Source organism: Aquarana catesbeiana, linkage group LG04, assembly GCF_042186555.1.
Source record: "Aquarana catesbeiana isolate 2022-GZ linkage group LG04, ASM4218655v1, whole genome shotgun sequence".
Classification (NCBI taxonomy): Eukaryota; Metazoa; Chordata; class Amphibia; order Anura; family Ranidae; genus Aquarana; species Aquarana catesbeiana.
In genome coordinates, this window is record NC_133327.1 from 613,179,169 (window position 1) to 613,251,257 (window position 72,089).

Below are 72,089 nucleotides of genomic sequence, written 5' to 3' on the forward strand. Positions count from 1 at the left end.
CTGCATATCAGTGCCATCCATCAGTGCCGCCTACTAGTGCCCATCAGTGCTACATATCAGTGCCCATTGTCAGTGCCCACTCATTAGTGCCACCTCATCGGTGCTGCCTTATCAGTGCCTGTCAGTGCTGCCTTATCAGTGCCCATCAGTGAAAGAGAAAACTTACTTATTTACAAAATTTTTTAACAGAAACAAAAGCAAAACTATTATTTTTTTCAAAATTTTCAGTCTTTTTTTATTTGTTTCGCAAAAAATAAAAACTGCAGAGGTGATCAAATACCACCAAAAGAAAGCTCTATTTGTGGGAACAAAATGATAAAAATTTAGTTTGGGTACAGTGTTGTATGACCGCACAATTGTCATTCAAACTGCAACAGTGCTGAAAGCTGAAAATTGGTCTGGGCAGGAAGGTGTATAAGTGCCCTGTATTGAAGTGGTTAAAGTGACAATACTCCCAATAAGATCTATGTTTAATATTCCCACTCTGGAGCTGAAGATTTCTTTAAAGGCTTCAACAAAGCTGCTTGAAGTTTCTGAAATGCTTTGCAAAAGTTTACTGTACACACCACTCTCATATAATCTGAAGCCCATGTGACCAGGACCTTAGAGAACAAAAATATCTAACAAAAAGGGAAAGGAGTTTCTTTTTAACTGAAGAAACTTACAAAGTATATTCTACTGAAAAACGGTGGCTACTATAACTTTTTTCAGGGCTCAGTTCTGCTTTAGGCTTGGGCTTTTCATATCTGCTTATAGTTCTTTTTAAACATTTTCAAACGTGGCATTTTGCCTCCATGCATGTGAAAGTAACACCTATTGTAATACATTACATTTCTCTTTTAGTTTGAAAAAGGGCTTTCTTAGGCGAAAACGTATTTTTCAAACTGCTCCAGGGTGCGAGAGATGAGAACTGTTCCTCTTTGCCTGTGTGAGGACCCCAAGGGGATCTTCTACGATCGTAGCTGATTCCAAAAAAAGTTGTTTTTTTTGGCTTTTTATTCTTTATATTTCATTTACTGTTTCCTCTTATGTGACTGCACCTCTCTGCCCATTCCCTTGACTCTCCCCAAAAAGTTAGCATCAAACGTACAGGAAAAAAAACACTTTTTCTGCAGGTACAATACAATGTTCTCACTTATCGTAAGCAAAACAAAAAACCTTTCAGCATTTCAGTAAAAACAAATGACAACATTATACCAATGTTGTTACCATTGTAAAAAGAAATATGCAAAAAGTCCCATAAAATATCGAGTGATAACATCACTTCTGAGATAAAAACGATGAGCAATGTTTAAAACAAACTATGTAGGCAAAGGACACACACCACACCATTCCCCCCATGCACAGATCATGAATATTTAAAGGGTAACTCCACTTTCGTGGGGAAAAAAACATAGCAAATAAAGAAAAAATAATATAGCACATATAATTGTGCAGCTAATCATTTTGTAATTGAATGTTATTAAAAATTACCTTTCCTTTTCAATCTGCAGCCACTGTAATTTTCTGAGAATGCATTGCAATATGGCTACCTGGAGTTGTTCTGAGTGTGTACTGACCACTCCCCAGAAACATAATTTCCTGCTTGTGTGATTGGCTCACCAATTTTCCCAGAAGTCTGCCTAAGATACAAGTCAGATTTCAGGCATCCCCTGCAACATAAATGTAATTTTTGGAGAGATATTTTCAATAGGAACACATCTAAATGGATGCAGGCCCAGCAGATTTTCTCATTAGTGCCCTGCAGCTGCACACCTGACAGTTAATTATAAAACCGCTCCCATTAGACCCACTCAGTACAGAGGCACAGAGAAACACACAGGGATTTCTTCAGAATAACAAAAGGTAGGAATCTGCAACAAAGGTTGTTATAATCCTTGCAATGTACATCGATCACCCAGTGGGGAATATTTTTTTCTCAACAAAAGTTGAGGTACACTTTAATACACAAATCATGATTGGATATACTGTTTAAGGGTTTTTTCATCATTACTTTCTACTTATACTAGCATTTAAAATGAACAAATCCAGTGTAGCCCTGTTTTGGAGAGTGGGGGTTACGAGAAATGGCCCTCCCCAAACTGGATATTATGCTAAACCTGTAGGTAAATAGAAGAACCAGAACCTTGGCTAAGTAGAAGAGGGGATTTAATAATAAAGTTGTCAGTTGCCAGGACGGGGTCTCTGTGAGCAGAGGGGATTCCAATCCTGGGAAATTAACCAATAATCTAATCAAAATAATTGGAAGGAGAAGAACTACTGCAACCAGTATATAACATTAACCATAAGTATATAGAAGCACACCAGGATAGAAATAATAAAAGCTTTACTGTATATAACAAAAAATTCACGGAGAAGTACAGCCAAAGCTCATTTGGCTGTACTTCTACTGGGGATCACAGGAGCACAGCTCGTTCTGCATTCCTGTGACCCATTTTCAGCAGACAGCCGGCTGAAGCAACAATGAAATTGGGATCCACCCACATCCCTGGACCGTCACCCAGCTCAGCCTCTCAGCAAGTTGCTCCCATCCCCTCCACAGCCCAGTGCTCAAGTGAGCACAGAGGGGGCAGAGCAGAGAGTCGGTGACTGACAGTCACCACCTCTCTGCTCAGGAAGCTGTGAGAACCAAGTGATCGGCAGTGTGTTTGATAGCTTGGTTTTCAATGTTTGAGCAGTTAATGGGCACTGTGGTTGTACAGAAATTGATCTACTGATCGACTTCTGTACAACTGCTCTGCTGGAAAATGGCCTCTTTATCCGTGTTCCAGGCTATAGCCTGGAGCACTGATCTGTGTATCCTGATGGTGGGGAACTCTCCCCGCTGTCAGAATAAAGTGACACAACAGGGAAGATTCCCTCATCCATCTTGAATGTGTGGATGGGGGAATAGAGTCTGTTTTTTTTGTTCAACCCGCTGGTTAAACAAGCAAAAAACTGATAATATAAAAGAAAAAAACAGACTGTATTTATATCCTCAAAATGGCACAAGCAGCAGTTTTTACAAATAGGGGGAATAGAGCTGCACTACACATCTACATAAATATAATTGAAGAAAATAAACCAACAAAAATTAACCAACAAAAATTATATTCAGTCCATAGTTGGTATTGACACCATTTGTGGAAAAGAAAGTGGAAAATTGTATATCACTTTAAAGGTTCTCCTCATGATGTTAGTGACTCACAACAGGACCAAAAATATACCTCCACCACATAGAATACATGCTTACCAGACAGCAAGCGTTAGAACGCTTGTGGCTTAATACTCAGCTGGGGGCCTTTGTCCTCAAGTAGGAATCAATGGTGGATCATAACGGGGAACCTCACATGTAATGGAACAAAGTGGATGGTCCAACAAAGTGGATGGTCCAAGCCCTTCCAGGGATCGGAAGGAGCCGAAATTTCTTAGAGTGGATGCGTGTGTGCAGTCCCGTCCGCTCCTCACAGATATTAAACAAAAAGTTGTCCCATCTATGGCCAGCTTTAGATCCAGGTCCAGTGGTGACATTTACTATGTACATAAACAGCCATATATTTAAGGGAAGCCTTAGTGCAAGTATACCATAGCAAGATATCACTGCTCTTGTTATGTTATACTGTCACCTCTATGTTCAGAAACCACATTAAAAACATTGCTTACACTAAAATATTTTAATAAACACTATGAGATTGATTTACAGATGGTCTACTTAACAAGATCAATGATTATATTATATTATATTATTATATTATATTATAGCCATCACTGCAGATTCAGCTATCCGCATTGTATAAAAAAAATAACAGTGTATGGCTAGCTTAAAGTGGTTGTAAAGGCAGATGTTTTTTTTTTTTTTATCTTAATGCATCCTTTGTATTAAGATAAAAAACCTTCTGTGTGCAGCAGCCCCCCTCAGCTGCCGTAATACTTACCTGAGCCCCATTTCTATCCAGCGATCCTCAGCCATCCGGGACTCTCCCTCCTGATTGGCTGAGACACAGCAGCGGTGTCATTGGCTCCCGCTGCAGTCAATCAAACTCAGTTAGCCAATCAGGAGAGAGAAGGGGTGGGGCTGAACTGCAACTTCATGTCTGAATGGATACACGGAGCTGCAGCTCAGCTTAGGTGCCCCCATAGCAAGCTGCTTGCTGTGGGGCACTCGACAGGAGGGAGGGGCCAGGAGCACCGAAGAGGGACCCGAGAAGAAGAGGATCGGGGCTGCTCTGTGCAAAACCATTTCACAGAGCAGGGAAGTATAACATGTTTGTTATTTTTAAAGAAAACATTTTTTGACTTTAGTATCACTTTGAGTCCTTCAATGGCTGGTAAGAATCCATTTGTGCTCTCCACTACGTTTATATCACACTGGTTGACGGCTCCTTAGCTGAAACATGTCGGGTGGACCCCTCACGATTACCGCTATTTGATACTTGAGCTGTTTATGATCTTCTAACATGTGAGTCTATTTTATATTATTTTAATAAACCAGTGTTTAAACGTTATCACGCTATGTGAGTTTTTTTACTCCTCGCATGGCATATGAATATGGCTTTTATCGGAATGTTTATGGATTTGGAAGTCGTATAGCCATTTTTCCTTCTGCTGCATACTGATGACATCTGAAGAGACGTATCATCCAGACCGGTTGGTCAATAAGCCTTTCTGACTTGTATGACGTATGTCTTTTCAAGTCATTAAGTTCCGGTAAGCCTCTTGATGTCTCCGGTGATGGCCCCTGCACCACTTTAGATCTTTTGTCCACATGTGGTTTTTCTACAATTCATTCACCTGCCAGATCCAGTTGATTCTTTCTACTTGAAAATCTGGGGAGCTATTGATCTACCATTTTTAGTGTCTCAACCTCCATAGACCTCTGGTGGTAGTTTTCCCTTCACATTTTTTTCTACAATCAACATTGTGGACTTTTATGTTTCAGAACATTTTCATCTACAAACTTTTATGGTGTTAGACCTATTGGATCTTCACGGTCTCCCAATTATATTTTATTAATATTCACATTGATAATTGATATTTATCACCAGTGTTTTCATTCTACATTGTTTTGATTTATTAGCACAGTGTTACTTTTATGGTGTAATTTATATTCTATAGTTACACTTTAAGGTGGTGACATATTTTCATATATTGTTCACATATGCATATTGAGTGTTGTCCTGATCTATAGGACTATACAATATATTAGTTTTGACACATTTTCAATTTATTTTGGGGCCTATAGGGCTACCCTTTTTTCGTTTTATTGTCTTTTACCTTGAGTCTATAGGTGTGTTGGCTGCTATTCTTCCCCTTTTTTTTTAGCGCAGTGCTGTACTTAATCTCCTTTCTGTAATATCACACTGGTTGAAAAAAGTAGAAGTTGCATTGTTCAATAAAAAAATTGGGTTGATTGCTGAAGAGGTGAAGCTTGAATAACTTTATACTTCATATCACACTTGATTTATGGGACTTCCAGCTTGATGTATAACTATCCATAAATCATTCACAAGAAGTTCCTCTTAAGAAAAGACATCTAGAAGAAATCTCCATCCCTGAATGTTATGCGTCATAAAAAAGCTGAAACAGCAAATGATGTCCACAGCAACTGTTAACAGACCCCAGCTGGAACACATGCCATCATCACAGTAATGCCCTGTACACACGGTCGGATTTTCCGATGAAAAAAGTGTGATCGGATTGTGTTGTCGGAAATTCCGATCGTGTGTTGGCTCCATCTGACTTTTTCCGTCGGAATTTCCGAAACACAAAGTTTGAGAGCAGGATATAAAATTTTCTGACAACAAAATCCGATCGTGTCTACACAAATCCGACGCAAAAAGTGCCACGCATGCTCAGAATAAATTAAGAGACGAAAGCTATTAGCTACTGCCCCATTTATAGTCCCGATGTATGTGTTTTACGTCACTTCGTTCAGAACAATTGGATTTTCCGACAACTATGTGAGGCCATGTGTATGCAAGACAAGTTTGGCCCAAAATCCGTCGGAAAAAATCAGATGGATTTTGTTGTCGGAAAAAATCTGATGGATTTTGTTGACGGAGTGTCCGATCAATGTCCGATTGTGTGTACAGGGCATAAGAGCTGTGAAAATGTGGAATAGACTCCATCAAGAACTGGTTCTGGTTAGCTCAGTAGATTTAGAGCTGAATTTGTTCCTAAATGTGCAAATTATAACTGAATATTACCATTAATATCATCAGGGGTAGTTGATCCAGTGAATAGCCAATTGCATTCTTTGAAATCAGATAAGGATCATACTTTCTTGGGTCCTTCTTTTGCATCAACTGTGGGACTCAACCAGAGTTCCACAGTTGATGCATCAACCAGACTAACTATGTAAGTGTGGCTCAGAAAAAAAAAACACCAACTTGCTGATAGTTTTCTTACCGATTCATAATGGCATAGAGAAATTTGTTCCAAAGTGTTTGGTTGACGACACACGTCTTAAAGGGTAAATTCACTTTTTCAAAATAAATAGCCTCTGCAGTTAATGGGCCCCAGTAGTCATTGAAAAATTGTGAAGCTTTGTAAAATATTCATAAATTTTACTTTCATAACTGTAAGCCATTTGGACCCCTTTGAAGCCTGGCTGAAAAAACTCCCAGTTAGCAATTCCCACATTCTACCTTGTTGCTGGACAAAAGTTGGATACTCACTCCCATTATTATATGAGGGAGAAACAGGGTTTTTCAAATTCTAGCAAAAAGTCAGGATGTAGGGACTGCTAACTGGCAGTTTTTTGGCCAGGCTTTCTGGGGTCCCAAATGGTCTTATGGGTATAACAATAAAACTAATTAACATTTTACAAAGCTTCACAGTTTTTCCAATATCTACTATCGCTCATTGACTCCATAGGCTATTTTCTTCAAGAGGTGAAGACATGTGCCATCAACCAAAATGAACACTTTACAAATTAGCTCCTTTAAGTGATACTAAACACACACTGTTTAGTTATCACTTCTATTTCTGTATGTGGATGATGGCACTGTAATCATTTAAATAAAAAACATCTAAGTACCCTTTTTCTAATCGGTATACAGCTGTCACATGGCCCAGCTCTTTTCCAGCCTGTCTGCAGGGAAACAGTGGCAGGAGGAGCTTCTAGTCCTCTGCTGCTGGTCACAAAAAACAGCCTTTGGAATACAGAGTAAAAAATAAATAAATAATATCAATAAACTGTTTTAAATGGGCATACAACTGTATATTTGAAATAAAATCTTTATTATTTTGTGGAAATAGCATGTCACGCCCCTCCAGCCTGTGTCTTAAAATAAGAAGGAGGCGATTCCTCCATTTATCTACATGTAATATCCCGCCCCCTTTGTGTTTAGCTAGTTAATGAGCATGGGGGAGGAGGGAGGGAGTGGGCTCTCATTTATCACTGTGTATACATCCACATGTGGGACTCCAGTCATATGGGCTGCTCAGATGTGATAGGGAGGAAATGCTCACTCAAACTCACTGAAAACTGAGTTGCCACTACAGCAGCAAAATCTCTAGCTGAATTGGGGACATGAACAGAAGGTGGAGATAAAGAGCAGCAGGATCAACCAGGTTTCTTGCAGAATACAGAAAACAAATATAGTGAGTGAGGATGATCAGCATGTAATATATCATTTATTGATAGTTTTTTAGGATGTGGGTTTAGTGACACTTTACCTGCATAAGCTGTTTTTTTTTATTTTTTGGAAGACCTGAATTTAGTCTTTAACCATTACTTGATCAGTGATCTCCTTCAACAGATCCAAAAAAAAAAATCTTCTTAGCGTCCGCATCATTTTTACAATTTGATTGTTCACATTTAAAACTTGAATGAACTCCTTCAACTCCATTTGTCCAAAAAATAAGCAGATCATCAATGTAACTGATCCAGGTTAGAGCGCCATATAGCTACCTGTGGGCTGTTTATCAGAAAATATTATATGCTTCCTCTGTAGTGGTCCCCAGGCTATCCTGCACTCCTGGTTGGCTCCTGGTCAAACCCATTCCTTCTTTGTGGTGCCTTTCCAGTGTGGTTCCAGCTGTAGGTGGATGGTCTATCTGTGGGTGAGTTTTATTTTCTCCCATTGTATGCATTTACCTAAATTTAATAAGGTTTTATATCTTAGTACATAATAATATATTTGTATTTTTGTTAGCATCCCATATGCATACTTCCTGAAGAAGCCACACAGCGAAACATGTAGAAGAAAATGCATAGAGGACCTTGAATATACCATCATATCAATTACAGAGCGTGATAACAAATATGTTCTTCATTTAATCAATTATGGATTTTATTATAGATTTGTAATAAATGTTATTGATTTTAACTGCCATGTTTGGTCTATTGATGCAGCACCTTTAAAATCCCTATTCTATCCAATGTTTTTCAGAAAATATTAGTTATTGCCAGTCCCCTGGATAGACAGGTTCACATACATAGGAGCACATTTAGTAACCATAGCAGAACCCTGTATCAGGAGGAAATGGGATACAGCAAACATGAACTCATTGTAAAAAAGCTAAATTTCTAGCAAACTTAACACAAAAACATTGTGTAATCGTTTACTTACATCTCTACTTACATGGCAAATGCTTGAATGTCCAGCGCTGCCATCACAGCCATTTTGTGTAATAAAGTAAATAAGTAAGTAGTGTCCCCAAAGGTGTGCACAGCCTTCTCCATTAGGGTGTGCACCCCAAAGCTCAAACATACTTGTGTATGTGTATATATACTGTATACTGACAGTGTCAGCAGAGCAATGGACAGTGTCAGTAGGGCAGTGGACAGTGTCAGTAGTTTTTATTTTTATTATTATTTTACAATTTTCTTAGGAGCCCCGTTAGAGTGATTTGGTGAAATATCAGGGGTCTAAACAGTGGGAATCTGTGCCACACAGGTTGATTAGGATGTGCCCAGGAACACCTGGCACATCCTGTGTGCACGCCTATGAGTGTCCCCTACATATGAGAGTGGTTTTAACATAAATGGTTGAAGTATCCTGTCCAATTATCCACACTTTTTTTTTCATGAGACTCACTCTATTTGAAATAGGGTCCCTAATAGATTTGTGAACGTTTGGTAGTATATAAAAGATACAAAACTTTCTATTCCTCAGTTATGAAAAATGTTCATCATGTGCCCTACTGAGTGCTTCAAATACATTTCTTTCACCAACATGTGTAGGCTAACAGACTAAACTTATATGCAAAGTCAAACTTTTTGTTGAACGTAGACATGTAAGCCTTCATTCCCATCTATAAATTCCCTGGCTTCTAATGTTTGGAAATAGCAGAGACATATGACTGTCATACAATGGGCAAATATGTCTTTGATGTGTCTGACAACTTGGCCACACCTTCTCTTTGCAATGTGAAAGGCAAGATGACAGCACTGAATGAGGTAGTTTTTGTTTGCTGATTATGTATTATGAGTTTTGAGATTAAATAAGCTAATAGTTCATATTTTGCAACACTTTTTTTGTGAACACTGGCAAAGAAAAGGTTTGCTTTTCAGAGATGTAATTACAAGACACATTTATGAAAGTAGCAAGTCATCAGTATGCCAACTCTTTTGCCTCTGGATGCCCTTGGAAGACATATCACACCTATGAGGCCCACTTGATGACTGTATATGCCAGCATACTTTCCATGTTGATTGTTTTTCACAATTTTTTGTAACTAGATTTCCTAAACTTTTCCTTAATGGGTAATTACCAGGCTATTCTATACTAATTCTGATCATTCAGTCTTTGTCACATACATTTTAAAACAGGTTAAAGCTGAACTTTTATTCCTTCATGACGGTGCTATAGCTGAATGATGGCTACAGCATGGCCGCATTTTGATTGGAGTTCTGCTTTATTTGCATTCAGCGTTTACATATCCCCCCAGAACAGGGCCGATCCTAGGGTCATAGGCACCTGGTTGCAGAAATATTTCTGGCGCCCCCACATGGGCATGGCCATCTTACTAACTCCTCCCCTTTACTAATGTTTCTACGGCAACAACTCCACCTCTCCATCTGTAAGCCCCACCACTTTGCTTTGACAATAACTTAGTTAACGGCTTTGACAAGTCAAAATAAATGTTGGGCACAGTGGCTGCATTTGATGGGCAGTGTGGCTGCATTTGATGGGCATAGTGGTTGTGTTTGAGGGCACAGTGACTGCGTTTGATGGCCACAGTGGCTGCGTTTGATGGCACAGTGGCTGTGTTTGATGGGCACAGTGGCTGCGATTGGTTGGTCGCAGTGACTGCTTTTAATGGGCACAGTGGCTGCGTTTGATGGGCACAGTGGCTGTGTTTGATGGCACAGTGGCTGCGTTTGATGGGCACAGTGGCTGTAATTGATGGGCACAGTGGCTGCTTTTAATGGGCACAGTGGCTGCGTTTGATGGCCACTGTGGCTGCGTTTGAGGGCAAAGTGGCTGCGTTTGATGAGCACAGTGGCTGCGTTTGATGGGCACAGTGGCTGTGTTTGATGGCACAGTGGCTGTGTTTGATGGGCACAGTGGCTGGTTTGAGGGCACAGTGGCTGCATTTGAGGGCACAATGGCTGTGATTGATGGGCACAGTGGCTGTTTTTAATGGGCACAGTGGCAGCGTTTTATGACCTCAGTGGCTGTGTTTGATGGGCAAAGTGGCTGCGTTTGATGGGCACAGTGGCTGCGTTCGATGGGCAAAATGGCTGCGTTTGATGGCACAGTGGCTGTGTTTGATAGGCACAGTGGCTGCTTTTAATGGACACAGTGGCTGCGTTTGATGGCCACAGTGGCTGCGTTTGATGGGCAAAGTGGCTGCATTTGATGGGCACAGTGGCTGTGTTTGATGGGCACAGTGGCTGCGTTTGATGGCACAGTGGCTGCGTTTGATGGGCAAAGTGGCTGCGTTTGATGGGCACAGTGGCTGCGTTTGATGGGCACAGTGACTGCGTTTGATGGCACAGTGGCTGCGTTTGATGGCCACAGTGGCTGCATTTGATGGGCAAAGTGGCTGCATTTGATGGCACAGTGGCTGTGTTTGATGGGCAAAGTGGCTGCGTTTGATGGGCACAGTGGCTGCATTTGATGGCACAGTGGCTGCTTTTAATGGACACAGTGGCTGCGTTTGATGGCCACAGTGGCTGCGTTTGATAGGCAAAGTGGCTGCATTTGATGGGCACAGTGGCTGTGTTTGATAGGCACAGTGGCTGCGTTTGATGGCACAGTGGCTGCGTTTGATGGGCAAAGTGGCTGCGTTTGATGGACACAGTGGCTGCGTTTGATGGGCACAGTGACTGCGTTTGATGGCACAGTGGCTGCGTTTGATGGGCACAGTGGTTGTGTTTGATGGGCACAGTGGCTGCATTTGATGGGCACAGGGGCTGCGTTTGAGGGCACAGTGGCTGCATTTGATGGCACAGTAGCTGCTTTAAATAGACACAGTGGCTGCGTTTGATGGCCACAGTGGCTGCGTTTGATGGGCAAAGTGGCTGCGTTTGATCGGCACAGTGGCTGTGTTTGATGGGCACAGTGGCTGCATTTGAGGGCACAGTGGCTGCGTTTGATGGGGCGCAGTGGCTGCGTTTGAGGGCACAATGGCTGCGTTTGATGGGCAAAGTGGTTGTGTTTGATGGGCACAGTGGCTGCATATGATGGGCACAGTGGCTACGTTTGAGGGAACAGTGGCTGCATTTAATGCACAGTGGCTGGGATTGATGGCACAGTGGTTGCGTTTGATGGGCACAGTGGCTGCGTTTGATGGCCACAGTGGCTGCTTTTAATGGGAACAGTGGCTGCGTTTGACGGGCACAGTGGCTGCGTTTGAGGGCACTTTGGCTGCGTTTAATTGGCACAGTGGCTGCGATTGATGGGCACAGTGACTGCTTTTAATGGGCACAGTGGCTGCGTTTGATGGGCACAGTGGCTGCGTTTGATGGGCACAGTGACTGCGATTGATGGGCACAGTGGCTGCATTTGAGGGCACAGTGGCTGCGTTTGATGGGCACAGTGGCTGCGTTTGATGGGCACAGTGGCTGCATTTGAGAGCACAGTGGTTGCGATTGATGGCACAGTGGCTGTGATTGATGGGCACAGTGGCTGCTTTTAATGGGCACAGTGGCTGCGATTGATGGGCACAGTGGCTGCTTTTAATGGGCACAGTGGCTGCTTTTGATGGCACAGTGGCTGTGATTGATGGGCACAGTGGCTGCTTTTAATGGGCACAGTGGCTGCGTTTGATGGGCACAGTGGCTGCGATTGAAGGGCACAGTGGTTGCTTTTAATGGGCACAGTGGCTGCTTTTGATGGCACAGTGGCTGCGTTTGATGGGCACAGTGGCTGCGTTTGATGGGCAATGTGGCTGCATTTGAGGGCAAAGTGTCTGTGATTTATGGGCACAGTGGCTGCGTTTGATGGCACAGGGCTGTGTTTGATGGGCAAAGTGGCTGCGTTTGATGGGCACAGTGGCTGCGTTTGATGGGCACAGTGGCTGCGTTTGATGGCACAGTGGCTGTGTTTGATGGGCACAGTGGCTGCGTTTGAGGGCACAGTGGCTGCATTTGATGGGCAAAGTGGTTGTGTTTGATAGGCACAGTGGCTGCATTTGATGGGCACAGTGGCTGCATTTGAGGGCACAGTGGCTGCTTTTGATGGCTCAGTGGCTGCAATTGATGGCACAGTGGCTGCGTTTTATGGGCACAGTGGCTGCGTTTGAGGGCATGGTGGCTGTGTTTGATGGGCACAGTGGCTGCGATTGATGGCACAGTGGCTGCGTTTGATGGCACAGTGGCTGCTTTTGATGGGCACAGTGGCTGCGATTGATGGGCACAGTTGCTGCATTTGAGGGCACAGTGGCTGCATTTGATGGCACAATGGCTGCGGGTGATGGCACAGTGGCTGTGTTTGATGGGCACAGTTGCTGCATTTGAGGGCACAGTGGCTGCATTTGATGGCACAGTGGCTGCTATTGATGGCACAGTGACTTTGATGGGCACAGTGGCTGCGTTTGAGGGCACAGTGGCTGCGTTTGAGGGCACAGTGGCTGCAATTGATGGGCACAGTGGCTGCAATTGATGGGCACAGTGGCTGCTTTTATTGGGCACAGTGGCAGCGTTTGATGGTCACAGTGGCTGCGTTTGATGGGCAAAGTGGTTGCGTTTGATGGGCACAGTGGCTGCGTTTGATGGGCACAGTGGCCTGGTTTGATGGCACAGTGGCTGCGTTTGATGGCCACAGTGGCTGCATTTGATGGGCAAAGTGGCTGCATTTGATGGGCACAGTGGCTGCGTTTGATGGGCACAGTGGCTGGTTTGAGGGCACAGTGGCTGCATTTGAGGGCACAGTGGCTGCGTTTGATGGGCACAGTGGCCTGGTTTGATGGCACAGTGGCTGCGTTTGATGGCCACAGTGGCTGCATTTGATGGGCAAAGTGGCTGCATTTGATGGGCACAGTGGCTGTGTTTGATGGCACAGTGGCTGCGTTTGATGGGCAAAGTGGCTGCGTTTGATGGACACAGTGGCTGTGTTTGATGGGCACAGTGACTGCGTTTGATGGCACAGTGGCTGCGTTTGATGGCCACAGTGGCTGCATTTGATGGGCAAAGTGGCTGCATTTGATGGGCACAGTGGCTGCGTTTGATGGGCACAGTGGCTGGTTTGAGGGCACAGTGGCTGCATTTGAGGGCACAATGGCTGTGATTGATGGGCACAGTGGCTGTTTTTAATGGGCACAGTGGCAGCGTTTTATGGCCACAGTGTCTGTGTTTGATGGGCAAAGTGGCTGCGTTTGATGGGCACAGTGGCTGCGTTTGATGGGCACAGTGGCTGCGTTTGATGGCACAGTGGCTGTGTTTGATGGGCACAGTGGCTGCGTTTGAGGGCACAGTGGCTACATTTGATGGGCAAAGTGGTTGTGTTTGATGGGCACAGTGGCTGCGTTTGATGGGCACAGTGGCTGCATTTGAGGGCACAGTGGCTGCTTTTGATGGCTCAGTGGCTGCAATTGATGGCACAGTGGCTGCGTTTTATGGGCACAGTGGTTGAGTTTGATGGGCACAGTGGCTGCGATTGAAGGGCACAGTGGCTGCATTTGATGGGCAAAGTGGTTGTGTTTGATGGGCACAGTGGCTGCGTTTGATGGGCACAGTGGCTGCATTTGAGGGCACAGTGGCTGCTTTTATTGGGCACAGTGGCTGCGTTTGAGGGCACAGTGGCTGCATTTGATGGGCAAAGTGGTTGTGTTTGATGGGCACAGTGGCTGCGTTTGATGGGCACAGTGGCTGCATTTGAGGGCACAGTGGCTGCTTTTGATGGCACAGTGGCTGTGATTGATGGGCACAGTGGCTGCTTTTAATGGGCACAGTGGCTGCGTTTGATGGGCACAGTGGCTGCGATTGAAGGGCACAGTGGTTGCTTCTAATGGGCACAGTGGCTGCTTTTGATGGCACAGTGGCTGCGTTTGATGGGCACAGTGGCTGCGTTTGATGGGCAATGTGGCTGCATTTGAGGGCAAAGTGTCTGTGATTTATGGGCACAGTGGCTGCGTTTGATGGCACAGGGCTGTGTTTGATGGGCAAAGTGGCTGCGTTTGATGGGCACAGTGGCTGCGTTTGATGGGCACAGTGGCTGCGTTTGATGGCACAGTGGCTGTGTTTGATGGGCACAGTGGCTGCGTTTGAGGGCACAGTGGCTGCATTTGATGGGCAAAGTGGTTGTGTTTGATAGGCACAGTGGCTGCATTTGATGGGCACAGTGGCTGCATTTGAGGGCACAGTGGCTGCTTTTGATGGCTCAGTGGCTGCAATTGATGGCACAGTGGCTGCGTTTTATGGGCACAGTGGCTGCGTTTGAGGGCACGGTGGCTGTGTTTGATGGGCACAGTGGCTGCGATTGATGGCACAGTGGCTGCGTTTGATGGCACAGTGGCTGCTTTTGATGGGCACAGTGGCTGCGATTGATGGGCACAGTTGCTGCATTTGAGGGCACAGTGGCTGCATTTGATGGCACAATGGCTGCGGGTGATGGCACAGTGGCTGTGTTTGATGGGCACAGTTGCTGCATTTGAGGGCACAGTGGCTGCATTTGATGGCACAGTGGCTGCTATTGATGGCACAGTGACTTTGATGGGCACAGTGGCTGCGTTTGAGGGCACAGTGGCTGCGTTTGAGGGCACAGTGGCTGCAATTGATGGGCACAGTGGCTGCAATTGATGGGCACAGTGGCTGCTTTTATTGGGCACAGTGGCAGCGTTTGATGGCCACAGTGGCTGCGTTTGATGGGCAAAGTGGTTGCGTTTGATGGGCACAGTGGCTGCGTTTGATGGGCACAGTGGCCTGGTTTGATGGCACAGTGGCTGCGTTTGATGGCCACAGTGGCTGCATTTGATGGGCAAAGTGGCTGCATTTGATGGGCACAGTGGCTGTGTTTGATGGGCACAGTGGCTGTGTTTGATGGCACAGTGGCTGCGTTTGATGGGCAAAGTGGCTGCGTTTGATGGACACAGTGGCTGTGTTTGATGGGCACAGTGACTGCGTTTGATGGCACAGTGGCTGCGTTTGATGGCCACAGTGGCTGCATTTGATGGGCAAAGTGGCTGCATTTGATGGGCACAGTGGCTGCGTTTGATGGGCACAGTGGCTGGTTTGAGGGCACAGTGGCTGCATTTGAGGGCACAATGGCTGTGATTGATGGGCACAGTGGCTGTTTTTAATGGGCACAGTGGCAGCGTTTTATGGCCACAGTGTCTGTGTTTGATGGGCAAAGTGGCTGCGTTTGATGGGCACAGTGGCTGCGTTTGATGGGCACAGTGGCTGCGTTTGATGGCACAGTGGCTGTGTTTGATGGGCACAGTGGCTGCGTTTGAGGGCACAGTGGCTGCATTTGATGGGCAAAGTGGTTGTGTTTGATGGGCACAGTGGCTGCGTTTGATGGGCACAGTGGCTGCATTTGAGGGCACAGTGGCTGCTTTTGATGGCTCAGTGGCTGCAATTGATGGCACAGTGGCTGCGTTTTATGGGCACAGTGGCTGAGTTTGAGGGCATGGTGGCTGTGTTTGATGGGCACAGTGGCTGCGATTGATGGCACAGTGGCTGCTTTTGATGGGCACAGTGACTGCGATTGATGACACAGTGGCTGCTATTAATGGCACAGTGACTTTGATGGGCACAGTGGCTGCGTTTGAGGGCACAGTGGCTGCGTTTGAGGGCACAGTGGCTGCAATTGATGGGCACAGTGGCTGCTTTTATTGGGCACAGTGGCAGCGTTTGATGGCCAAAGTGGCTGCATTTGATGGGCAAAGTGGTTGCGTTTGATGGGCACAGTGGCTGCTTTTAATGGGCACAGTTGCTGCATTTGAGGGCACAGTGGCTGCATTTGATGACACAGTGGCTGCTATTAATGGCACAGTGACTTTGATGGGCACAGTGGCTGCGTTTGAGGGCACAGTGGCTGCGTTTGAGGGCACAGTGGCTGCAATTGATGGGCACAGTGGCTGCTTTTATTGGGCACAGTGGCAGCGTTTGATGGCCAAAGTGGCTGCATTTGATGGGCAAAGTGGTTGCGTTTGATGGGCACAGTGGCTGCTTTTAATGGGCACAGTGGCTGCGTTTGATGGGCACAGTGGCTGCGACTGATGGGCACAGTGGCTGCTTTTAATGGGCACAGTAGCTGCTTTTGATGGCACAGTGGCTGTGATTGATGGGCACAGTGGCTGCTTTTAATGGGCACAGTGGCTGCGTTTGAAGTGCACAGTGGCTGCGATTGATGGGCACAGTGGCTGCTTTTAATGGGCACAGTGGCTGCTTTTGATGGCACAGTGGCTGCGTTTGATGGGCACAGTGGCTGCGTTTGATGGGCAATGTGGCTGCATTTGAGGGCAAAGTGTCTTTGATTTATGGGCACAGTGTCTGCGTTTGATGGGCACAGTGGCTGCATTTGATGGGCACAGTGGCTGCGTTTGATGGCACAGTGGCTGCGTTTGATGGGCACAGTGGCTGCATTTGAGGGCACAGTGGCTGCGTTTGATGGGCAAAGTGGCTGCGATTGATGGGCACAGTGGCTGTGTTTGATGGGCAAAGTGGCTGTGATTGATGGGCACATTGGCTGCGATTGATGGCACAGTGGCTGCGATTGATGGGCACAGTGGCTGCGATTGATGGCACAGTGGCTGTGTTTGATGGGCACAGTGGCTGTGTTTGATGGGCACAGTGGCTGCGTTTGAGGGCACAGTGGCTACATTTGATGGGCAAAGTGGTTGTGTTTGATGGGCACAGTGGCTGCGTTTGATGGGCACAGTGGCTGCATTTGAGGGCACAGTGGCTGCTTTTGATGGCTCAGTGGCTGCAATTGATGGCACAGTGGCTGCGTTTTATGGGCACAGTGGTTGAGTTTGATGGGCACAGTGGCTGCGATTGAAGGGCACAGTGGCTGCATTTGATGGGCAAAGTGGTTGTGTTTGATGGGCACAGTGGCTGCGTTTGATGGGCACAGTGGCTGCATTTGAGGGCACAGTGGCTGCTTTTATTGGGCACAGTGGCTGCGTTTGAGGGCACAGTGGCTGCATTTGATGGGCAAAGTGGTTGTGTTTGATGGGCACAGTGGCTGCGTTTGATGGGCACAGTGGCTGCATTTGAGGGCACAGTGGCTGCTTTTGATGGCACAGTGGCTGTGATTGATGGGCACAGTGGCTGCTTTTAATGGGCACAGTGGCTGCGTTTGATGGGCACAGTGGCTGCGATTGAAGGGCACAGTGGTTGCTTCTAATGGGCACAGTGGCTGCTTTTGATGGCACAGTGGCTGCGTTTGATGGGCACAGTGGCTGCGTTTGATGGGCAATGTGGCTGCATTTGAGGGCAAAGTGTCTGTGATTTATGGGCACAGTGGCTGCGTTTGATGGCACAGGGCTGTGTTTGATGGGCAAAGTGGCTGCGTTTGATGGGCACAGTGGCTGCGTTTGATGGGCACAGTGGCTGCGTTTGATGGCACAGTGGCTGTGTTTGATGGGCACAGTGGCTGCGTTTGAGGGCACAGTGGCTGCATTTGATGGGCAAAGTGGTTGTGTTTGATAGGCACAGTGGCTGCATTTGATGGGCACAGTGGCTGCATTTGAGGGCACAGTGGCTGCTTTTGATGGCTCAGTGGCTGCAATTGATGGCACAGTGGCTGCGTTTTATGGGCACAGTGGCTGCGTTTGAGGGCACGGTGGCTGTGTTTGATGGGCACAGTGGCTGCGATTGATGGCACAGTGGCTGCGTTTGATGGCACAGTGGCTGCTTTTGATGGGCACAGTGGCTGCGATTGATGGGCACAGTTGCTGCATTTGAGGGCACAGTGGCTGCATTTGATGGCACAATGGCTGCGGGTGATGGCACAGTGGCTGTGTTTGATGGGCACAGTTGCTGCATTTGAGGGCACAGTGGCTGCATTTGATGGCACAGTGGCTGCTATTGATGGCACAGTGACTTTGATGGGCACAGTGGCTGCGTTTGAGGGCACAGTGGCTGCGTTTGAGGGCACAGTGGCTGCAATTGATGGGCACAGTGGCTGCAATTGATGGGCACAGTGGCTGCTTTTATTGGGCACAGTGGCAGCGTTTGATGGCCACAGTGGCTGCGTTTGATGGGCAAAGTGGTTGCGTTTGATGGGCACAGTGGCTGCGTTTGATGGGCACAGTGGCCTGGTTTGATGGCACAGTGGCTGCGTTTGATGGCCACAGTGGCTGCATTTGATGGGCAAAGTGGCTGCATTTGATGGGCACAGTGGCTGTGTTTGATGGGCACAGTGGCTGTGTTTGATGGCACAGTGGCTGCGTTTGATGGGCAAAGTGGCTGCGTTTGATGGACACAGTGGCTGTGTTTGATGGGCACAGTGACTGCGTTTGATGGCACAGTGGCTGCGTTTGATGGCCACAGTGGCTGCATTTGATGGGCAAAGTGGCTGCATTTGATGGGCACAGTGGCTGCGTTTGATGGGCACAGTGGCTGGTTTGAGGGCACAGTGGCTGCATTTGAGGGCACAATGGCTGTGATTGATGGGCACAGTGGCTGTTTTTAATGGGCACAGTGGCAGCGTTTTATGGCCACAGTGTCTGTGTTTGATGGGCAAAGTGGCTGCGTTTGATGGGCACAGTGGCTGCGTTTGATGGGCACAGTGGCTGCGTTTGATGGCACAGTGGCTGTGTTTGATGGGCACAGTGGCTGCGTTTGAGGGCACAGTGGCTGCATTTGATGGGCAAAGTGGTTGTGTTTGATGGGCACAGTGGCTGCGTTTGATGGGCACAGTGGCTGCATTTGAGGGCACAGTGGCTGCTTTTGATGGCTCAGTGGCTGCAATTGATGGCACAGTGGCTGCGTTTTATGGGCACAGTGGCTGAGTTTGAGGGCATGGTGGCTGTGTTTGATGGGCACAGTGGCTGCGATTGATGGCACAGTGGCTGCTTTTGATGGGCACAGTGACTGCGATTGATGACACAGTGGCTGCTATTAATGGCACAGTGACTTTGATGGGCACAGTGGCTGCGTTTGAGGGCACAGTGGCTGCGTTTGAGGGCACAGTGGCTGCAATTGATGGGCACAGTGGCTGCTTTTATTGGGCACAGTGGCAGCGTTTGATGGCCAAAGTGGCTGCATTTGATGGGCAAAGTGGTTGCGTTTGATGGGCACAGTGGCTGCTTTTAATGGGCACAGTTGCTGCATTTGAGGGCACAGTGGCTGCATTTGATGACACAGTGGCTGCTATTAATGGCACAGTGACTTTGATGGGCACAGTGGCTGCGTTTGAGGGCACAGTGGCTGCGTTTGAGGGCACAGTGGCTGCAATTGATGGGCACAGTGGCTGCTTTTATTGGGCACAGTGGCAGCGTTTGATGGCCAAAGTGGCTGCATTTGATGGGCAAAGTGGTTGCGTTTGATGGGCACAGTGGCTGCTTTTAATGGGCACAGTGGCTGCGTTTGATGGGCACAGTGGCTGCGACTGATGGGCACAGTGGCTGCTTTTAATGGGCACAGTAGCTGCTTTTGATGGCACAGTGGCTGTGATTGATGGGCACAGTGGCTGCTTTTAATGGGCACAGTGGCTGCGTTTGAAGTGCACAGTGGCTGCGATTGATGGGCACAGTGGCTGCTTTTAATGGGCACAGTGGCTGCTTTTGATGGCACAGTGGCTGCGTTTGATGGGCACAGTGGCTGCGTTTGATGGGCAATGTGGCTGCATTTGAGGGCAAAGTGTCTTTGATTTATGGGCACAGTGTCTGCGTTTGATGGGCACAGTGGCTGCATTTGATGGGCACAGTGGCTGCGTTTGATGGCACAGTGGCTGCGTTTGATGGGCACAGTGGCTGCATTTGAGGGCACAGTGGCTGCGTTTGATGGGCAAAGTGGCTGCGATTGATGGGCACAGTGGCTGTGTTTGATGGGCAAAGTGGCTGTGATTGATGGGCACATTGGCTGCGATTGATGGCACAGTGGCTGCGATTGATGGGCACAGTGGCTGCGATTGATGGCACAGTGGCTTCGATTGATGGGCACAGTGGCTGCTTTTAATGGGCACAGTAGCTGCGTTTGATGGCACAGTGGCTGTGTTTGATGGGCAAAGTGGTTGTGTTTGATGGGCACAGTGGCTGCGTTTGAGGGCACAGTGGCTGTATTTGATGGCACAGTGGCTGTGATTGATGGCACAGTGGCTGCGTTTGATGGGCACAGTGGCTGCATTTGAGGGCACAGTGGCTGCGATTGATGGGCACAGTGGCTGCTTTTAATGGGCACAGTTTCTGCGTTTGATGGCACAGTGGCTGCGTTTGATGAGCACAGTGGCTGCAATTGATGGGCACGGTGGCTGCAATTGATGGGCACAGTGGCTGCTTTTAATGGCCACAGTGGCTGCGTTTGATGGCCACAATAGCTGCAATTGATGGGCACAGTGGTTGTGTTTGATGGACACAGTGGCTGCGTTTGAGGGCACAGTGGCTGCATTTGATGGGCACAGTGGCTGCGTTTGGGGGCACAGTGGCTGCGCTTGATGGGCACAGTGGCTGCGTTTGATGGGCACAGTGGCTGCGTTTGAGAGCACAGTGGCTGCAATTGATGGCACAGTGGCTGCGATTGATGGCACAGTGGCTGCGTTTGATGACACAGTGGCTGCGTTTGATGGGCACAGTGGCTGCGATTGATGGGCACAGTGGCTGCTTTTAATGGGCACAGTGGCTGCAATTGATGGGCACAGTGGCTGCGATTGATGGGCACAGTGGCTGCGATTGATGGGCACAGTGGCTGCATTTGATGGGCACAGTGGCTGCGATTGATGGCACAGTGGCTGTGATTGATGGGCACAGTGGCTGCTTTTAATGGGCACAGTGGCTGCGTTTGATGGCACAGTGGCTGCATTTGATGGGCAAAGTGGCTGCGTTTGATGGGCACCGAGGCTGTGTTAGCTGGGCACAATGGCTGCGTTAGCTGGGCACAATGGCTGCATTTGCTGGGCACAGTGCCTGCATTTGATGAGCACAGTGGCTGCATTTGATGGCACAGTGGCTGCATTTGATGGGCACAGTGGCTGCGTTTGAGGGCACAGTGGCTGCGTTTGATGGGCAAAGTGGCTGCGCTTGATGGGCCCAGTGGCTGCGTTTGATGGCACAGTGACTGCATTTGATGGGCACAGTGGCTGCATTTGAGGGCACAGTGGCTGCGTTTGATGGGCAAAGTGGCTGCATTTGATGGGCACAGTGGCTGCGTTTGCTGGGCACAGTGGCCGCATGTAATGGGCACAGTGGCTGCCTTTGCTGGGCACAGTGGCTGCGTTTAATGGGCACATAACACTACTTACACTTACTTGAGGGTGAGGCCGAGGGTAAATTCTGAGGGTCAGGTGCTGGTGCTGGTGCAGTGCAGTGCAGTCCCTCACAGCAAGACCAAGGCAGGCAGCTCTCTCTCTTCAGATATGCTTCCTTCCCCCTGAGCCATGCTGTCTGAAGAACACGGCAGTCGGCAGAGGTGGGTGGAGCTAGTTTACAAGCCGCGGAGGCGGTGCGCTGTGAATGCTGGGACGGCCGCGGCCTCTGACATTACTGGTTGCTAGCTAGACACCGGGCGGCTGGCGATTGTAGCAACCAGTGCAGTCAACACCACAGCTTTGGCGTGACGGTGCCCCTCCTCTGCAAGAGCTTACAGCGCTGGGGCGCGCTGCACCCCGTGCACCCGCCCAGGATCAGCGCTGCCCCAGAAACATATTTCAAGAATGGAGAAAAGGGAGATTGAATTCTGGAGAATTAAACACATTCAAAAATAGGCATGTGGCTGGATTTAGCCTCCTTTGTATAAATAGGCCACTATGTATGAAGTTCTTTGAGGCAGCAGTCCATAAATCGAGACGTGTTTCCTTTAAATATACCTAATTGATAATTGACAATATATAGTTGGCTCTTAGCATGCCACAAAATGTGCTTAAAATTAAAAGTGTAGCGCTATAAGCTCAGTAAATGTGTATGATAAATAAATCTATCACAATAATATGAAAAGTGAAAAACCTTATACAATTAATACAACTACTAAATAAAACTGTGGTGTATTAGATACACAAATATAACAGTGACAGTTATAAAAAAGCAATAACACATATGTGTATATAACACCTCAAATAATTGGTGAATAACATCAAAAAGTATATTGGTCCATATCATGTAAGTGAAAAAGGTCAAAGAAGTCTATGGTGATAGTGCAAAAGCGATGATGGGCGAATGCCTCCCAAATGCACAGGGGGATGATTAGACCCAATCAGGCAGGTAAGTGGACCGTGGTAGAACCGAAAGTGCACGAAAAGCTGAAATCAGTGCCAGGACCATCACCAGGAGAGTGTGGAGGCTTACCAGAGTTAAATGGCCTGAAATGGCATACGCCATACAGGTCAAAAAAGCTTGATGACCCACAGGTCTAGGTAGCTTGTCTGGTCAGATGTCATCTCCTCTCGGTAAAAAGGCACAGCATCCACATCAATAGATACACCACCATAGGCCAAATACGTATTGCATGGAAATAAAAATACTCACATAGCGTGATAACGTTTAACTTGGATTTATTAAAAAGTATTAAAAAACAAACTCACATTTTCAGAAGATATGGAACAGCATAAAAATCACATAGCGGCAGTAGTGAGGGATCCACCCGACATGTTTCAACTAAACAGTCATCATCACCCCACAGTTTTATTTAGTAGTTGTATTAATTGTATAAGGTTTTTCACTTTTCATATTATTGTGATAGATTTATTTATCATACACATTTACTGAGCTTATAGCGCTACACTTTTAATTTTTTGTTGTTTTCTTACCCTGAGTCTACGGGTGTGTTGGCTGCTGCTCCAGTGCTCTGCCCCCTTTTTCTCAGCGCAGCGCTGTACTTATCCTTTCCATTAACCACAAAATGTGCTTACTCCAATAAAATGCAGGTAATAAAGTACTATAATACAATAAAGTTCAAACAATAAAGTGCTAATAGAGTCCACCTTAAATCCAATCCTTTCTTGAACTGCATATACAGTACATTTTAAATGTATTTTTAATAAATATATAACTGTTGTAGTGCTACCCCCAGGGAAACTGCTGGTTGTATTGGGTTCTTCAATCCTAAGGAAGAAAACCTGCCTTGGAAGCATTTGCACTCACCAACATATATATGGTTGGTTAACAGCTTTATTGGTCAACACTGCCTGGCAGATAACAAAACAGTGAATCACAACTGCAATCGCTAACACACTGGGTGGTAGGTTACCACTATGCAACAAGCAATGAGTTTCAGTTACCTAGCCAGCCTTAAAAGTTAAAAATCACAGATATACAAACTGTAATTACAATCTAAGTCTGAGCAATTTAACTCTAAACAAAGTCTAACAGATATGAAAGGTTCCTCCCTGCAGCACTGGCCAGTGGACTGTTACACAACAGTGTATTGTTGGCCAGGGTTAGGGCCTTGACCCTCACATTGGAGCCCTCACACAAAATGCAAAGTGTCAGGTTGCCAATAGAGTCGATGAAAGTCTATGAAAGTGCCAGAGGCTCTGTTTGGAGAGGGCAGCTAGATGAATGCTGATACTTGTATGTAAGCTTAGCTTCTCCTGTGTAAGCATTTGTTACAGCAGCTTCACAGTTAAGAAAAGTGCAATCAAGGCAGTGACAGCTCCTTATGGCCAGCAGGGGCTACTCAGCTATGAGTAAGCACTCAGTTTCGAGTGTGAAACGCGTCAGCTGATCCTGTACATCCTGCATGATTGTCTTGTACTTTTGATGGTCCTATCTCTACAATAAAGACAAGTTTTCTACTTTATCCAGTGTGTGGCATCCAGATCTTTCTATCCAACACCTTGCTCAGCGGGGCTATCAGTCTGAATTTGATGACTGTAAGTTTCTGACAAGCAAAGATGTAATAAGTGGATACAGTTCGGTAATGTTCTAGGTGGTAATAATAAAGTTGAGATGAAAAAAATTCCTTCTCTTTATTCTAGTCTCTATTTAGATAGCACACACCCCTAGGAATCGTTCCAATTGCTGCATCGCTCTCCTGATACTTTACTCCTATATTCAGATCCTGATTCAATAAAGTAATTTTTTAAAATCTTTTAATTGACAGTTTTTACACTTCCCCCTGTTCCTGCCACTTTGTGCATAAAAGTACCTTTACCCTAGCCATCCACTAGGCTTGACAAAGGAGGTTGGCTTCCCAAACATGTCGTCTAGCAACTCCAGCTGTGCTTCCACCCTCCTAAAGTGTGTGTGTCTCTGCTCCATGAGGACTGCCATCTTCCCTTCTCCACTGTACTATAGCCTGGAGCATTACAATCCTGCATCCACCTATTACAAGAAGCTTCTCAATTTTTTCTAGTCTCTAACCAGATGTCATGACCTTATTTATATACGGGTCTGAATGAAACTTGATTATAAAAGCCTTCAAACGCTATCTTCTCATTGTCTCATCACCTTCTATTCGTCTTCAAATGATTTTCACCCGAAATGCAAAGTTAATGCACACTGAAATATTTTGTTTTGGAATTTCGTTTTCGTCCGAAAAATAAATTTATTTAGTTACTCCCGAAATTCGTTTTTATTTATTTCGCTTTTCGTTAAAAATTGCATTCGTCTGAAAATCCAAATTAAGGTCGAATCTGTCATTGAAGGCTTATGGTGTCTGTCGAATGTTCAAAGAAGATTCGATGGAGCAGCTAAACTGTACAACGCCGTATAGTTTACCAGCTCCGTCGAATCTTCTTAGATCTTTCAACAGACACCATAAGCCAAAGCTATTTTACTGCTCCTCCTCTTTGGTTACAATCAGCCAATAGCATTCATCATCATCATTATTTTTATTTATCTTTTCTCCCCTACGTCGAATCTTTTCTCCCCTACGTCGAATCTTTTCTCCCCTACGTCGAATCTTTTCTCGCCTATGTTGAATCTTTTCTCCCCTACGTCGAATCTTTTCTCTCCTACGTTGAATCTTTTCTCCCCTACGTCCAATCTTTTCTCTCTATGTCGAATCTTTTCTCTCTATGTAGAATAATCTTGGACTAATAAAGTTAAGGTTAGGCACATTCGAACACAGGTTTGATGGACACAGATTGTTATTGTCATCATCATGTCGAATCTCCTATCTATATAGAACTGTTGTAGCAACGAAAACGAAAATAAAGCATTTGTTTATGTCGGATCTTTCGTTTTTGGGATTCTGCACTTTCATTATCGTTTGTTAAAACGATAACGAAAATACCTGAAATTCGGATGAAAACGAATGCACATGTCTAATGCACAGCACATATAATCCCCAGTCATTTCCTCCACTCTAATAATAATGTTCATACAGAAGTTCTAAATAGTAACATGCATAAAATATTTCAAAGAAGGACCATAGCACAGTATATTTTACTTTAAAAACATTTATTTGCCACATATATGCTTACATCTGCCACAGTATAAACATAGCCCAACTCCAAAATAGTCACCAGGGTATTTCTGGTTTTGGCGCGCATGCGTCTGAAGTCACTTCCTGATTTTGTTGGTTGATTTTATCAAAGGATTATTCAGACATTTATATAGATAGAGTTGAGACAACTGGTGACAGACTAGAAACATTTTTTAAAACCACTGAAGATTTTTCATATTCCTAATGCCCCGTACACACGATTGGAAATGCTGCCAGCAAAACTCCCATTAGAGCTTTTGGTCGGAAAATGCGTATGCTCCATTGGACTTTTGCTGGCGGAATTCCAGCCAGCAAAAGATTGAGAGCAGGTTCTCTATTTTTCAGTCGGAAAAAGTTCCTAGCCGAAAATGAGATCGTCTGTATGCAATTCCGACGCGCCAAAAATCACGCATGCTCAGAATCAAGTATGAGACGGAAGCGCTTGGTCTGGTAAAACTAGCATTTGTAAGGGAGATAGCACATTCGTCACGCTGCAAATTATTGTATCTTTTAATGCAGCGTATACTTTTGTTCTTTATAATGCTAGAAGAATGAAGTTGTTTTGCTGCTGATATTCACACAGAGTTCTGACAAACTTATTTCTTTATTATTTCTCATAATCTCCTAAATAATCTTTTTTTGTTTTTAAAGCCAGATCTCCATGATAATGTTTAGAATAATTTTTTTTAGTCATCTTTTTTTTATTTTTAATCAAGATCTCAAGATGTTTTTTGGATTATTTTTAAATTAATTTCTAGTGATCTCCATAATCTTTTTTTTTTGGTGTGTCAAGTTTCCACAACAACATTATTATCTTGTATTTTTATAAAGCTCAAGGAGGTTGGTTGGTGTCCCTTGTTAATTTGACATTGTATTTTGGAAATGTACCTGCCTACTCACAAACAAACTGTCCTTTTTGAAGAAAAACACATAGGCAAGTATTTTCATATAAAAAAAACATTTATTCTGGCTCATAATAACAAAATAAGAGGTTGGCAATGCTGGAGAAACTGTTTGAATTTGTGAAGCCTTTGGCCCCCAGGGCACACATCAACTGTTTGTAAATTAAAATTGGTAGCCTGAGAAGTCCACATAAGAGGGAGCACAATCTGGTCCAGGGCCCCCAGAGATCACGAACAGCAGCAGATGACATATATGTCCTCAGGCTGTGGTACTACATCAGGCTGCGTCTTCTGTCAGACTAGACTGAACCCAGGCCATTACTTTTTTGTCTTCCTTGCAGCCTTCCCTCCACGCTTCCCTGCAGCTTTACCTCCAGCCTTCATTGGAGGCTGTGGCTCTGGAGGTGGACTTGTGGCAGGAGGAGGAGGAGGAGGATGGGCTAGCGCAACTAAGTGCATGTTATCACTCATTTGGCCCCCTCAAACTTCTTGAATTTGCAAAGCCTTTGGCCCCCAGGGCACACAACAACTGTTTGTAAATTAAAATTGGTAGCCTGAGAAGTCCACATAATAGGGAGCACAATCTGGTCCAGGACCCCCAGAGATCACGAATAGCAGCAAATGACACATATGTCCCCAGGCTGTAATACTACATCAGACTGCGTCTTCTGTCAGACTAGACTGAACCCAGGCCATTACTTTCTTGTCTTCCTTACAGCCTTCCTTCCACACTTCCCTGCAGCTTTCCCTCCAGCCTTCATTGGAGGCTGTGGCTCTGGAGGTGGACTTGTGGCAGGAGGAGGAGGAGGAGGAGGAGGAGGAGGATGGGCGAGCGCAACTAAGTGCATGTTATCACTCATTTGGCCCCTCAACACCTTATGAATGGCCTCAAAAATAATTTTCTCACAGATGAGGCATTGGCCCTCCTGCATTTGCTGCAATTTGACAGCTACATAGCAGCCATAGGCCTCATCAGTGTCGGGGGGTCTTTTCAGGGCCGCATTAGCGTCCTCAATGAGGCCCAGTGCTGCCTCCTCCACGTTACTCCCCTTCCTGTCCCTTTTTGTTGGAAGGCGGAGGGGAGGCACCTGGGATTGGGTGTGGCTACTGGGCCTGACCCCCTCCTGGCTGACACTTACCCCCGCCACTTCATGACTGACACTAACCTGTGTGCCACATTCCGGAGCCTCGTCCTGGCTGAGGTTTTCCTGTGTATGAAAAAGAAAAGAAAATAGAAAAGACTATCATTCTGAGCCCAGCTTTTTTCATTCTTGTCACAATCATTTTTGGCCACTACTGTCTATTGATATGTAAAACACTTTTTGTTAAATCATTAATTTGTTATCAATAATAACAACTAGTTAACAACACTAATTTTTGGACAATAAATATTTTAAAAAATACTATACCTGGCTCCAGCTGGGCTCCTCAACTTCTTCCAGGATGGAAGGCCCAGGTTGGTCCTCGGAAGCCCCAGTTAGGGTTGAGGGAAGGGTTGGGGGAAGGGTGGATGGAAGTGTAGCAAGTGATTCCCTGACTTCCATTTGGTCTTCCAGAAACCGCATCCTGTTGTAGTACCACAGACGGTACATACACATCCTCTGCTGCTGCTCCTGATCTCATGGAAGCCTGGACCTTATTAAGCTCCTTCCTATACATGCTTCTCAAGCTACCAATTTTCTTCTCCACAAACTCAATGTCTGCGTTGGGGACCTGCGTCTTCACAAATTGCAGCAGTTTCTCCAGCGATGCCTTCCTAGATGGTTTAAGTGCGATATAACATTTTTTTAACCTCCCACAAATTATGCATATCCCTGTATTTGTCAATGAAATGCCCCATGAATTCAGGGTCTTTGAATTGTTTCATATTTGCTGCAAGACAAAATACAAGACAAAAACACTAATATCATTCTAAACTCTCCTAAGCTTATCCCAATACAGGCCTCAATCTCGAATCAGTATAGGCCACTGATGTTCCAAGTTAAAATGTTACCTTCGTTAGACCATTCGGCGCTTGCAGTCCTCCTTCCTACGCACACAGAACATAGGTACAACACACGCGTGTTAGCTTTATATACACTGCGCATGCATGAAACTCCTCCCGCGTTGCCCGCCCCTGACGTTCTTTCTAGAATATTCCTTACCCCTTCTCTTTCAGCGCAGTGGGAGATGAACATGGCGGAGACACAGCAGGTGCGAAATAGCAGTAACGAGGAGGAAAGCCCGGAGCCAGAAATGTCCCGATCCCGGAGGAGAAGAGTTAAGGCCTCCAATATGTCCTTTTGTAGAGATGGTGGAGATGTTGGACATCTTGAAGAGGGCTGACTACAACGGGAAGTATTGACTGTACCTAAATGCAAATGTGAGAAAGGCCAAGATCATGACTAAAGTTGTGAAGAGTCTGCACAGGAATTTTAGGGTACGACGATTCAAGGAACAATTGAGGAAACATTGGTCAGACCTGAAATTGAGGGAGCAGGATCAGTACACAAGGATCAAGAAAGTGCTTCTAAAAAGTAAGTAGTTGTGTGTTCCTTTTATTATTATTACTTGCATGCTGTCCCATGTGCCTTTCTTTACTTTTTTACAGTTTAAAATGGCAACTTTCAGGCTTGTGGGCACAGTAATCGTTCGCAGTAAACATTGTTTGTTCACCAACTAAATACGATGTTTTAGGCAGATACAGGGTTAACTACATTTGGTCATGCTAATTTGTAATGAAAGAAGTTTAGGACATTGTTGTCTAGATGTGTTTGTAACTAGAATGAATAGCAAACTTGATTCAGTGTAATGTAAGGAGAGGACACTCAGCAGCTGTTTACACATCTGGACTCAGGAGCACTAGTGTGGGACACAAGAACAAACTTTTTAGGGTGTCTCACACAGGTGCTTCACTGGATACTAGGGGTGTCTACATGTGCGAATCTTGTCCAAAAAAGGTAAGTATTGCAGCTTTGTTAAGGGAATAAATAATGTCTTCAACTTGGAACTCTGCCCAAACAGACAATTGTACCCCACTTCCAAGCAATGTTTCATATTCCTATTTCTGGCCTCTAAATACATTGTTAAGTGACTAGACTAGGTGTATATGGGACCAGGATAGCATGCTGGGGAGGTTAGTGAAAGCAAATATGCATGAAGGACAAAAAAGGAGCATTAAAAACTTCCAGCATGCATGAGAACAAAGGGGACATTCACAGAATATTACAATCATGGTAATGAGGGAATGATGAAAGAAATACAATACATTAGCATACATTAAATATATAGAATGTGATGTTAAAGGAGAAAACTTAACCTAATATAGTCCTTCTGCAGGACCTGAATGATGGCAGAATAGGTCTCTTGAATAATGATCCCCAGAGCCTGGGGGGAGATGCCTATAGAGAACTTGAGGTCCTGTAGACTTCTCCCCGTCGCCAAGTACCGCAACGTGGCAACTAGCCTCTGCTCCAGAGTGATGGCTTGCCACATGCAGGTGTCCTGCTTCATAATATAAGGGGACAGCAAAGCCAACAGATGGTGAAAAAGGGGGTCTGTCATCTGGAGAAAATTCCTGAAATCATCAGGGTTATTCACCTGGATCTCCCGCAGCAAAGGCATATGAGAGAATTGGTTACACTGGAGCAACCAATTCTTGGTCCATGAACTCCTCCCCACCCTGTTCATGGACTGGACTTGGGTCAAAGCAAAAACCCCAACACCAAGCACCCGAATAGCATGAACTCAACGATGAGTATATACCCGCACCATGGCTTCAAAACGGTCGGCTGGTCAGAACAAACTAATAGAACGCACTGAATAACAGCAAGGCCTGTGAAGAGCGAGCTGAAAATCAGAAACGAGCTGACAAGAATGCACTGAAAAACAGATACGAACTGACTACAAGCACTGAAAACCAGATACAAACCCACAAGCACAAACTGAAGAGCAGTAACGGACTAAAAAGCACAAGTCTGAAAAGCGCGAATCGTCTCTCACCAAACTTCTACTAACACGAGATAAACACGAGATTAGCAGAAGGAGTCCAAAGGGTGGTGCATTGGCTATTGAACTTCCTTTTTCTAGTGCCGTCGTATGTGTTGTACGTCACCACGTTCTTGATGGTCTGAATTTGGTGTGACCGTGTGTATGCAAGACAAGCTTGAGCGGAATCCCGTCAGAAAAGCCATCATACCTTTTTCCGACCAAAATCCTAATCGTGTGTACGCGACATAAGTGCTGATTTTTGTTTGAAGTTTTATTTTTACTGGCCAGAGGGTGTTATTTGTTTTCTGCTCCTGCAAAAGGGGATTAGAAACTGATTATTATCTGTGCGCTGATTTCTAATAGTACAATCATCAGGTATTTTCCCTTCACTTAGTAAATGAGGTGAAGCTCTGCTGACTTTCACCATTCAATCATGTTCAAGCAAAAGTGCTGTTTTTTTTTTATTTGGTTGTTCCTGATTGAGCATTCTGAGGAAATAAAATTTTTACCAAATTCACTAAGCTAAGGGAAAATTCCATTGCAAAGTGCAAACAGCCTATTTGCCTTTAGTAAATCAACATTTGGTGCAACAATGATGTGCAATATGCAGCATATCGAAGCAGCAAATCACATGTACCTTTCTTCAGTGTGAAAAAATTGGGAGGAGAAACATTAATTGCGGATTGGTTGGTGCAGGACACAGCACTTGAATACAGCTTTCTGCATTATTAGCTGAACTTGTAAAGCTTTGTAAAGCATCTCTAGTTGATAGATTTTTTTAATGCATTTTTACATTTTTTGGTAAGATATCGAATTTTTGCTTTATGTAATTATGACTCCCAGCAGTTTTAAATGCGCAGAAATGTATATTTGCAAGAAAAAAAAAAGTTAAAAAGCAAGCAAGCAAATAAAATGTTGGGAAGGCTTTTTTTTCTTGGTTTTTTCTTGGTGACAAACAGAATCAACTATCTCAGTAGGAAGTCAGGTGAACAGCTTTGGCATCAAGAATCCTGCAGAGAATGTAGGAGGCAAAGAACAGACCATTAAAATTCCTTCTATTTTTTAGCACATGTAAGCAAGTCAGCTTGTGAAATGTCTTTGATAATAAGAAAAAGAAATTAAACCGCATACTGTCAGTGAGGATAAAAAAAGAGTGTTCTAATATATTCTGTGCTACTTAAAAAACAAAGAAAAGAATTAATATATATATAAGGAAACTGAAACATAACAGCTGAGATAAAAGAACAAATGAAAATAAGAAGCGGCAGAGAAAATATGAAATAACTTCAGCTCTATAATGCATTTTACATTTAAAGCCAGTGTCCTCAGCATTAATTATCTTGTTAAACATAATAAAAATGACATTTGGTTAGGTAAGAGCTAGATGTTAAATATGTGTCATTTAAAGTTGACCTGAACTCAAAGTGTGAAGATTTACTGTAATACAGGAAACATCTGGGAATGTTAATCATGCCTAAGTAGTGCCCTTAAAAGGTACCCTTTGTCTTGAATCTTCCTGAAAAAGAGCAGCAAATTTCGTGTGCCATGAGCCTCAAAGCTATATATTCTCATTAGAAGATCATCTAACACTTTTCTGCCTCTGACTGTTTGTTTCACCAGATTTGGAGTAAGATAAGGCAATGTTACTACTGTGCTAATCACTCTTCACTGTGCTGGAGAGAAAACTGTACCAAAGGACCTGCAGTGCAAGAAACTCCCTGCTTCTGCCCCATTCATTCTGTGGATCTGTGCTTTCCAAACCTCTTCTGTTGCTGTTTGATTTATTCGCCATCAGCCATTAGATCAGTAGTTATTACGTGGGCAGCTTTGATATGAGGAAGCCAAGCCTGGCTCCTCCACCAAGTTGGCCACCTTCACACAGAGACACAGTGCATAACAAGGCATGGTAAGCTAGTAATAGGGAAAAGATCTGCTACAGAGTACATACAGGCAATGCTGGTGACGGATCCTTTGTCATCTGTTTGCCATTTTTGGGCACAGGTTCCAGAGTTCAGGTCTTCTTTATGGGGACTCAAGAACAGCGAAGCAAAGGCCCATGTTTTAAAACATACTTTAAGTAAATGTGCATAATGTCATGTTTAGTGCCATTGGTGCTTTTTTTTGTATTATTAACTGCAACACTACCTAAACTTTACAAATCAATTTACAGTTGCTAATGGCAATTTTTTTATAGTATACAAGGTGGTTCCACTGTGGAACTGCACTGTATTTGGTTAAATCCAAGTATACATTTCTTGCTAAAAACCAAGAACTTTAAAGAACATAATGTTTACTTCCAATTAGCCCCTTAAAAAAAAAAAAGCAAAAAAAAGAAACAATTGAGGCTGCTATGTCTTTGGAAAGCCACTGAAAACAAGAGTTTTATAGATGTATCTAAGAGCCTTTGTAAATTCTGAACTGAGAGATAACCATTAGTTTACACAGCAAGGTCAATTACATTTTTAGAAATTTTGGCAGAGGTAGAAAACTCCTTTAAGTACTTACAACACTGATTCTTAAAGATCACTAAAACAACATAGTCAGAGATGCCAACCCAAGAGAACAGTTTACAGTGTGAGAAAGAAGTGGTACATGCTGCAGAAAAAAAATTGGGTGTGGCTAAATTATATAAGGGGCAAGGCTTAAAATGCACTGTAAAAGGGGGACTAATAATCCGAAAATTAAAAAAGAAGTTGAGCAGACATAGGAAGTTGCACAGTGCCCTTTGCAAAAAAGAATTTATAGAAAAAAATCAATTTCAGAAATTGGTACTTTGGCATACACTAGGAATTAGACACAGCATACAAAATAAGAGAAGTGCAACAGAGCATCATCCATACATAGATAATATAAACAGATATCTTGAACTATTATTTTTTAATAAAGGACTTGTCCCAAGATGTGTCTTGTGGTTTTTTAACATTTTGACACTTTTTTGTGAAATGGTAGGGGTACAATGTACCCGTTACCATTTCAAACAGGGGGGGGCAGGATCTGGGGGTCCCCTTGTTAAAGGGGGCTTCCAGATTCTGATAAGCCCCCTGCCCGCTGACCCCCACAACCACCAGGCAAGGGTTGTGGGGATGAGGCCCTTGTCCCCATCAACATGGGGACAAGGTGCTTTGGGGGCTACCTCTCCCCATGTTGAGGGCATGTGGCCTGGTATGGTTCAGGAGGGGGGGCGCTCTCTCGTCCCCCCTCTTTTCCTGCGGGGTTGCCAGGTTGCGTGCTTGGATAAGGGTCTGGTATGGATTTTTGGGGGAACCCCCCGCCATTTTTTTTTAACTTTGGCGCAGGGTTCCCCTTAAAATCCTTACCAGACCTGCAGGGTCTGGTATGGATTTTGAGGGGGACCCCTACACCATTTTTTTTTTAAAATTTGGCGCAAGGTTCCCCTTAATATCCATACCAGACCCGAAGGGCCTAGTATGGAATTTGGGGGGACCCCCACACAATTTTTAAAAAAAATTTTGGTTCGGGGATCCCCTTAATATTCATACCAGACCCAAAGGGCCTGGTATGGATTTTTTGGGGGACCCCCATGCCATTTTTTTCAATGACTTTTATCTGTATTGCCGGGGCCCGACAATTCATTATAGCAGCGAGTAGTTTTAAATTACTTTTTTTCCTTTAGAAATGTCATTTTGTGCAGGGACTGTTCTAAACACGGGAAAAATGTGCCACTTTACAAGCATACTATAGACACCCCCCCAGGTAAGAAATAGGAATATTTCACTTTTATTGTTTCACTTTAAGCATTATTAAAATCACTGCTCCCGAAAAAACGTCCATTTTTAAAACTTTTTTTTGCATTGATACATGTCCCCTGGGGCAGGACCCGGGTCCCCAAACACTTTTTATGACAATACCATGCATATAAGCATTTAAAATTAGCACTTTTGATTTCTCCCATAAACAATTCATTATAGCTGCAAGTAGTTTTAAATGACTTTTTTCCTTTAGAAATGTCATTTTGTGCAGGGACTGTTCTAAACATGGGAAAAATGTGCCCCTTTACAGGCATACTATAAACACCCCCCCAGGTGCGAAATTTAAAGGAATATTTCACTTTTATTGTTTCACTTTTAGCATTATTAAAATCACTGCTCCCGAAAAAAACGTCCATTTTTAAAACTTTTTTTTGCCTTGATACATGTCCCCTGGGGCAGGACCCGGGTCCCCAAACACTTTTTATGACAATACCATGCATATAAGCCTTTAAAATTAGCACTTTTGATTTCTCCCATAAACAATTCATTATAGCTGCAAGTAGTTTTAAATGACTTTTTTCCTTTAGAAATGTCATTTTGTGCAGGGACTGTTCTAAACATAGGAAAAATGTGCCCCTTTACAGGCATACTATAAACACCCCCCCAGGTACGAAATTTAAAGGAATATTTCACTTTTATTGTTTCACTTTTAGCATTATTAAAATCACTGCTCCCGAAAAAACGGCTGTTTTTAGAACTTTTTTTTGCTCTGATACATTGCCCCTGGGGCAGGAACCAGGTCCCCAAACACTTTTTATGAAAATAACTTGGATATTTACCCTTAAAATTAGCACTTTTGATTTTTCATGTTCGTGTCCCATAGACTTTAACGGTGTTTGCGTGTTCGAACAAATTTTTTGCCTGTTCGCATGTTCTTCTGCAAACCGGGGGGTGTTCTGCTCATCCCTAATAGTCAGCAGGAAATTTACTGGCAGATCCTCCTAACGGATGACCCAAGTTCACCCAGTTTGGGGTCTGTGTACTAGATCACCCCACTAGGAAGTGAGTAGAAGCATAGTCAGTATACAAGCCAAAGGTTGGTAGCAAGTATTAGCTGGATGAGATCACACAGAAGCATAGTCGATAAACAAGCCAAGGGTCAAAAACAAGTGGCAGCAAAGATAAGGACAGCAGCAGGCATGCAAGGAGCAAGATATCAGCTGCAGAGAGCACAATAACCTGGCAAACAGGAAGTGCATAGACATGGCTTAAATCAGGAAGTTTATAGGAGGAGCAAAGGGTTTAAGGTTCACTAGAAACAAGATATAAAGCAAGGTTGCCTAAAGAGCTGTCCAACATCCCTGATGGAACAGTGAGAAAAGCCAAAGCCTAAATGGCATGTTCAGACCCAGATCCTGACACAAACTCATCCATCCATGTCTCCGTGCTGTATTTTGTTAAGAAACCACATTGAAAAATACCCCTCTAGCATTTCCAACCATGGCCATCTTGAGTAAAGGCACATGATTCATGTAGCAATTACTTCCTGGGATCCCTCTGTCCTTAGCTCAGGCATGCAAGCAAGATAGTGTGCTTAGCCGAGAAATTCCCTCCACCTCTCCTCCAGATGAAAGAAAAAAAATGAACATTGAAGACTCCTTGGATGTATGACATCATTTTGGCCTAGGCCAGAAACCAGAAAGCAACTAAAGAAATGTAAAAAAACTGTTCAAAAAAAGTAAATATAACATACCTTCATTTTCACTGAGGATAGCAGCATGAGGATTAAAAACAGTTAATTTTGGATGACAGAGTAAAGTTCTGCTTTAAAGTGGTATTGTATTACATTTAAATGCAAAGAACACAAAAAAGAGAAAAAAATCCAGTCTGAATAACAAAAGAATTAATACTATGCAATGTCCATATGTAAAAACTGTCAAGCGTTTAGAACCTGTAACCAAAACAGCAACATACGCCATGGGATTTATTTATTAAAGGCAAATCCACTTTGCACTACAAGTGCACTGCAAGTGCACTTGAAAATGCACTTGGAAGTGTAGTCATTCTAGATCCAAGGGGGACATGCAAGGAAAATAATAAACAGCATGTTTGCTTGTACATGATTGGATAATAAAATCAGCAGAGCTTCCCTTCATTTCAGATCTTCCCCTCAGATCTAAAGCGACTGCAATTCCAAGTGAACTTCCAAGTGCACTTGAAGTGCATGGTGGATTTGCCTTTAGTAAATCAACCCCTTTATTTTACACATAATAGGATTATGGGGTCATATTAGGTCAATGATGTCACCAGCATCCCTGTCCCTTTGTTATGTGTGGCTGTGGGAGTGGGAATTCCACAACCTCAGCTGACTGGAACGGAGGCCTGCTTTAATATGACAGTTTTCCGTGATCTGGGCCACACTTAGTTCGACCTGAACACACTCAAACCCAAACTCAACCTTAATTAGGACTACCTTGAACAGCACAGGTCACATTGCAACCATAAAGGGAGGAGAATCAAGTCAGCTGAATGAGAGGAATCCAATTCCAATTTTGATTTGTACATCATACAGGGTGGCAGAGTGAGAAGGGTAAAAAACAGGGTGACTGTCAGATTTTAGGGCGAGTTGACATGGTTCCATTGTCACTGTAGTTGCTCTAAAATGAAATATTCTATTCTCTGGAATGCCCTAGGTGTTTTTCGTTAATGCAACATACCAGAACAGATAGGTGTGAATGGACCTTAATTGCTTTGTCTCTGTGCCATTGATAATCATGTAACACGGCCAATAAAAGAGGTGGCACGTGCATGAAAACGTAGGAATCAGAAATGCCTAGCACAACATCATTCTAAAATACAGCCCACCGCACAACCCTTATAGTGACTCCCACATGGTTACCATGACAACACTTCCAGTTACAAAGACTGGCACACAGCAGGATTGGAAGTAGGTGCCACCCGTTATTTTGACACCTGTCCACTGAAAAATGTGCCAGAAAATTCTCCACTGACAGCCTGTCCAGAAAATACATGTATGTATATTATCCAGCCCTTATTCTGTCTCATTATCACTTTCAATTTTAGATCATTTCAGACTGCATTATATAAAATGAATAGCAGACCATGGAAAGAGAAGGTCTCACATTTACACCTTGATGCATAACTTTAAAATCTTCATGCTTTGTCTTGAGTTAAAATGTAATTCTTTTCAGAGATCTGAGCATAAGGGGAAAAAAAAAAATCATACGGAAAGTGCTAAAACCGTGGGTGTGTCATTATTGGAATAAACTATGTATTATGTTCAAATAACAGGTTCACAACCTTATTAGTTCTCTCACTTGACTGCTCCTCTGAAGCAGCTCCAGGCATTCAATTTGTAGAATTGGAGGGGGCAAGAAAAGAGAATAGTAATTTCAGGCAGAGTATAAATATGGACAGCAGGCCATAAAATGAACCTTCCAACTATTTTATTTGACTGTGTCCCTTAAGTGGTTTCTCATCTGAAGAAACAGTTTCCCAGAGGGACGTGTATTTATTTTCTCAGATCTAGAAGTATATCTGGTTAGCTGCAACAGAAGTAAAATCTTTATAGACCAACTAAATATATTGCTTATGGTGTTGTAAAGCAATCTTCAAAATAATTGTAAGAGCAATTTTGGTAAATATGAATCAAAATAATACAGTGGTTGGTTAGAAAAGAGGAGGGCGGGAGATAGAAAGTGAGGGGAAAAGAGAGCGTATCAAAGGGAGAACGAAAAAAAGAGAGAGAGAAAGAGACAGCGTGCCAGAAAGAGAGTAAGAAAGACCAATATAACATGTACATACCCAAAGAGATGAGATGTCTATCTGACTGCTAAAGTGTTTGTTACCCCAACAATTCATATTCCTGATGCAGGCAGTCCCCGAGTTACGAACACCCGAGTTACGAACGACTCCTACTTACGAACGCCTCCAAATGCCGGCCACTTGTACTCCACGCTGGTCCTGGTTACCTCTGGACACATCCCATACTGCAGTACTACATGTACTGGATGGCCAGAAGAGCCTCAAATAATATAACAAGCGCCCGGAACATCACTGTAAATATGTGCATGACAAAAAAATGTGTTTAGTTTCCTTTCGGTTTGTTAATCTAGCTATTTAGCTTCGTTAAATCCGGTTGACTCGCTCAATTTAGTATTCGGGATTCATATTCGGAATTCGTTTTATGTCTTTTTCTAATTTTCTTCAAATTTACTGATTTTTTCAATTCGAAACGTTTGATTTGATACATTTTGATCCGGTTGAATCGTAAACTTTTGATTTTTTTTTTTTTTTTCGATTTGAATGTGGCAAAGTGAACAAACAAAAGAATAAGCTTCATCAAATGATTACAATGACTCTTTAAATCACCTTTGGCTTAAAACAGCATTATTTTGAAATGCTACTCTAACAACACACTATGGAGTTTTATTTACTAAAGGCAAATCTACTGTGCACTTCCAAGTACAGTCGCTGTAGATCCTAGGGGGACATGCAAGAAAAATAAAAAACAGAATTTTTGCGTGCACATGATTGGATGATAAAATCAGCAGAGATTCCCCTCATTTCAGATCTTCCCCTCAGATCTACAATGACTGCACTTCCAAGTGCACTTGCAGTGTACTTGTAATGCAGAGGGGATTTGCTATTGGTAAATCAACCCCTTTGTCTTTGATTTTAGGAATATGTGTAGCGTTAGAATTCAACTGGAGTTCAATATAAAATTCTATTTGAATATCAGTCCAAATTTTCGTTATTTATAGAATTCGCTAAAATTTGTTTATATTGTAATCCGGTTATTCTGATATATCCGAATCTCCGCATAACAAAATTTGTATCTGAATATTAATTTGGAATGAAACAAACCACACATGTCTATATCCGTGGTGTCCCTGCTAGACCCCCCTGCTTTCCTTTTAAAAACTGACCACACTAAGCAGGAGAACACACTGTGGTCAGTTCTCTAGCTATGCTAGGAACTTAGCCTGCTCTCCGCCAATGATCAAACTTGTCCTGACATGCCTCCCCTGCACAGCCATTCACCAGGAAGCTCAGTGTGATGTTGTTTCTCCTCCCCCGAACTCTCATGTAGCTGAGAACAGAGAGAAGAGAGTTTGGCCTCTTGCACATGATACGCCTGTTTGAGCATCTACTTTTTCAGACTTTTTATTTATTTCTATGTATTTGCGCATATTTACGCACATATTTGCGTATATGCGTTCGCGCAATTTCGCACACACGCGCATCTTTGCCCAAATGCGTGGAAACTTATTCTGGCATTCTGGTTCTGCACACTATGTAAATGGGCATTTGTGGGCTTGAGGTGTAAATTACTGACCGAAAAAGCAGATTTTTCAAATTTAATTTAAACTGAAGGATGCACGGCGCTTGTTTACGCGCCTGTGTGCATAGGCGCATTACAATTAATGGGCTGTATTTTAGCTCAATAAAAAAAAGGTGTACTGAGCTTTTTCAAGCTGCAGTGTGCAAGAGGCCTTTATGTGATCACTTATAAGAAAAGGGAAAAAAGGTGTTTATAATTTTTTTTATATATCTGTACACAGTTTGTCTTTTATTTATATTTTAAACTGAAAGGGTTGTTTTACAAGGTGATTGTTTCCAATCACTTTAAACAATTTTGGCATAAGCATGCACTCTTGCACATGTATATGTACTAAGCAGACAACCCAGGTACTAGGTGTTATATTGCAAAACAGTAGAATTCTAGGTTGAAGAAAAGTCTTCAAATCTGATCTTTAGTTCTTTCCATAGATTTTCTATTAGATTCAAGTCAGGTGATTGGCTGGGCAATTCTAGCAGCTTTATTTTCTTTCTTTGAAACCAATTGAGAGTTTCCTTGGCTTTCTGTTTGGGATCATTGTCTTGCAGAAATGTCCACCCTCGTATCTACATCATCCTGGTATATTTGTCCATTCATCCTTCCTTCAATGATATGAGGTTTGCCAGTACCATATGCTGAAAAACAGCCACACACCATGATATTCCCACTTCCAAACTTCCCTGTTGGTATGGGGGTGTTTTTGGGGTGATGTCTCATTTGACCTCCAAACATGGTGTTTATTATGACATCCAAAGAGTTCAATTTTGGTCTCATCTGACCAGACTATATTATCCCAATATTTCACAGGCTTGTCTAAATGTTGTGCAGCAAACTTTAAACGAGCTTCAACATACTTTTTCTTCAGCAATGGATTCTTACGTGGTGAGTGTGCATGCAGGCCTTGGTGACTGAGTGCATTACTTATTGTTTTCTTTGAAACAATTGTACCTGCTAATTCCAGGTCTTTCTGAAGCTCTCCACAAGTGGTCCTAGGCTCTTGGACAATTCTTCTGATAATTTGTTTCATTCCTCTGTCAGAAATCTTGTGGTCATGGTGTGGTTTATGGTGACCTGGTCGTGGCTGGTTTATGGTGAAATGATGTTCTGTCCACTTCCGGTTTATGGCCCCAGCAGTGCTCACTGGAACATTCAGAAATCCTTCTGTAACCAATGCCATCAGTATGTTTTGCAACAATAAGGTTGTAAGGTCCTAAGAGAGTTCTTTGCTTTTACCCATCATGAGATATTTCTTGTGTGACACCTTGGTAATGAGACACCTTTTTATAGGCCTTCAGTTGCACTGACAAGAAGCAGGATTGCTTTCTAATTACTGATAGATTATATCTGGTGTCTTGGATTTCCAATGCCTTTTTGCACCTCCCTTTCTTCACGTATTCAATACTTTTTTCCTGTGTCATTCCATTTTTTTACACTTAATTTCTGAACCTATTTGCTTTGGTATCTTTATGTATCTTTGTATGCATAAATTGCATGGGTTGTTACCAACATGTATGAAAATTTCATGTCAATAGCACCTTTAGAAATATATTTACCTAGAAAAATGTTGATGTGTTCAATACTTATTTTACCTGCTGTATGTAACAGATAGAAGCGGATTAGTAAGCGATTACTTCATATACAGTATGTGATTTTTTTATTTGTCTTGTTGTAGAATCTCATATTAGCCAATGTATTTCATATTATTCATATTGATTTGCATATATTTTATTGATAATTATTATTATCATCATTATTATTATTATTCATATTATTATATAGTAGTGGTTTTATCAATATTATTATTCAATAAGTAAAGCAACAATTATTAATCTTTAATAATCTATACTGTGTTTTCCATAGATTTAGAAAGTCTTCATTTTTAAGTGTTGAACTTTAAATGACCTCTGCTTTATGACAAGTACTTGTACACAGGTGTTCTTGAAAATGTATTAAGATAGTCTACTGGGTAAAAGTTCATTAGAATAGATTCAAGTTATATAGAATTGTCTCAAGTCTGAAATGCATATAAATCAGACAGATAAAGATAAGAAAACAGGTGGTTTAGAAATAATTAAAGTTATGTACAGTACATTAAATTAAGTTTGACAGGGTCAAACAAAGGTCTTCTTGTGCCCTCATTAAAACTGTTAAAATACATACATATAGTGAAACATATAACACATCTAGTGGGGTTATTGAAAGTTAATTCTCCCAAAAGTCATAAATCTGTAATCCTTGAAGTTAGGTTAAATCTTATCAAGATGAGGAGAGTTTGATAACACAGCTGGGTGCCAGACTGTCTCTACACAGGTGTTTTAATTGGACAAAACCAGTTATAAATCACTTTAATGAACATATAGGAATTTTGGGAATAAATACGTTTATCTGGTTGTAGAGCAGGTGTCAGATTTATGGTTAGTTACATTGACGTAGATCTTAGCGACCAATCATATGTAAGAGAGATGGTTAAGATAAGACTTGTAAAAGGGTATATAAATGCAAGCTCTACGATTGTTAGACAGACAAGTCAGATAGGAGCTCATAAGGCTTAACTCTGTGTATGCTGCCCTATTGCAAGGGTCATAGAGGTCAGAACCAATGGGCAAGTATCTGTCTGTAACTTGTCTCCTCGTACAAGTCAGAGAAGACTTCTTAACTTGTTCCAGAATGTGGTCTCAGGTGAATTTCCCTCACGAACTTGGTCGAGGTGGAGCCCAGAACTCTGTGAGGGGACCAGACCACCGGCCGATCGACTGGTCCCTATCAGGTGACGGGTTCCCAAGAATTGGCAGAAAAGACCCATTCTGGTTCAAGGTGAGAACAATTCACAATTGTTTCAATTTGGTTAGAGGATAAGAATACCTATATCTAATATGCGTGCATTGTAAGAAACTGTATAAATTAGACCTGTATCTTGTAATACTTTGAACATTAACCTGTATGTTATCAGGTGTTAATAAACCTGCATTGCTGAAGTTCTGCCTGGTTCGATACTTTACTATTCTACTTCAGTCTATAGTTAAATTCTAAGTATTAAAGGCTTGCTTTAGGGGTTAGGTATTGGGGGGAGGGGTCATGTGTTAAGTATAAGACTGATCGCAGGTCAGCCTGTTTTTTGTAGGCGGAGTCAGGCTGCATAAAGCCGGCCCGCCTTTGCCTCCTTCCCTTGTGGTTGTAGGCTCTCATATCCCACCCACCCATTCCCTTTTTTCTTTTACTTTTCATTTCATGCTTTTCATTTCATTTCATACTTGGGTATGCCCCCTTTTAGGCATACTGACCACGTGACCCCAGCACACCTCAGGTCAATGTTCTTTGTTGTCTCTTTGTTTTTTCCTTCACTATCCACAGGTTGACTCAGAGTACAAAAGGACACTCTCACGTGAGGTTGATTGAGTTTGCCATTACTGAACCCTCCTTTAAGTTTAGTAATCTGGCTGTCATATTGAAGCTTTGACCATAATGGGTTTGGGTTTGCTTTAAGAGCATATTAAATAAGGGCATTAGCCAATGTATCCCATTGGGTAATAAATTTAAAAGAGCGAACAAACATCCTGGATGGCTTAACTCCAATGTAAAAATGCATATAAAAGCAAAGGAGAAGGCCTTCAAAAAATACAAGGTTGAGGGATCATCCTCAGCATTCAGAATTTATAAAGAATGCAATAAGAAATGTAAGGGTGCAATTAGGACGGCTAAGATAGAACATGAAAGACACATAGCGGAGGAGAGCAAAAAAAATCCCAAGAAATGTTTTAAATATGTAAACAGTAAAAAAGGGAGGACAGACTATATTGGCCCCATAAAGAATGAGCAAGGACATCTGGTTACAAAGGATGGAGAGATGGCAAAGGTATTGAATTTATTCTTCTCCTCAGTCTTCACGAGTGAATCGGGGGGCTTCAGTAACCAAAACTGCAGTGTTTATCCTCATGACACAACACAGGAAGCACCTACATGGTTAACAGAGGATGGAATTAAAATTAGACTTGAGAAACTTAACATTAATAAATCACCGGGACCAGATGGCTTGCATCCGAGGGTACTTAGGGAACTCAGTCAGGTGATTGCCAGACCGTTGTTCCTAATTTTTACAGACAGTCTATTGACTGGAATGGTACCAGCTGATTGGAGAAAAGCCAATGTAGCACCAATATTTAAAAAGGGCCCAAAAAACATCCCTGGGAATTACAGACCAGTTAGCCTAACATCAATAGTATGTAAACTCTTGGAGGGGATGATAAGGGACTATATACAAGATTTTAGTAATAAGAATGATATCATTAGCAGTAATCAGCATGGATTCATGAAGAATCGTTCTTGCCAAACCAATCTATTAACCTTCTATGAGGAGGTGAGTTGCCATCTAGATAAAGGAAGGCCCGTAGACGTGGTGTATCTGGATTTTGCAAAAGCATTTGACACAGTTCCCCAAAAAAACGTTTACTGTACAATATAAGGTGCGTTGGCATGGACCATAGGGTGAGTACATGGATTGAAAACTGGCTACAAGGGCGTGTTCAGAGGGTGGTGATAAATGGGGAGTACTCAGAATGGTCAGGAGTGGGTAGTGGGGTTCCCCAGGGTTCTGTGCTGGGACCAATCCTATTTAATTTGTTCATAAACGACCTGGAGGATGGGATAAACAGTTCAATCTCTGTATTTGCTGACGATACTAAGCTAAGCAGGGCAATAACTTCTCCGCAGGATGTGGAAATCTTGCAAAAAGACCTGAACAAATTAATGGGGTGGGCGACTACATGGCAAATGAGGTTCAATGTAGAAAAATGTAAAATAATGCATTTGGGTGGCAAAAATATGAATGCAATCTATACACTGGGGGGAGAACCTCTGGGGGAATCTAGGATGGAAAAGGACCTGGGGGTCCTAGTAGATGATAGGCTCAGCAATGGCATGCAATGCCAAGCTGCTGCTAATAAAGCAAACAGAATATTGGCATGCATTAAAAGGGGGATCAACTCCAGAGATAAAACGATAATTCTCCCGCTCTACAAGACTCTGGTCCGGCCGCACCTGGAGTATGCTGTCCAGTTCTGGGCACCAGTCCTCAGGAGGGATGTACTGGAAATGGAGCGAGTACAAAGAAGGGCAACAAAGCTAATAAAGGGTTTGGAGGATCTTAGTTATGAGGAAAGGTTGCGAGCACTGAACTTATTCTCTCTGGAGAAGAGACGCTTGAGAGGGGATATGATTTCAATTTACAAATACTGTACTGGTGACCCCACAATAGGGATAAAACTTTTTCGCAGAAGAGAGTTTAATAAGACTCGTGGCCACTTATTACAATTAGAAGAAAAGAGGTTTAACCTTAAACTACGTAGAGGGTTCTTTACTGTAAGAGCGGCAAGGATGTGGAATTCCCTTCCACAGGCGGTGGTCTCAGCGGGGAGCATTGATAGCTTCAAGAAACTATTAGATAATCACCTGAATGACCGCAACATACAGGGATATACAATGTAATACTGACACATAATCACACACATAGGTTGGACTTGATGGACTTGTGTCTTTTTTCAACCTCACCTACTATGTAACTATGTAACTATGTAATAATACTGTCTGAATCGCTGACCCACAAAATGTATAGAGGTAAGGCAAGAGTTAGGGTACTCTGACACTTTTCTGACACTCATTTTTAGTATGTGCCTAAAACATACTAAAGTCAGACACAGCCAGACATCTAGTATGTTTAAATGAAGGCTTGGCCAATGGCAGCCCTCATACCACCCTCATGGCAGAGTCACATTAAAAGTTGTTTTAGTGGTTTGATTAAATATTAAAGAAGATCTGAGCACCGCAAACTGAAAATGAAACTTAATTCATTTTTAATATTCAGAGCAAATTTTCTCATCCACCCATGCCCCCATGCTTTATTCTGTTAAGAATTCACTTTGAAAAACACACCCAAGCATTTCTAGCTGTGGCCATCTTGAGTAAGGGCAGATGATTCATGTAGCATTTAATTCATGGGATCCCTCTGCCCTTCAGGCATGCAGACAGGAGGGTGTGCTTAGCTGGGAAAGCCCCTTCTCTCCTCAAGATGAAAGGAAAATAAAATGATCATTAGGACCCCAGAGATGTATGACATAATATTGGCCTAGGCCAGAAACCTGAAAGCGACGGATAAATGTTAAAAAAAAGTTTAAAACAAGTAAATATATTAAGCATTCCTATGTATTAATTAATACTAGCAGCATTAGGGTTAATGCTTTAGGTCTTTTTCACGTGGGTGGATCGATCAGGTCCGCCTATCAGTTTTTTAGGCGGACCTGATCGGACCATCCATTGCCCTCTATGGAGCACCAGGTGTCAACAGACATGTGTTTGTTGACACCTGCCGACATCTAATCCAATCTAATCCAATCCTATCCTCTAAAAACAGACAGATGGGGGATCTGTTCCCCATCTGTTTAGTGGAGCAGATTGTATGGCCCTTGGGTGTAAATGACAGGCGGTCTGTTTACATCCGACCGCCCATAGAAGACAGCAGGCTGTGTCTGTGCAGAGAAGACATGGACAAGCCATCTGCCTGCTCAGTGGGGATCAGCGGACAGAGTCCCCACTGAGCAGGCAGACACCTGGTGGAGTCCAATTCATGTAAAATGGGCCTTAAGATTAAAAGAATGAAATAGGTGGTAAATGTCCATTTTATGGAAAGGTCAAGTATTCAGGGGAGCTTTAGTGTAAGGGATACATTGTTACTTGTCTCAGTGCTGGGATTGTACCACTGAGAATAAAAGTATCAATATTTTTAGTATCTCAGAAATAAGCATTGTTAGGTAAAAAAAAAAAAAAAAATATATATATATATATATATATATATATATATATATATATATATTTATTTATTTATATATATATATATATATCCAATGGTTGCCACCGCACACAAATCAGGGATAGAAAATGGACACGGGTGCATAGCAAAGACTGTAGTGCATAAGAGAGAGCGGCACTCATGGGTCTTGAAAGGTGATCACACAATGGTGGTTTAATTTGACATTTGGACAAGGTACAAGCTCGTCTTCCTCCTGAGAAAGACGAGCTTGTGCCTCGTTGTAACTTCAAATTACCACCATCGTGCGCTAACCTTTCAAGACCAGTGAGTGCCACTCTCTCTTTTGGTTTATATATATTTAGCCAGCACAGTAGCTAAGTGGTTAGCACTTCTGCCTAGCAGCACTAGGGTTGTCAGGTCGAATCTCAACCATTACACTACCTGCGTGGAGTTTGCATGTTCTCCTTGTGCCTGCGTAGGTTTACTCCCCATACTCCAAAGGCATGCTTGTGGGTAGGTGCAGCAGGGGCAATGGCACTAAAGACACAGAGACCAGTTGCAGATAAACTTAGAACTTGTATTGCAGAGAATGTCAACTACCAACAACCCCAGTGGAAGAGCGCTGCTAGAGTAACACTCAGAGTGAAGTTCAAAGTAGTGGGTAAAGATGTACTGACAGCGTCTGTCTTCAGAGGGTGGAATGCAGCCTGGCTGGTCCAGTCCCAAAGGGGGTACGGTATTGAGAGTCCGTAGCCTGCCCCTACTCATCTGGAATGTTTCCCTACCGCTATCACTTTCCCTGACAGGCGGGTGCTCTTTCCCTACTCTAGCCACTTCCCAGGAATGCACGCCAAACTCAGGGGCCAGGGTGCTAAATAGACTCTGCCACTCCCAAGAGGGCCACCAGACCCACATGGGCAGCCAGCATCCAATCAGATTGCTGCCCCAGTGACACAGGAAGTCATAAAGTAAACTGACTTCCTCTCCTTCTGCATTGTTGCTGCAGTTGAGCGCCACTTTCAGTGGAGACAGCAGACTGCACCTGCCTACATGTTGGTAGGTAATATGGCCCTAGTGTGTATGAATTTGAGTTAGGTACCTTAGATTGTAATCTCCTTGATGGTAGGGACTGATGTGAATGTACAATGTATATGTAAAGTGTTGCATAAATTGAGGGTGCTTTATAAGTACCTGAAATAAATACAAACTGGTTGAACAAAAAAAAAGTGCATTACATTGCCTAGCTTTTATAAATCAGTGCAGGATGGTTAAAAGCAGAGAAAAATGATGTCCAACTATAAACAGGTTATTTCTGCAGGTCAGAACAAAATTTCTGCTTCAATTTTCATGCAGTGTAACTTGTAACTGCTCAGAGTAATACATTGTTCCCAGCAGGGATGAAAACGGCAGCATCAAATTGTGAAATTCTCAAAATGAAACCGAGTTCATGCCTCCAACATGTGTAACATGTAATTTGTGCTTTTTCCAGTGTGACAGACATACTGCATAAATATGTGTAGTGGGTCTATTTCACAATTCCCCTGAGAATGCCGCAGCTGAAAGCAAGCAACATGTCATTTGAATCTCTGGATGAGGAAAGGGACTCTGTAGGAAGAGTTGCTGACTGAAAAATAAGAAGATATTTGCAACGGTCTGCTAATAGGACAAATGCCTTTGCTTCTCAGATAGCTAAAATGACAATTTTGAGGGTTTATAGATGAAACAACTTGTTAAAAAAAAGGAGTACTCTCACTTGTGTAGGCAAAATAAATAGATATTCAAAAAAAAAAATACTGTATATACTATATATAGATATACCCTATATTACCAATAGTATTGTGACGCCTGCCTTTACATGCACATAAACTTTAGACACTTCAGCCCCGGCAGGTTTCACCCCCCTTAAAGTGGATGTAAACCCAATGTCATCCTTTCTAAACTACTGCCATAGGGGTTATCTATAAGGATATACATGCCTCCTGCATGTATCTTTACCTGTCAAATGTCTCCCCTCTGTCTGTTATGAGAACCCAAAAACTGCATATTCTGTGGGTGGGTCTGTTGTCTGGAGCTCAGTGGGTGGAGTCGTGATGTCAGTAGACTCCCCGCCTACCTCTACACTCCCCTTGTCAATATGCATTTTCTCCTGTGTATTTCTTACACTGAACTTCTGCTGTGATCTCTAACATCCAGTGAAAAGACAGGAAAGTAACCACATGACTTCAGCATGCCAAATCATGCTGAGGTGTGGAACAGCCAATCCTTGCAGAGCTGCTGAAGAAAGGAGTGAGGGTGGGAATTAAAAAATAATGCATGTCTTAGGCTAGTGCACGAGATATGTAAATCACCTGTCACTCACAGCAAGGGGGAGGATTTGACAAAGTTTTTCTCTGTTTGTCAAGTTTTATCTCACTGAACAATAAAAGAGGATTGCTCAGAGCTGGATTAACTCTTTGTGGCAAGACTGGGCTCAAATGATGGGAAATCTTATACTGTACATTATGACATAAAAAAAAAAAAAAAAAAACCCCAAAAAATTCAGGTTTACATCCACTTTAATGACCAAGCCATTTTTTCTGATATGGCACTACGTCGCTTTAACTGACAGTTGCGCGGACATGCGACGCTGTACCCAAACAAAATATATGTCCTTTTTTCCCACAAATAGAGCTTTCTTTTGGTATTTGATCACCTCTGTGGTATTTATTTTTTGTGCTATAAACAAAAAAAGAGGGACAATTTTGAAAAAAAAAAAATATATTTTTTGCTTTCTGCTATAATACATATTCAAAAAAAAAATTATTTTTTAATTTAGGCCAATATGTATTCTTCTACATATTTTTGGTAAAAAAAATCCTAATAAGCTAATATTGATTGGTTTGTGCAAAAGTTATAGCATCTTCAAAATAGGGGATAGATTTAGGGGCTTTTTTTATTGTTTTTACTGGTAATGGCGGAAATCTGTGATTTTTAGCGGGACTACAAATCTAACCCTGAGTGACACTTTTTAGGGACCAGTGACACCAATACTGTGATCAGTGCTAAAAAAAAGCACTGATCGATGTATAAATGACACTGGCAGGGAAGGGGTTAAGACTAGGGGGCGATCAAAGGGTTAACTGTGTTCCCTGGGTGTGTTCTAACTGTGTGGGGGATGGGTTCACTGGGACAACACAGAGATCACTGTTCCTGATCACTAGGATCAGCAGGTCCTCATGTTGTGCCCTGTCAGAACGGGGATCTGCCTTGTTTACACGGACAGATCCCTGTTCTGCCTCTCTGTACCGCAATCGCGGGTGGCCAGCAGACACAGAGTCCGCCGGACCCACATGCGCACTCCCCCTGCACGCCCACAGTAGCTCATGCACGAAACAACATACAGGTACGTCGTTTTGAGCAGCTGGGATGCCCTGCCACAGTATATGTGTGGTGGGCAGTCCAGAAGTGGTTAATGTCATCCCAGTCTTAGTCCAGAGGGTTCAATATTGAGTTGGCCCACCCTTTGCAGCTATAACAGCTTCAATTGTTCTGGGAAGGCAGTCCACAAGGTTTAGGAGTGTGTCTATGGGAATGTTTGACCAGACTGGCTAAGTCTTCATAGAAGTTAATGAAGTAAGGGAAAGCAAAACTGAACCACTCTGAAAACTCTTTTTAAACGGGCCCCTAGTATAGATGTCCTTTCTGACCTTGAAGGTGTGTTGCATATCCTGTGCATTGGATATTTATGTCCCTATTGGGTATTTATGCCACTGAGCAAATCTTCTAGCTTCCTATGTGCTCACCAGAGGAAGTGAGGTGAAATCCCCCCAACAGTGGCACAGACAGGAATAAAAACCTGACAAATGTTCTGACCCTTCCCCAATATAACCCCCCAAAAAATTGGGGTGGGGGGGGCTGGAGATGGACTTTAGTTATATGAAAAATTCATATGAGGATGTATATATAAAGTGACAAGCAATGGCGCCATTGTTTGTGAGTAGTAATGAGTGAAGCTGCCCCTTTTAAAATGGAAGAGACCACTCTGATTAAGTGAAAAAGATGTATAAGAAAAAGTGTGGCACTAACTCACGTGACAATTAGAATCAATATAAACAACTTAATCATTTAACATAAGTGATAAAATTAATATGAAAAAACCCATGATAATAAAGCTCATATATACTCCAAAAAAATGCAATACTTAAAAAAAAAAAAAAAAATCTCTCAGTAAATCTTCACAGAACAGTCCATTCACCGTGATCCAAAGAAAAGTGCAGGAACAAATGTATCCTTCAAATAGTGCTCCACCACAAATCGTGCATGAGAAATACAAACTCACCAGAACTTTATAATAAATACGCCTTGTAGCAATATTGAACTCTTTCAACCAGCAACATATATGGAAGCGATGACTCTAAACCACAAGGTGTCTTCTTGGCAATGATCAAATATTAAGGCTCGGGAGAAACATATTGAGAATCACAGCATAATATGTTTATTACAGGTATGTAAAAACAGGTAAGTAAAACAATGCTCACTTACAGTTAGGAGTGCTGGAAGTCAGCACCAACATGTACAGCTTTAGGTTAATATGCTCGCCGTCTCACCAAGTCGCGGCGTGCGTTCCAAAGCACAAGAGATAGGAACCAAGAAATCTGATGTGACATCTGTAAAGGGCGGAGGCGCAGCCCCTTTTTATAAGTGCCATCAGCGAGAGATAAATTATATCATGGTGATGGCAAATATGCTTTCGCCTACGCACATATTCATTCACCATTAAAACTTTAGGGAAGTGGTAGATAGCTAAATAGGTGGGATTTGAACCCATGACCTGTCTGCTGCTAGATCCGAGCGCTAATCACTAAGCCACTGTGTTGATCAAATTCATACGTGCAGAACCAAAAATAAAATACAAAAATGGGTATACATTTTAATGTTGAATACACACATCCAATATGTCTCATTCTTCTATATCTCTAAATAGTATTTATGGAAAACTTACAATCTTCCAGTTTGTAAATTCAATGTTAAAAGATCCTAAATACTTCCTGACTTGAGTCCTCACTTGATCCACTCACTTGATTCAGCACTATGCCTACTTGTAGCGGCACTCTCCTCTTTCCCTGCATTCATAGGACAAAGAGGCAACAGCAGAAGTCATTGGCTCCCAAGCTGCGCCGTGTGTGTCTATGGATGCACACAGCCCAGCGTGGGAGCCAGCACATCTGCCCCCATAGCAAGTGGCTTACTATGGTGACAGACACAGAAGAGAAAGAGCCAGGAGTGCCAGAGGGGTACTCTAGAAAAGGAGGTTCGGGGCCGCTCTGTGCAATTCCATTGCACAGAGCAGGTAAGTATTACGTCTAATATTTTAGAAAAACATTTTTAACCCTTATAATCACTTTAGGCAGCTGTGATCTTTGTACATACCACACATGCCCTAAAAAATGTAATCAAAATACTTTGGGCTTTTCCCCCCAAGACTCCCTGACTGCATTTACTCGCTGTCATTTTGACAGCTGGGACTTGTTCCATATCAAAAGATCAATTCTTACTGCTCCTGTGTAAACTGATACTTGGCAAACAGTGTCTGCAGTGAGAATAAGGCCCCTTTCACATGAGCAGACCGATTGGGTCCGCCTGTCCGTTTTTCAGGCAGACCCATTCAGGCCACCCATTGTTCTCTCTGGGGAGGCTGATGTGAATAAACAGGTGTCCATTTACACCTGCCTGCAACCGTTCTAATCCCGTCCACCAGAAACAGACAGATATAGTTCCGTTTCCCATCTGTCTAGCGGATCAGGTGACAGTCAGATGGAAATGGACAGGTGGTCTGTTTTCACCCGACTGCCCCATAGAGGAGGTCATGTTTTCAGGATTCCCCTCAGATGAAACGGCTGTGGTAATTACTAAGGCAGTGAAACTGATCAAATCACCTCTGCAAAATAATGGTGAGCCTGAAAACATGACCTGTTGGGGAGCCTTGAGGGCTGGAGTTGAGAAACACTGCCATAGAGAATAGCGGAGTGGACATGGACCTGTCATCTGCCTGCTCAGCGTGGATCATCAGACAGATTTCCTGTTAAGCAGATGGGTCAAAGGGGCCTAAGCGTTTGCTATTTTGCTACATTGTATTTACTCTGGTTCTTTCATAGCTTATTAAAGTTGTGACCTTTAAATTTCACATAATGTCAGGTAAAGCAACCTTGTAAAAATAAATGAAAATGTAGTCCTACTTATCTCTTTATTAACCCCTAGTTAACCATATTCATCCCTAATTCAAGTGAAATTTTAAATGGAAAAATGAAAATATGTAAAGAGGTGGGTTTTACTATGTATTTTTTGCAATAAAGAACTCTTAACTGTCTGTCTGCAATCTTCAATGTACACAGAGCGTTAATAATAATGGTAAAGCACAAGATTTAAGATCAGGAATCTTAAGTCACAGGATTACAGCTGAAAGACCATTCAGCAATGAGCCTATGCAGTTTAATTCATCCACTTGTCAATGGTGGACATGGAACGTGCATTCACACACACATTATGATGTGCTCATGTGTGCACACAGTTGCCTGTCTACCTAAGCTTCTATGCACAGAAGTTGTGCATGCTTACACACATGCGCACAAATCTGACGGTTGGCACAATGAATCTGACAGCCTTATTAAATAAGAACGTGGCCTCCTCTGCACATCAAGGAAAAATACGGATCCACTGATCGTAACGGACAGCTAAAGATTAATGTCTATATTCTATTGCTTGTTCCAATTAAAATGATATGGCGCTTTAAATCTCTATCAGAGAGAAGAAACATTCCCAGGGTCTTCATTAAATTGATGTTCACCACAAATATCGGAAGATGTTAGGTTCATAATTGCTCTCAATGCATTTAGTTGAGACAAATAGCGTTGATGAATCGCTGATTCCATTGATACCTCAGTCAATCTCCTAGAGATTTTTATTGGTCTTGACATTCTCTACATCCTTGAACAGAAGTAAGTTAATATTCATGTCATTTCCTAACATACAGTAGTATAAAATAAGAATACAACAACCTGCCCATTGCACAGCCTCATCCTGTACTTTAGATCGCTTTATAGTAATTTACAGCTCTAAGAAATATTGTTATGGACAACTTTATGGGCCAGGTTTATGAATATTACATAAAGCACAAGTACAAGGTTACTTGTTAAAAAATGTGTATTTATATGGAATGAATGTCTGTATAGTTAATGTGCTTTCTACATGGGAATTATAGCCTTTTTATAAATATTTCATTTGCAGTTTTTTTAAATGATCAAAAACAGAAGAACGCGTTACATATATTTACATTGTATTTTTCCTGTATCTATAACTTTATTTCCTGGAAGAACAGCGTACTCCTCCTGGCTCTGAGGTACGATTAAATATGACCCTGGTATTTTAATGGAGAACTTGCTCTGTTGTCAGAATCATAATGAACTGAGAAAACCGTAGCAGTGCATTGTTTTATAAGCTGCATTTCAAGAAAACCCAGGCCACTGGAAATAAGTTATTAACATCCACCAATCAGAGTTTTATTGTATGGTAATTATACGGCAATAAAGCACACAAGCCTCTATAGATTGATTTGCTCTATAAAGATGCAGGTCACTTATAATGGTAAGCTTAAACCTCCAATTCGATTGGATTGAGGAGATTAATGTCTCCCTCTTTGGGGAATAATTGATGTATCAAAAAAGGGGATACTCTAATAAACTTGAAACAATATGGTTTGCATGGCTAAAAACGACTCACACAACCCTACTGGAAGGCAGCCTAGATAGATTATTACGATAATACAGTATATTCATATATCTACTTAATATGTTATTTTTGAGTGAGGAATAGTTATGCCCAAACTTATATACACTGTATTGAGACGCCTGCCTTTACACGCACATGAACTTGAAAGACATCCCAGTCTTAGTCTATAGGGTTCAATATTGAGTTGGCCCATCCTTAGCAGCTATAACAGCTTCAACTCTTCTGGGAAGGCTGTCTACAAGGTTTAGGAGTGTGTCTGTGGGAATGTTTGACCATTCTTCCAGAAGCACATTTAGGTCAGGCACTGATGTGGATGAGAAGGCCTGGCTCACAGTCTCTGGTGCGCAGTCATGTTGGAACAGGAAGGGGCCATCCCCAAACTGTTCCCACAAAGTTGGGAGCATGAAATTGTCCAAAATGTCTTGGTATGCTGATGCCTTAAGAGTTCCCTTCGCTGGAACTAAGGGACCAAGCCCAACCCCTGAAAAACAACCCCACACTATAATCCACCCTCCAGCAAATGATTTGGACCAGTGTACAAAGCAAGGTCCATATTGACATGGATGAGTGAGTTTGGGGTAGAGGAGCTTGACTGGCCAGCACAGAGTCCTGACCGCAACAAGATAGAACACCTTTGGGATGAATTAAAGTGGAGACTGCGAGCCAGGCCTTCTTGTCCACATTAGTGCCTGACCTCACAAATGCCCTTCTGGAAGAATGGTGAAAGATTCCCATCGACACACTCCTAAACCTTGTGGACAGCCTTCCCAGAAGAGTTGAAGCTGTTATAGCTGCAAAGGGTGGGCCAACGCAATATTGAACCCTATGAACTAAGACTGGAATGCCATTAAAGTTCATGTGTGTGTAAAGGCAGGCGTCCCAATAATTTTGGCAGCATAGTGTATAAGGCTCATTCTTATTTTGAATACTGTACATGCAGGTCTTTTGGGTTTGTATTATTTTTGCTATGATTATGTCTTGTAGATACCTTTGAAATTATTAATTTTTTACTTTTTTTGTTGTTGTCGTTTGTGATGTGTCTTATGTATCTTTGTATAAGGAAAAAGAAAATCAATAAAAATGAATTAAAAAAAACTCTAATTCCTGACATAAATCAATAAGCAATTGGCTTTTTTCAAATGGTAACCATATGTAGGTAATGTAAAAAAGTATCAATAGAGGAAGGGGATAACATCTCTTAGCTCTACAAAGACAGAAGGATCCTAGCGTTTTAGATACATTATGTTGTCTGTCACTGATTGGATGATTCTGGTACATGATACAACTTATACATTTAAAAAGGAGGCTACTTGCAGATATCGAGTGGTTTAATGCGTGGTGTGCATGTCAGATCCCAGTAAGAAGTCATCTTTTCTTATGTGGCAAAGACTATCGTTATCAGCAAGCGGGCCAACTCCTGACAGAAGATCAACCTATGCTTGGGTGGAGCCTAAAGGGCACTGTCTGAGAGCCAGGTAACCCCCTCTCCTATTTTTGGCATTTTGGCACTGGGATGATACATAGCACAGGGGCATGCCAACCTTATCTCTATCCCTGTTAATGAAAGGACAACTAATGATGATGCTATGTAAAAGGTTCCTAGGTGTGAGGCTCACATTGTTGCTGTCACCATAAAATAACCTTCCAAGTGTGAGAGCTCACTATGAACAGTTTAAAGAAAAGAAAGAAGTAGCCCAGAGCTAGGACAAGGGTGTTTAGGTAATGTTGCTTGAAATAGATGTACTTGCTGGAGACTGACTGTATTAGGAGGCTCCTTTTGTACCTCCTGCCCAACACTTCCAAAGGTGGTGACAGAGAGAGTGAGGGCATAGAGTGGCATGAGTACCAGAGTTTGCAAGCTGAGCTGGGTCTTTGTTGCAGCCAGATGAGTAGAACTGGGGAACTGAAGATCACTGGGCATTGGCCAGGCACAGGAATAATGTGATACCAGATCAGGAGGCAGAGACAGAGTCCAGGAAACAAGCTGAAGTCAGTAACAGCAGGGGAGGATGGTATCAAATCAGAAGGCAAAGACAAAGTCCAGGAAACAATTGAAGATCAGTATCAGCCGGGCACACAGGATACAAGGTAGCTGAGTACAAAAGACAAGCTGGGTGATACGAAGTGAGGAAGAATCAGCAGGTCAGGTATAAGGTAAACAAGGACAAGCTAATGACCACTGAGCAACTTCCTTTGGCAGTGTTTCAGTTTATATAGGCCATTGAGTGCCAAGACTAAGTGTCAAGCATGCATGTGTGCCTGCCCAATCATGTACGTCATGAATTATCCTTAAGCACTGGTTTCCTCCTGCTGCTGAGAAACTGGCCTATATTACACAGAGTTTCTGAGCCCTAGAGTTAAGAACACTTCAAGATCACATTGAATCTAGTGTACCGTAACCCAAATAGACTGATATCTTAACCTAAGCAGAGCAGTACGTCACCATGGATATTTACAGTAACATTTTGGCTAAAGATATTTTTTAAACTAAAGTCTTTGGACCAGTGCTGGGACAAGGTCATCCAGAGCCCAGGGCAAGGATGCCAAATTGAGCTCCCCCCTTCCTATAGGGTTCGGGTCAGGGCACCCCCATATCCTGCAATAAACCATTGCGCCCAGGGCAGCCGACCCTTCTGTCCACCCCTTGTCCCAGCCCTGCTTTGGACACCAAAGTTGCTTAGATAGTCAAAGAGGAACTTTACCCCATCATACCAATTACAACAGGGGTGCATTTAGAAATGTTTAGTAATGACAATCTACAAACAGATACTTACACATAATTGCAGGCTTTTTTTTTCTTTGCATACTTTAGTTTTCTTTTCCAGCCTATTCTTCTCATGGTGGCCATTTTTACTAAGGGCAGATGAATCTCTTTCCATTTTCCTCCCTATTCTTCTCGTGGTGGCCATTTTTACTAAGGGCCGACAAATCCATTTTCTTCCTGGAACTCTGTCTATAACTCTAGGTCTGCCTCCTGGAACATGTGACAGGAAGTTTCCAGGATGCAGCTGTGAGGCCAGGGTTATATCACCAGTGCCTTAAGAAACCAGGAAGTGCAACAGCAATAACTGTAAGAAAAAGCAGAAAAAATGTTTGTTAATGAATGTAAGATGATTACATATTGGCATGCAGAGTTTTATGGAGCTTTGATTTTTACTGACATGGGGGAAAGGTCAGTGTTAAATGGCCACATGAAAAGTGTTGATACAACTGTTCTCTGTTCTGTAATCCTATCAACAGTGTATAGCCATGGCCAAAAGTTTTGAGTATGTCACGAATATTAATTTTCACAAAGTCTGCTGCTTCAGTGTTTTTAGATCTTTTTGTCAGATGTTACTATAGTATACTGAAGTATAATTACAAGTATTTCATAAGTGTCAAAGGCTTTTATTGACAATTACATTAAGTTTATGCAAAGATGGTGCTCCATCATGCTGGAAAAGGCATTGTTCATCACCAAACTATTCTTGGATGGTTGGGAGAAGTTGCTCTCGAAGGATGTTTTTCTACCATTCTTTATTCATGGCTGTGTTTTTAGGCAAAATTGTGAGTGAGCCCACTGCCTTGGCTGAGGAGCAACCCCATAAATGAATGGTCTCAGGATGCTTTACTGTTAGCATGACACAGGACTGATGGTATGCGCTCATCTTTTCTTCTCCGGACAAGGTTTTTTTCCGGATGCCCCAATCGGAAAGGGGATTCATCCGAGAAAATGACTTTATCCCAGTCCTCAGCAGTCCAATCCCTGTACCTTATTCAGAATATCAGTATGTCCCTGATGTTTTTCCAGGAGAGAACTGGCTTTGTTGCTGCTTTTCTTGACACCGGGCCATCCTCCAAAAGTCGTTGCCTCACTGTGCGTTTAGATGCACTCACACCTGCCTGCTGCCATTCCTAAGCAAGCTCTGTACTGGTGGTGCCTGATCCTGCAGCTGAAATCAACTGTAGGAGACAGTCCTGGTGCTTGCTGTAATTTTTGGGTGCCCTGAAGCCTTCTTCATAAATGCAGTGGAAATTTTTTTTATGGAATTAAGTTAATTTTCATGGCAAAGATGAACATTGCAATTTATTGCAACTCATCTGATCACTCTTCATATTCACATTCTGGAGTATGCAAATTGCCATCATAAAAACTGAGGCAGCAGACTTTGTGAAAATAAATATTTGTGTCATTCTCAAAACTTTTGACCACGGTTGTATGCTATTGTACACTTTTCCATGCTCATTATCCTTTGCATTGGATTCTCTTAATAGACATTCTTTCCTTTATATGATTTATGACATTAAAGTGAAACTCCAAGCAAACAGATAAATATACATTTGAAATACATACATAGATGTTAATAAAAGTTAAAAAAGATAATAGTGGCATTTTTAACATTTAACTCGAAGGCTAAGGGAAGGAAAATGCTCTGTTCTGGCCAGGTTAGGCTTCTGGCCACCATTGTTATCTGTAGGCAATGAAAAAGTATATCTTTGGTATAACTTCTGCATAAAGCAGGCTATACTTTATGCAATTTTCTTTTCTTCCACCATGGCCGACATTCGATCTTTGAGCCAATTGGAGTGTGGTCCAGGTTTCCCTCTGCTGGTGGTGTGACATCAACTTCATTGTGGAAAAGGCCCTGGCTGGGTATTAGCCGCAGGATCTCTTATAGCTTGCCTCTGGTAAGCCCATATCTATGTGGTGGTGGTGCACTGACGTCAAGAGGTGTTTTGGTCAGCACTCACATATGTGCCCCAGAGGCGTATCTAGTGAAAATGGCACCTATGGCAAGAATTGAAACTGCACCCCTGTCAAAACATTTGAAACCTATCTTTCAGATAACCTTAACAAAAAAAAACAGCTAACAAAACTACAAGTCAAACTTTTTTATGTTCCAATTAACAAATTATGGATTGGCACTACATAAAAATTACAACTGCACCTTCCTTGCTTTCACTGATGCAAACTGGTCTATGATGTGCTCAAAGTCAGTTTTTTCTGTTTCTTCTCTTTCTACACTCAGCAGAGCAAGATCACAGAGTCTGTCTTGACCCATGGAGGCTCTCAAATACGAAAGTATTAGTTTTAACTTGCTAAATGATCTCTCACAGCTGGCGATAGAAACTGCAATAGTTAGCATTATCTGAATAGCAATGCGAAGATTGGGGAAGACACTCTCATCTCCATATTGAACAATAAATTCAAGAAGCTCTTTAGGTCTTGATATTTTCATGTTGGCCCGACTTAATAGCAACATTCTGCAATCCAAAATTTCTTCATATTTGTTGTTCAGGAACTACAATTTACATCATGCCTAGTCATGTCTGTGAATGTCAGAGTTTTACAATGCCTCATGGGATGTGTAGTTCCACAACAGCTGGAGAGCCGTAGTTTGAAGATTCCTGATCACTCTAGCATGTCTTGAAAAAGGGTGGTTTTTCATGTGCCTTGTATAATGCCCAATAAATATCATTTAGAAAATACAAGTGGGTCATGGCAAATCTACATTCCAAATTTGGCACTTAAGATGGTCATGCACTATGCAATCTGATTGGCCAATCTCTGTACAACTCGATATTTAGGCAAAATAGGTAATGGGAAGGCGCACTTGAACAATTAATTCAAATTATAGGGAATCAAACAGGCTCTTGCACTAAATCTAATGTACTTAAGATCTAAATGAATGCAGTGTATGGTCACCTTTAAAGATCAAGATCTGAAAATATTAATTTATTGGGTTTAGAAACACTTCTCTTTTCTTTGTAATGTATTGAAAGATTTTGGGTAAAAAAGAAAAAAACACATTTCAAAGATATATAAGAAGTGATATGAATGAGATTAGCATCAAAAGGGTTAATTAACTGAGAACACCCACTAATTGCCTAACAAGACACATCCAATGAGATGAAATTAACCAATTTTATTGGGCGTGCAGTATTATCAATGAGAAAACCACAGTTACCCTAGCACCAGTTGCAGTTTACTAATGCGGGTATTTATTATCGCTATTCGCGCTTCAATGTGCGCTGGTTCGCACGTTCGATTACTGACTTTTCTGGCACACCAATTAATGTATGAACTGGTGCAGTGCCTTCTTCTTAGTAAATCACCCCCTGTGTTTTGCTTCTGTTGCTAACATTAGCTTACATTGTGTTAGGGTTCCCCCCTCTCATTGGTGCATCACCAAATCAGCTAGTGCCTTGAGTCCAACTCCAGGTTAAGCAGTCCCCCACCCACATTAAATTTTGGATATTCTTTGCCAACCAACATTTTTTTCTTGATGTCTCAGAGCCCTTTTCCAACACTACTTGCAACAACAATAGGCTATCTTCTATGTTGCAGAAAACAAACCTCACATAGTGACATAGGCCCTATTCACTGAACCAATCCCATTTGAGCCCAGTTCATCATCATACACCACAAAGGAGTCTGTCCGTGTTGCTCTTGCCTCACAGAACTTTGGTTGAGGCTGAAATTACACACTAGTGGTGCATTGTTGTGGGTTACTTTTTTTTTCCCATAAAGATTGTTTATTAAAGATATGAAAGACATTACAGATGTATCAATACAAAAGAGTAGGGCTCCAACTGGAGTGCTAACAAAGGTTATGCATCATCAACATATTTAACAAGGTACTCCGTGCATAATGTATAATCAACACTCTCCACATGACAAGGCATAAAGAGCACTTTAAGACATTCTTAAATTGTAGAGTTTGTGTAAGGAATTGCATATGCCTGTCGACCTGTCAAAGTCACATGAAAGTCGGGGCCCCTAGCCTGATTCACGGCCTGTTCACTGAATGTCTGCATTTCCTGAGAAGAGTGGACGGGAGGGCCAACTGTTAAGTCAGCCCTTTACTCCAAACTCTCTACCCATTGGGGGTCGTGTAGGAAGGAGATAAGGAGGGGAGATTAGAAGGGGAGAAGAAAGAGGGAGGAGAAATGGGAGGGAAGGGAAAAAAAGGGGGGGGGGGTGAGTGTAGGGAGAGGTTAGTGGTAGGAGAGGGGGTGGGATGGCCACCAGCTACCCTCTCTATCTACTCCTCTCAGGAACCATGTTTAAAATATTGACACCTCCAATGTTGGCAGATTATATCTATAACAGAGCGTGACCGTGCTACATCCGCTAACCCTTATCTTGCACCAGCTCTTGGTATCCTTGAGAATTTCTGTAGGTAAACCAGGCTTCCATATCATCGAGAAGCTTTAGATCCTATTTTGGGAGGTATATATCAGCTCCTCTATCGTTGCAATGTGGTTGATGCGCGACGCCCATTCTTTCATTGAAGGGGTCGATGTAGACCTCAAATGCACCGGCAATCATAGCCTAGCAGCGTTTATGATATGCATGGCCACTGATTTATAGTATCCTTTGATATTTTGGAAAGATGAAGGAGGTACTGTGCAGGTGATAACTCCAGTGGGAGCAAAGGGATCGTAGTCGTCGCGTCGTGCAGCTTCCGCCACAGTATGGGTGAATCAGTGTGCTCTCCCACTACCATATGTGAAGGATGGTACCTAAGTCTTGGCTGCATCTCCAACATCTATCGGAGACTGCGGGTATGAATTTGTGAAGCAGTTCTGGTGTCTTATACCATTGCATTTTAATCTTATACCCATTCTCCTGGGTGTGCACATTCAGTGATCCTTTATGGATGTATAGATGAATGCGATCCCAGCTGGCTTCCGGAATCACAGTATCTAGTTGGGTCTCCCAGAACGCACGTTCTCTGTGTAGTTCACTGTAAAGTTCCTGGAACATGGAGGCATAAAGTACTGATATCACGTGCCTCTGGGGAGACGGGCCAGAGCACAGTGACTCTAAAATGGTGGGGGTTCTTGTGGAGCTTTCCCTAGTTGCAGGGTTGTCTAAATAGTGTTTAAGTTGTAGGTATGCCCAAAAAGGGAAGGATTTGGTCAATGAGAAGGCTGCAAGCTCTCTCTGTTGGAGGAACCTGCCCCTGGAAAAGAAGTGTTTGGCTTGCATCTCTGCATAAGGCCATTCGGCTGACAAATAGGCCTTGGCCATCCCTGGGATGAAATCCAGGTTCCCTCTAATAGGGGTAATCGCACAGTCTCTGGCTGAGATCGCGTGGACTTTACAGGCCCTATCAAAGGCAAGCAGGGTTGCTCCAATAAGGCGGTGTGACTGGATTTTGGGTGTAAAATGTTTTTTGGAGAACCAGGGACCTGAACGGAGTTCGACTCCTGCTATCAATTGCTCCAGGAGCACCCATCCCTTGCATCAGGCATAGATCCTCCAATCCACCACCGGTCTGACTGGGTAGCCCAGTAGTATCTCTGTAAGTCAGGAAGGCCAATACCACCACCAGACTTTGGCAACACCAGTTTCACCCATCTAATTCATGCCCCCTTGGGTCCCCACAGGAAAGTCCTGCACATTCTTTTATATGCCGCAAAGAAGGAAGGTGGCAGATGAATTGGAATTGTCTGCAGTTTATACAGAATGTGGGGGAGCACCGTCATTTTTAGAATGGAGGCTCGTCCAAACCAGGAGATGGTGGGCGCATTCCACCTAAGGAGGTCTTGTTGTAAAGTTTTCAGTTCTGACATGAAGTTTTTGTCATATAATTCCGTTAACCTGCTAGGTAGTTGTATACCCAAGTAGCAGATGGCATCTTTCTTCCAACAGAAGGGGAAATTCGTCTGGCATTTCTACACTAATTTAGGGGGTAGAGAGATGTTCAGTGCAAATGATTTTGAAAAATTAATTTTCAGATTTGAGATAAGTCGGAACTGTTCTAGACTTGCATCAGGTTGAGTAGGGACGTTAGCGGGGATGAGAGAAAGAGCAGAATGTTGTCCGCAAAGGCTGCAAGCTTATACTCCCGCTGATGAACTTCAATGCCTTTTATGTTCGGGTTCACACGGAATACAGAGCAAGAGAGGTTCCAGTGTGAGGATGTAAAGTAAGGGAGAAAGGGGGCAGCCCTGTCTGGTTCCATTATGGATGGAGAAGGTGCCTGACAAGTGGCCGTGGACCGGAACTCTAGCGCTTGGATTAGCATATAGCGCCCTAATAAAAGCTCGTATACAGCTCCCCAGTCCTAGAGCCTCAGAACTGCATCCATATAATCCCAGGCCACTCAGTCGAAGGCCTTCTCAGCATCCATTGATAGAAAAAACCCTTTGCTGTGAGTGGAAGTAAGCCAATGGTGTAGGTTTAGAACTTTGATAGTATTGGGTCTGGCTTCTCTGCCAGGGACAAAGCCAAATTGGTCGAGACCCACCCAGGCATGCACATGGTAGGACAGCCGTTTCGCAAGATCCTTGGAAAATAATTTGACATCCACGTTCAGAAGCGAGATTGGTCGGTAATTGGCTACATTAGCTGGGTCTTTATATCCTTTTGGGATCACCGAAATATATGCCTCTGGCAGGCTACTGGGAGAGCCAGGAGAATCTGATAGGGTGTTGAAAGCCTGAGGAAACCCGGGGCCAAGAGGTCCGCAAAGCTCTTGTAATATTGTGTCGTGAAGCCATCTGGCCCTGGACCCTTGCCCGACTTCGTGGCCTTTAAGGCTTTTTCCCATTCCTCTGATGACAGGGGGGCTTCAAGGGCATGCCAGTCATCAGTCAATAACACATTAGGGCTATACATATGAAGAAAGTCTCTTATCAGGTCTGGTCGTGTATTTGCTGAGGCTGGGTTATATTCATTCGATTGGATGTCATACAACTGACTGTAAAAAGTGTGGAACTGGCACACGATTTCTTCATTCTTAGAGTGTGTCACCCCAGATTTATCTAATATGTGATGGACAGTGTGAGCGAGGGTCCAATTTTGCATAGATCTCGCCAGAAGTCTCCCAGGCTTATTACTGTATTCATAGAATAATTTCTGCGATAACATCTGTTGCTGCCGTGCCTTTTTGAACAATTCTTCTAGCAGGAGTGCCCGCGCGTCAGCAAGTTCGGTTGCTACTTTCACGGCTAGCGAACATTTATGTTGCGCTTCCAGTTTAGATATTTTATCTGTCGGTTCCTGGATCAAGGTCTGGTGTTGTTCCTGTTTCTTGGCCGCTATGGCCATCAGGTGTCTTCTCACCACACATTTATAAGCCTCCCATTGAATCATGGGGGAAACGTCCGGTGTGTCGTTGTTGCGAAAGTAGTCGCCAATAGTCTGTTTAATGGTAGCCAGGTCACCAAGATCCGTAAGAAGGGAAGCATCCAGTCTCCAGATCTTGGTGAACGTCTCCCTCTGGGGGAATCGTAGGGTCATGGTGATCGGGTGGTGGTCAGAAAGCACCATGCTTTCTATTGTCGCATCGTAAAGGTAGGCCAAATCCTTTTGGGGAATGAAGAGTAGGGATGAGCCGAACACCCCCCGGTTCGGTTCGCATCCAGAACACGCGAACGGACCGAAAGTTCGCGCAAACTTTCAAACACCGCTAAAGTCTATGGGACTCGAACGTGAGAAATCAAAAGTGCGAATTTTAAAGGCTAATATGCAAGTTATTGTCCTAAAAAGGGTTTGGGAACCCGGGTCCTGCCCCAGGGGATGTACCAATGCAAAAAAAAGTTTTAAAAAGGGACGTTTTTTAGGGAGCAGTGATTTTAATGATGCTTAAAGTGAAAAAATAAAAGCAAAATATTCCTTTAAATATCGTACCTGGTGTCTATAGTATGCCTGTAAAGTGGCGTGTGTTTCCTGTGTTTAGAACAGTGCCTGCACAAAATGTCATTTCTAAAGGAATAAAAGTCATTTAAAACTGCTTGCGGCTGTAATGTAATGTCAGGTCCAATATGGATGAAAATTATTGAGAAAAACGGCATGGGTACCCCCCAGCCCATTACCAGGCCCTCTTGTATGGATATTAAGGGGAACCCCATGCCCAAATTAAAAAAGAAAAGGCGTGGGGCCCCCAGGCTCTATATACTCTGAACACCAGTATACAGTCCCAAGAAAGACAGGGACTGTAGGTTTGTTCTTAAGTTGAATCTGTTTGTAATTTGGAATAGGTAAATTTTGTAAGTGTAGCTCCAGCCAAATAATCTATTTTTAAGCTTTTTGGAAAATATAGGGAAGAGTTATCACCCCTGTAACATTTGTTTTGCTGTCTGTGCCCCTATTCAGAAGATTTCACCTCACTTTCTGTCCCAATGACAATTGGATTTTGAAAATTTGGGGTTTTTAGGGAAACAAGGATTGGTGATAAAGCATCAGTGGAGGGGACACCTTTTTCCCATATTAACTCTTACAGGAGAGAATTTCCCTTCCTAGGAGTAGATTTCCTCTCACTTCTTGTTGTCTCCCTCCGTTTGTAAGTAGGAGTCGTTTGTAAGTCGGATGTTTGAAAATAGGGGCCTGCCCTATATACTCTGCAGAAATTTGGGCCTTAGGTGTTGGTGGTACCAAAACACTGTAAGCCCTCACAGTTACTCTTGGTGGGCGCAGGAATGGGCCCTGGTGTGAAATATTAGATCAAAAATTGTAATTACACGCCCCTGTTGAACAGGGGCAGAAAAATTGGGCCTTAGGCACTGGTGGTCGTGCCACAACACTGCGACCCCTCACAGATACTCTAGTTGAGCGCAGAAACAAGCCCTGCTGCAAAATATTACAGCAAAAATTGTAATTACATGGCCCTGTTGAACAGGGGCAGAAAAATTGGGCTTTAGGCACTGGTGGTGGTGCCCAGAACCAAAAATGTTCTTACAAGCTATCAACACAAACATTGAGGAGGAATACGATAGTCACTTAGCATAACAGGATAGTCACTCAGCATCAGCATAGGCAGTCTTCAAGGGATCTCACATTCATAAAAAAATTTGTCAGTTACATCAGCATCAGGGTGCTTGGTAGCTGGTGATCCAAGACTGATAAATTTTTATGAAGGTGAGCCGATCAACCAAGTCGGTAGACAGGCGCACTCTGTGATCGGTTACAAAGCCTTCAGCAGCACTGAATGTGCGTTCCGAAAGAATGCTGGATGCAGGACAGGCCAGTAGCTCAATTGCATACTGTGCAAGCTCTGGCCAGTGATCCATCCTCAAGACCCAGTAACCCAGAGGATTTTCCGTTGGAAAGGTTTCAAGTCTGATCTTGCCCCTAGGTATTCCTGCACCATGTAAATCAGACGCTGGCGATGGTTGCTGGAACCAGACCTTGGGGCTGCGGACTAAAAAATTGTCTGAACGCATCTGTCAGATGGCCACCTTCTCCACCGCTCCTTCTGTGACTGACCGAAGCCTCAACAACACATTGTCCAGGACCAGGAATTTGTAACCTCCCAGGCTCTGGAAACGCGTTGCACAAACCTTTCTGCAAGGCCTCCCGAAGATGTTTCATCCTCTGCTCCCTCTGTGATGGCTGGATAAGTTCAGCAACCTTACCTTTGTAACGTGGATCAAGGAGGGTTCCAGCCAGTACTAATCCCTCTCCTTGATACCACGAATCTGAGGGTCCTTTTGCAGGCTTTGCAGGATCAGGGAGGCCATGCAGCGTAGGTTTGCTGAGACATTCGGTCCAGAGTCCTCTGGGTCACTAAGGACGACCTGATCCGCAGCCACCTCCTCCCAGCCATGTACAAGTCCATGGGTTTCTGGGGACTGTAAACGATCCCTGGAAGGCTGATGCTGAGTGCTAGGCTCCACCTCCATGCTGACACAATCCTCCTCCTCCTCCTCCTCTTCCTGTGTGATCGGCGGGCCCACAGGAACACTGTCTGGATAAAGGGGGCCTTGAGAGGTAAGGAAGTCCTCCTCTTCCTCCCTCTGTTCTGCCTCAAGTGCCCTGTCCATTATTCCACGCAGCATGTGCTCCAACAGGTAGACAAGAGGGACAGTATCACTGATGCATGCACTGTCACTGCTCACCATCCTTGTGGCCTCCTCAAATGGTGACAGGACAGTGCATGCATCCTTGATCATGAGCCACTGGCGTGGCGAAAAAAAGCCAAGCTCCCCTGACCCTGCCCTAGTGCCATAGGCGCACAGGTACTCATTGATGGCCCTCTGCTGCATGTGCAGCTGCTGCAGCATGGCCAACGTTGAGTTCCATCTGGTGGTCTGCAGCGAGGTCTAGCTGCACAGGATACAGTACTGAATATACTGCAGCTAACGGAATGAACTGCCTGCCTTTAGTATATTAGGAACAGAACAACAGGAACGGTCTGCAGCGAGATCTAGCTGCACAGGATACAGTACTGAATATGCTGCAGCTAACTGAATGAACTGCCTGCCTGTAGTATATTAGGAACAGAACAACAGGAATGGTCTGCAGCGAGATCTAGCTGCACAGGATAAAGTACTGAAAATACTGAAGCTAACTGAATCAACTGTCTGCCTGTAGTATATTAGGAAGAGAACAACAGAACGGTCTGCAGTGAGATCTAGCTGCACAGGATACAGTACTGAATTTACTGCAGCTAACTGAATGAATTGCCTGCCTGTAGCATATTAGGAACAGAACAACAGGAATGGTCTTCAGCGAGATCTAGCTGCACTGGATACAGTACTGAATATACTGCAGCTAACTGAATGAACTGCCTGCCTGTAGTATATTAGGAACAGAACAACAGGAACGGTCTGCAGCGAGATCTAGCTGCACAGGATACAGTACTGAATATACTGCAGCTAACTGAATGAACTGCCTGCCTGTAGTATATTAGGAAGAGAACAACAGGAACAGTCAGCAGCAAGATCTAGCTGCACAGGATACAGTACTGAATATACTGCAGCTAACTGAATGAACTGCCTGCCTGTAATATATTAGGAACAGAACAACAGGAACGGTCTGCAGCGAGATCTAGCTGCACAGGATACAGTACTGAATATACTGCAGCTAACTGAATGAACTGCCTGCCTGTAGTATATTATCAACAGAACAGGAACAGTCTGCAGCTAGATCTAGCTGCAAAGGATACATTATCAGTGGTGGCCTATCCATCTATTCATAGGCGGGGGGCAGGGCACCTCCCCCCTCCTGTAGTCACAAAAATTTTTTTTTTTTTTTAAAACAGCCCCTTTAAGAAAAAAAATCCTTTAACTAAGTGCACTGTGTCTGGGTGCCAGACGCAGTGCACTATGGGAAGACGTGGCTCTTCATTTGCGGGCTTATAACCCGCCTTGCGGCGCAATACAAAGCGCTGAGTAGCTTACGCTTATAGAATCACTGTGATTCTACAGGCGGGAGCATTGTTGTTTAATTCTAGAGGTTACTTCCGGGTTTCGAGTACTAGACGAAAACCTGAAGTGACGTCGGCAGCTCCATTCTTCGGCCGGAGCGGAGCTGCTGGAAGGTAAGCCCCTTCAGCATGATTAAACATTGGCGAACAAGGGCACCTGGATATATCCATGGCCTGGCATTGTGTAATATTGTGGGAGAGGTATGTAGGGTGAATGTAGTGTCTGACAACATGCAGCAGGAAGGGCAGTGAGCTGGCAGAGAATGATGTCATGTGAGGAGCAATCTCTCTGGCTATGATGAGCGGAGATGCAGATGTCTCCTCATCTCGGCTCTGTCTTCCCCGCAATGATTCCTGGCTGCACACTAACATCAGGCCTCCATTCCACATTCCAAGCCCCGGCTATTGTCTGTCTGCTGACACTTCAAATCAATAGTGAGGAGCAGAGGAGAAGATTGTACCCTCAATGATTCCCTCCATCCTGTGTATACTGGGGCTCTGGGTTCAAGTGAGAAATGGCCTTTCTCTATTACTATCTGCTCACAGTGTGTCAGCATCTAAAATAAGGAATGTAATGTATACTGTGTATATATCTGTAAATGGGGGAAATGTATCTGTGTACAGAGGACATTATCATATAGTGTGCATGTACTTATGTATAAGGGTCTTAAGCGGTATAGTATGCTTGTATCGGTTTATAGGGGATATTACCCTGTAGTGTATATGTATAGGGGATTTTACTGTATAGTGTGTGTGTGTGTGTGTGTGTGTATCTGTGTAGAAGACATTATCATTTAGTGTTTGTGTTTAGAGGATGTTACCGATTTTGTTTTTATCGGGGACATTACTGTATACTGTGTGTGTGTGTATCTATGTGTAGGGGACATTATAAATTACTGTATAGTGTGTGTGTATAGGGAACATTATAGTATTGTGTGTGTGTGTATATGTGTAGGGGAGACATTACCATATAGTGCTTGTGTATCTGTGTATAGTGGGTGTTACCGTATTATGTATGTATCTGTGTATAGGGGAAAGTTTGTATAGTGTGTGTGTGTGTGTGTGTGTATATACAGTATATGCCACAGTCGCTGTGATGAGACGTCAATATGTCTGGTACAAAACAAAAAGAAAAAACAAAAAAGAAAAGGGGAAAGCCCCACATACGTGCAATACCTCTATTACCGTGACGGCTATTAGTCTCTAAAGAACTCATAATCTTCCAGGAGTGCTCAGTGGTTCAGATACAGTACAGGGTAAGTAAGGAGGGGAGCAGGACCTTAGTCACATGCTGGAGCAGTCTCTGTCAGGTATTATGTGGGCATTCTCTGCTTGTGTGGTGGGGAAAATAAGGATCCCCCCGTCGCTTGTGCATTTGCGACCCTGCGTGGGTCAGTCTCCAAAAGACGCTGCAAAAACACCCAGCATATAGCATGGAGAACGTGAGAGCCTGGGAAGTAAAAGTCTACTTCTGTTCCTTATTGTCACAGGGTCATGGGATGTAGGCCCCTGCCACATAATCAGACAGTCAGAGTCTCAGTCCTGCTAGCATGCTCTCCATAGCTGAGACTTCTTTCCTAGGCTTCGGCGGTAAGGCTCCTGGAGTCACAAGGCAGGGCAAAAGTAGCCTCAGGTATAGCCGCCAGGATCAGTAAGTTCAAAGAAAGGGTCTGCTTGTATACCAGGGCATAAGGAAGTCAAATGGGCAAAAGCAAAAGGCATTATTTATAAGGACGTGGTGGCAAATGCATGGGGATCAAGGGACCAGCTTACCACACCAATCTGTGTGTTAGCACTGCTCAGTCCTGCGACGCACGGAAGATGAAGAGACTCGTGGGCTCTCATCCGTCTCCGGATGAGACGTGCCTCTGGGTCTAAGCGCCCTGTGACACCTCTCCATCTCAACTGGGGCATCAGGCGGCCTGCCCAGGAGAGTGTTAAAGATTGCCCAAACCGTAGCTTGCAGCTGGGGGCCCTCTACCAACCCTGGTATCCCTCTGATATGTAGGTTGCATCTGCAGCCTCTGTTATCTAGGTCCTCCATGTACCTATGCATATCTATGAGGTGTTGGGCTTGTACAGTGGAGGCATGTTGTACTTACTGGATGGCTGCTCCATGCTTCCACGTGTTCCGTCTCCGTGTCACCACACCAATCTGTGTGTTAGCACTGCTCAGTCCTGCGACGCACGGAAGATGAAGAGACTCGTGGGCTCTCATCCGTCTCCGTGTCACCGCGCATTCTTGGCGGGGTGGCAGCTGAAGGTCTGCGATGCCTTTGTCCGCTTCTCTGCGACTTTGGGGTGTCATCAGACTGGGAGGGGATCCAGGGATCAGGTTGTAGAAAAGCACCATAACAGTCAGGATCACTGATCGCCGGGATGTTGAGGGTGTCACAAAATGACTGGTGATCTGCTGGTGTTCTCAGCGATGCTGTGCGATTTCCAGTAGTGGCTTGGAGGCAAAAGGGAAACTTCCAGCGGTAAGGGATACGTTGTTCCTGCAGGACTTGAAGGAGAGGGTGCAGGTCCCTCCTGTGTTGAAGGGTGATTGAGGAAAGGTCTTGGAATATCTGGATGCACACTGCTTTGTGTTTCATATTAGCATGATTGCGGGCTAATCGCAGTATTTCCTCCTTCTGGATAAAGTTGACTAAGCAACATACAGCATCTCTTGGTGGGTCAGTGTCTCTGCCTCTGGGTCTAAGCGCCCTGTGACACCTCTCCATCTCAACTGGGGCATCAGGCGGCCTGCCCAGGAGAGTGTTAAAGATTGCCCAAACCGTAGCTTGCAGCTGGGGGCCCTCTACCAACCCTGGTATCCCTCTGATATGTAGGTTGCATCTGCAGCCTCTGTTATCTAGGTCCTCCATGTACCTATGCATATCTATGAGGTGTTGGGCTTGTACAGTGGAGGCATGTTGTACTTACTGGATGGCTGCTCCATGCTTCCACGTGTTCTAACCTAGATGCAACTGCTCTTATGTCACTTTTTAAGTCTGATATTGCTGCAAACAGGGAGCTTTTAATATCCATGGCCACCTGCTGAAGGTCAGCCAGACACAGGAGAGGGGAGGGATGGGAAGCGCCCGTACCTGGAGGAGAGGTGTCTGAAGGGTCCGTGGCAGCGGCGTGACTCACACTGTGGGCCGCGGCTTGAGTTGCGGCCTGTGAGTCAGCCTGTTGTGTGAGGAACATCACCGGAATGTGTTTGCTCAGCTGGGTGGACGGATCCAGCTGAGACCGGGTGGCAGACTGGCTTCTCCCAGTCATCTTCTCTGCGTGTTGCCGAGGTCCACCCACTAATTAAAGGCTATTCTGGATTTCTGGATGGCGGAGCTGTCCTTCTAAGCTGCCACCATGCTCCGGTGTTGTGGGTTAATTTTAACCACTTCAGCCCCGGAAGGATTTACCCCCTTCCTGACCAGAGCACTTTTTACAATTTGGCACTGCGTCACTTTAACTGCTAATTGCGCGGTCATGCAATGCTGTACTCAAACGAAATTTGCGTCCTTTTCTTCCCACAAATAGAGCTTTCTTTTGAT